Source organism: Paroedura picta, chromosome 3 (genome assembly GCF_049243985.1).
Source record: "Paroedura picta isolate Pp20150507F chromosome 3, Ppicta_v3.0, whole genome shotgun sequence".
NCBI classification, from domain to species: Eukaryota; Metazoa; Chordata; class Lepidosauria; order Squamata; family Gekkonidae; genus Paroedura; species Paroedura picta.
Window position 1 is genome coordinate 6,509,138 of NC_135371.1, and position 68,576 is coordinate 6,577,713.

The following is a 68,576-nucleotide window of genomic DNA, read 5'->3' on the forward strand; positions in this document are numbered from 1 at the left end:
GGGTCCCCTGCAAAGCATGGCCACTTTGGAGGGTGGAGGGGTATCCCGCTGAGGCTTCCTCCCCAAATCTCCAGGAATTTCCACACTGGAATCTAGCAACCCAATTTTGTTTGGAGTCTTTCCTCTCCAGATCTCTAGGTTTCACCCCCCCCCCGACTCTCTCCCCACAAACAAAAAGGCTACAAAAGTGTATCAATAAAGGTACTCTTCTTTATTTTTTTTTAAAAACTGGCTTTATGCCAGAATGCAGACAGGCTATTAAGTTTTTTTCCATAGTTTTCTTCAGTGGCAAAATCCAGTCAATATTCTACCAAGCAATTTGGTCCCGTTCCTTATTGGACGAATATCTGAAACAATCTTAATACCTTAGTTCAATAGGAACTTTCTCAAAACATAGTAACTCCACAGAATCTTCCTCAAAAAGTGATGACTCGAGGGACAAGTAAATGTGGCCGCATGGGAAGAGTATAGAACACGGGTGTCGAAACTGAGCCACTCCAGATGCCCATCAGCCCCTGCTAGCATGGTTCTGGCAGGGACTTATGGTAATTGTAGTCCATGGACATCTGGAGAGCCACACTTTGGCCACCCCTGCAGAGCCCACCCTCAAAAGTACTTGTTAGCTCTGTAGCCTGGATGCCAAGAACTCTGTGCTGGCATTTTGTATTTAAGAGCTGCCAGGAAAATGTTTCTAGTTATCCTGTGTGCATGGTGGGACGAAGAGACCCTCCAGCGTTTTGGCCTTAGTCATCTAAACTGTGCCGAAGATAGAAGAGTTAGTTTTTGTACCTCAATTTCACTACTCAAAGGGAGACTCAAAGCGGCTTACAATCACTTTCCCTTCGTTTCCCCGCAACAGCAACCCTGTGAGGTAGGTGGGGTTGAGAGAGCTCTGACAGAACTGCTGTGAGAACAGCTCCAACAGGACTGTGCTAGCTCAAGATCACCCAGCTGGCTGCATGTGGAGGAGGAGCGGGGGATCCAACCGGGCTCTCCAGATTAGAAGTCGCCACTCTTAACCCCTACACCTCGCTGGGCTCCTAGATGGGCACCTATAGCAAGCCTCTGTTTACTTCAGCTCTGAAAAATATGAGTACTGATATACAGAACTGTTACCTCCAGATCGGGAAAAACCTGGAGATTTGGGGGATGGAGTCTAAGGATCTGGGGAGGGGAAGGTTTGGGGAAGGGAGGAAAGGACTGTAATGAGCTGTAATGCCGGAGAGTACACCTTGCAAAGCAGCCATTTCCTCCAGGCGATGCATCACCTGGAGATCCGTGGTAATAGCAGATCTCCAGCCACAACCTGGAGGTTGGCAACCTTCGGTATGTCCCTCCTCCCATATTGCACTGCCTGCTGTTGAGATCTGCCTCACGCATCCTGCTCTCTGTTCTTCTCAGCTTCAGTTGGAACCCCCAGCAGCGGGGGACCGGGCAGACAAAACTCAAGGTCCAAAGACAGCCGGAGGAGCCTTGAAGACAGCATCCGGCCACATCCCTCCGAAGGTATTTCCATTTATTTCCCACACAATTCTGGGTAGTTCTGGGAGATCTCCAGGCCTCAAGTAGGGTGGAGTTTGGGGAGGAGAGGGATTGGGTAAAATGCCATAGAGCCACGATGGCCAAACTGTGACTCTCCAGAGGTCCATGAACTGCTGTTCCCATGAGCCTCTGCTAGCTGGAAGGGGTAATTGCATGGACAATGGACACCCCTGCTACAGAGCCCACCCTCTGTTCTGGAGCAGGACTTGGGCACGCACCTGGCCACGGAGCACTGCCACATCCTCGCCAGTCCAGGGCACAAGCATGACGTATGGGGTGTCTGGACCAGGGAGTATAGGCTGGGGGTCTTGGGCAGGGACTCGGCACGGTGGCTTATCCACCTGCCCAGATATCATTTCATGGGCGGCGAGAGGGCCATGGTGCAATACAGTGGGCAGCCGCCGGCGTGTTTCCTCTGCGGGGTCTAGGGGGACCTCCGGAGGCACTGCATGATGCATGATGCACCTTTGCATGCGTTGTGGCACCCGTGGCCACTGGATGGACAACTGTGACCGAGACGTGCGTTGCAGTTTGTGCTTCAAGGAGGGTCACCCATACCGGTGGTGCTAGGCCAGCTGGAGGAACTGGATGGTGGAGGAGCAGCAGGGCACGACGGAAGGATGGAAGGCGGTCTATGAGAAGATCAGAGCGGAAGTGAAAAATATGAGTACCGATGGGCTATGTACTCAGTAGTAGAATAACCAAACCAAAGTACCGAGCGGAAGCTCCCAAATATGCCGTAGCAAATGGAACACTTTATTCAAAGTAACGGCTGAAAACCACGCCGGTTGAATTGTTTTTTTTTGTAAACTTCCTCAGCAGCAAATATCTGTATTAAATGGATAACATATGAAATAAGTGAAATATAGCCAACCACCAAATCAATTACATTTTGGTCTCACATTTGAAAGTCACCTGCAACCCAGAGATTGACAACTTTCAGTATGTCCCTCCTCCCATATTGCACTGCCAGCTATTAAGACCTGCCTCACGAGCCCTTCTCTCTGTTCAGACTCAACTTCAGACGGGAACGCCAACAGCGGGGGACTGGGCAGAGAAAACTCAAGGTCCGAAGGCAATTGGAGAACCCTAGTAAGCAGCTTCAGCATGAATCAATCTGAAGGTATTTCAATTTATTTTTCATGCTATTCTGTGTGCAGCCACTAGGGGTGCAGCGAAGTCTGAGCACAATAAAAGGCACTCGGCTATCGGCTTGACTTGCCTTTCTCCGAGACTGAAGCGGACTTGCCTAACAGATTATGCACAACACATCAAGCAAGCCAGCATTCCTGCAACACAAGCAGGGACGCCAGTCTCCAGAGGGGACCTGGGGATCCCCTGGAATTATAGCTTATTATTAGATGGTAGGTATCAGTTCCCCTGGAGAATATGGCTGCTTTGGAGGGTGGACTGTATAGCATTTCTACTGCACTGAAGTCCATAAGTTGCCTCTACTCCTGGTCCTACCCCACCAAAATCCTTGGATATTATCCAACCCAGAGGTAGCAACCCTAAAGTCGTACTGATGGCTAGAGATGCCAGCTCCAGGTTGGGAAATACCTAGAGATTTTGGTGATGGAGCCTGAGAAGGGTGGAATTTGGGGAGGGAGGGACTTCAGTTGGGTATAATACCATGGAGTTCACCTTCTAAAGCAGCCAATTACCCCCTAGGTGATCTGACCTCTGCTATCTGGAGATCAGTTATGATCACAGGGGATCTCCAGCCAACCTGGGGAGATTGGTAACCATATTGACAGCTGACAGCTGTTTGCCAGCCTGCGGGTCATTTTCTCCAACTGTAGCCTTTCTCTTCTCTGTTCCTTACATCCTGATCAGTGTGGTCTTGTGAATTAATTGTAACGGAGTTCCAGCGAGATATAACCTTTCTCCTTTCCTTAGTTTCTCTCCTCCTTCCCCGCACTTTTCTCATTCTTTCCTCTTCCCTGCCACCCAATTTATTTTTGTCCACCCCCCCCCCCCACACACACACACTTTATTTTCCATGTCTAGGTCTCAAGTCCTTTTCCTCCCTATTATGCTTGGTGACAGTAGCAAGCCTTTGTTAGTATTATGAACAGAAGGGGGGGAGGAGTTACTATTTCCCCATGGAGAAAAATGCCAGGGAGCCCACCTTAAAACTGCTGCTTTCTTCAAGTGAATGATCTGTCACCTGGAAATCTCTGGTAATTGCAGATCTCCAGTCACAACCTGGAGACTGCCAACCTTCTCCCATCTTGTACTGCCTGCAATTGAGATCTGCCTCATGAGCCCTGCTTTCTGTTCCTCTCAACCTCAGGTGGGACTGCGAACAGCGGGCGACCGGGCAGACATGGCTCAAGGTCCGAAGACAGCTGGAGGACCCTAGTAAACGGCTTCAGCCTGAATCTATCAGAAGGTATTTCCATTTATTTTTCACATAATTCTGCAGCCCCTAGGGTGCAGAGAAATCTAAGCATAATAAAAGGCACTCTGCCATCGGGTAGACTTGCCTTTCTCCAAGATTAAAGCAGAGTTGCATTTAGAGTCCTGTGCCGCAGCAGGGGGCTGAAATTGGGGTGGGAAAGCGGCTGCAGTCTCGGATGGGGGGAAGGGTGGCTGGAGTAGCTCCGTGCCTTCCTTCTCCAGAGTGAAAAAACTGTGATGCAGTAAAAGCCACCTTTAAAAAAAACCACCTTGGGGCAATCAAGGGAATGTGGAATTAAGGGGGCAGGGGGCGTGGAGGATGCTGGGCATATAGAGAGGCTGAGCACTACCAACATCTTTCCCATAGGAGCGAGAAGATGGGAGGGGGAGGGAGGGCAGCCATAAGGGAAGAGGCGTGCCCAAACTCTCAAAATGGTGGGTGCTGCAAAAACTCAAGTGAGAGCATTTTGGCTTCCTACCCCAATGCGGGAAGCAAATGGCAGACTGTAGCCTGGACAACGAGGGGAGGAAAGCTGAAATGCAGAAAACAGAAGTGGTCTAGGGAATGATCCCAGACTCCAAAAACTGGGGTCAGGGTGAAATGATAGCTAGGCGAGTCCTCAGTGCAGAAACAGTTACGATCTGCCTCACAAGCCCTGCTCTCTGTTCCCCTAAACTTCAGACGGGACTGCCAACAGTGGGGGACTGGGCAGACAAAGGTCCGAAGATAGCTGGAGGACTGCAGTAAACAGTTTATGGTGGCATCCATCCAAAGGTATATCCATTTATTTTTCATGCAGTTCTGTGTGCAGCCACTAGGGGTGCAGAAAAATCTGAGCATAATAAAAGGCACTTTGCTATTGGGTAGACTTGACTTTTCCCAAGGCTGAAGCAGACTAGCTTAACAGATCGTGCTTAAATACATTGACCAAGCTGGCATTCCTGCAAGAAATGTAGGGATGCCAGCCTTCAGGAGGGACCTGTGGATCCCCTGAAATTATAGCTCATCTCCAGACTGCAGAGCTCAGTTTGCCTGGAGAAAAGAGCTGCTTTGGAGTGTGGACTGTATAACATTATACCCCACTGAAATCCCCAAATCATGCCAAGTTCTGGCGCTACCCCAAAACTCTGGGGTACATACTGATGGTGGAGCTGCCAGCTCCAGGTTGGGAAATAACTGGAGATTTTGGTAGTGGTGCTTGAGAAAAGTAGAATTTGGGGAGGGAGGGTCTCCCATCGATGCAGCTCCATAGAGTTCACCTTCTTAGGTAGCTGTTTTTCCCCCAGGTGATCTGATCTCTGCTGCCTGCAGATCAGTTGTGATCCCTAGCCAACAACTGGAGGTTGTAACCATACTGACAGCTGATACAGTAATTGCCAGTCTGCAGGACACTTTCTCTGACTGTAGCCTTTCGACTTTCTGTTCCTTGCATCCTGCTTAGTCCGCTCCTGTGAAGTAATTGTAAAAGAGTTGCAGCAAGATATCATCTTTGCCTCTCTTTTCCTTAGTTTATTCTCTTCCTTTTCCACACTTTTCTTATTCTCCTCCCTGCCCTCCTTACGACAGTAGCAAGCTTTTGTTAGTATTATGAACACAAGTGTATTTGTGGGAGGGCGTTAATATTCCCCCATCTTTATACAGCTTTTGCTGTATTCATATTTGGCTAAGGGCTAAGTGGGCGGAGCCAGTTCCTCTCCCCACAACAGACAACCTGTGAGGCAGGTGGGGCTGACAGGACTCCTCTGTGAGAACAGCTCTAACAGGACTCTCACTCCACAAGACCTGGAGACAGTGACTCCCCAGGTTTTGGGGAAGGGAAAGACTTCAATGGAGTATAATGCCATAGAGTCCACCTGGCAGAGCAGCTGTTTTCTCCAGGAGAACTGATCTATCACCTGGAGATCCGTGGTAATAGCAGATCTCCTGCCACAACCTGGAGGTTGGCAACTGTATGTATGTCCCTCCCATATTGCCCTGCCTGATATTAAGATCCACCTCACAAACCTTGCTCTTCATTCCCCTTGGCTTCAGACTGGACCGCCAGCAGCGGGGGATTGGGCAGACAAAACTCAAGATCCGAAGATAGCAGGATGGCCCATGAAGACCTTACCAGGCTGCATCCTTTCAAAGGTATTTCCATTTATTTTTCATGCATGGTGTTTGATGTGGCAGCTTCTAATGTGGAGAGCTGGGTTTGATTCCCTGTTCGTCCACAGCCAGCTGGGTGACCTTAGGCTAGATTGTAAGCCGCTTTGAGACTCCTCCGGGCAGTGAAAAGCAGGGGTATGAAAACCGTACTCTCTTCCTTATTGTGTAGAAGTAGCAGCTGCTGAGTCTACAAATCGCTTTCATTGGGGTGAATGTTTGTGTGGCGAGCAGTCTTTTATGCCTCCCTGTGGTGATTTCTTTTTCTTTTAAATTCAGTTCAAGGACCGGGCAACGAGGTGTCTGATTCTGCAGGAGCCAAATCTCGAGAGAAATGGGAAGGAGGTGTTGGGCTGGGATTTCCTTCCAGCCGTGCTGGAGCCGTCAAGGAGCTTCCAGCCAGACCAGCTGCCCAGGAGGCGAGGTCTCCGAAGGCGTGCCCACAACAAACTCGGGAAATTCCTTTCAAAGAGTACTTGAACACCCCGTGCTACCCCCCTCACTGCAGGATGAGGAACCCTGAGGGGATCAAGCCCTCGGTACAGGTTTGTAGGATATCTTTTCAGTCCATGGAGATAGCTGAGGCCAGCTCAAGTACTGAGGAAAGATGGACGGCCCTCATCCTGCCAGGCCTACGCGGAGAAGTACCTGGGTTTCAGAGAAGCACGGCTGCCTCTAAGAAAGAGCCGGAAGGTACTTCACAATGGTTGCCCTTGCGTCCTTCGGAGTTTGAGGAACGGGAGAGAGGAGGAAAAGCTGCTCTCAAGAGCCACCCAGAGCAAGAGACCAACACCTCAAGGGATGAATAACAGGAAGCCGCCCTAGAAGCCCCCTAGAAGATGAAAAAATCCCTGTTTGATAATTTGAAAACTGCTTGTTCTTTTAACGCAACAGGTTTAGCGGTTGGTGAATTTGATTGACTTAAAGCTGGTTTTATGTTCTTTATCGTGGTTCACTTTGTAAGCTGCCTCGAGGAGGTTCTCCAAAGAGGTGGTAAAAACCGTTTTCTTAAAAGGTCAATAAATTATCCCTCCTTATCCAGTGTTCCTGACTTGATGTAGGTTTCCCTTTCAGGCTGTTGGACTACCGAGAGGAGAGGACACTCAGTAATGGGTTTAAACTTCAAGTACAACGATATAGGCTAGATATCAGGAAAAAAATGTTTCACAGTCAGAGTAGTTCAGCAGTGGAATAGGCTGCCTAAGGAGGTGGTGAGCTCCCCCTCACTGGCAGTCTTCGAGCAAAGGTTGGATACACACTTTTCTTGGATGCTTTAGGATGCTTTGGGCTAATCCTGTGTTGAGCAGGGGGTTGGACTAGATGGCCTGTATGGCCCCTTCCAACTCTATGATTCTATGACTCGATGGCCTGTATGGCTCCTTCCAACTCTATGATTCTATGATTCTATCTCTGGTCTGGAGAAGATATGTCATTCCTGGGGATCCCAGGTCCCCCCTGGAGGCTCTGAACCTCCCTTGGGCACAATGCCCCAGATTCCCCCTTCTCAAGCAGCCCTTTTCTCCAGGGGAACTGATTCTGTTGCTTGGAGATGAACTGTGCATCTAGGGCAGGCTTTGTTAACCAAGGTTTTGTAAAACCCAGGGGGTTCCTGACAATCCTGGAAGGGTTTCATGATGGGTGGGGGTTAATTAATTTTAAAGTATTTTTGAAATCTGTTAAACATTTATTGATCTCATATGGTCATGTCAACCCATTTCCCCCCTCCCCAAAAAGCCAATGGATGGACCTGGGGTGGGTGGGAAGGGCCCTGGGTGGGCGTGTCCACAGCTATGCTTCCCAATCATATTCTACACCATCTGGGGTTTCTCAAAGCCTGAAGAATGTTTCAGGAGTGTCTCAGCAATAAGAAAGTTGAGAAAGGCCATTCTAAGCAGTGGTGGACAAACTGTGGCTCAACAAATGTCCATGGACTACAGTTCCCATGAGCCCATTACCTGGCAATGGCAGGGACTTGTGGGAATTGTAGTCCACGGATAGCCACAGTTTGGCCATCTAGGCTGTGCCTTAGATCAGCTGGTCATGGAACCAACTGGTGGGGAGGCAATCCTGGACTTACTCCTCAGTGATGCTGCTCAGGTTACACCGATCCATAACAGTGACCCCACTGGCATGTAATTAAATATATTCTTTGTGTTCTAGAGGCAAGGAGGGAGGGACTGTGCCCAAGGGAGGAGGATGACTCCAAACGAGCCATTCAGAACATAGGAGGGGAGTACTTGAAAAAATATCACGAACTTCCTAACTTCACTATGACCCATTATGCACGGGGATTTTAGCGCACATTCGGGGTGGAATGGCGGCGACTAAAATCACCGACAACGCACGGTGCCGGCTGCAACCGGCTGCAGCTTCGAAACACAGGATCGCCACGTGCATAATCGGTTACTTTGGGTTTTGCCACCGTCGCGTCCCGCCCCGTGCATAACCAGTGTGCGTCGCGTCTTCCCCCTCCATGTTTTCCATGTGACCCGAAATCGCCGTTTCGGCAGCCGTGCATAATGGGCCTATGCTAAGTACACATTTCCGATGCCCCCAGTAGGATATTCGTCATGTGCTTTTTAAAAATGAGTCGGGCCTGAGCTCCCTGTTCTTGACTGCAAGATCACAGCTGACCTCTCAGTGGTGTGATTCAACTTACCCAGGATGGGGGAAACCAAAGAATTCCAGGAGGATCTCTCTCGGAGACCTGAACGGGTCTGTTCCCTTGTGGTTCTGGGCACTGCGTTTAAGCAGCTGAACGAGAAAAAGATCACTCTTCCCCTTCGGTATTTTCATATTCAGAAGGAAAAAGGACAGCAAACAACCTCTCTGAATTGAAACCATTTAAAACCAACAGGTCTTTATTGAGCTTGAGGAACAGGTTCTGCTCAGCATTCAACCCTAAACTGGAACCCACCTCCATTATGTTTTACAGCATAAATCATGCAGTATGAGAACCCCTAAGTGGAAGGCATCAGGAAGTGGCCAAACTGTAGCTCTCCAGATGTCCGTGGACTACAATTCCCACAAGCCTTTGCCAGCTGGCAAAGGCTTGTGGGAATTGTAGTCCATGGACATCTGGAGAGCCACCGTTTGGCCAACCCTGTGCATATTCTTATTAAGAAGATAGAACAACGTTTCTTAAGTCTCAGGCCGCCCACCACCTTTTCTAAAAAGCGCAGTTAGAAATTGGACTGTGTTGACCCAACAGAACAGAAAATGCACCTGTCATCTGTGCGAATCACAACTTTTGCTTTAAGATTAAGACTCCAGCATTGGTGTACAGGCAATAGATTACAGGACAAAAGAAAGAAATAGGGAGAGGCACTGGGCACAATCTCACTTGTGGCAAACGCAGCATTCATCAGGTAATCTTAAAGATGGGACCAGGCAATCTACTAAATTGTACACCTGTGGCAAAATCCCATAGGGAACTTTCCTCAGGGTTTTTTCTTAGCATGGATTTTCGTATGAGACTTCAGATTTATTCTCTGAGTGAACCTTCTCCCACACGTGGAGCATTCATGTGGCTTCTCTCCTGTGTGGATTCGTTCATGCGTTGATAAGCTCGAACCGGAACTGAAACATTTCCTACAATACCAGCATTTGTATGGCTTCTCTCCTGTGTGAGCTCGTTTATGCTGTGTGAGGTTGGAATGGGATCTAAAATATTTCCTACAGTATGAGCATTTGTATGGCTTCTCTCCTGTGTGGATTCGTGCATGCCTTGATAAGCTTGAACTGGAACTAAAGCATTTCCTACAATACGAGCATTTGTATGGCTTCTCTCCTGTGTGAGTTCGTTTATGCTCTGTAAGGTTGGAACTGGAACTAAACCACTTCCTACAGTATGAGCATTTGTATGGCTTCTCTCCTGTGTGGGATCGTTTATGCTTTGAAAGGTGGGAACTCCTCCTAAAATATTTCCCACAGAATGAGCATTTGTATGGCTTTTCCCCTGTGTGGGATCGCTTATGCTTTGAAAGGTTGGAACTGTCCCTAAAATATATCCAACAATATGAGCATTGATATGGTTTCTCTCCTGTGTGGATTCGTTCATGCGTTGAAAGTCCATGATGCGTAGTAAGGCATTTCCCACAATATGAGCATTTGTACAACTTCTTTCCTGTGTGGAATTCTGCCTTGCATCTTGGAAGGGATGAACTCGAATTTCTGCCACTGTCCGAGGATGTAGAAGCTTTCCTCTTTCTCTGGACTGGCACGCTCTTGAGAATGCTAGAATTCGGTACCAACTTTTCACTATATTCGGTGTCTGGTGTTCTTCTCAAACAGAAGGTTTCTTCATCTAAACCTTGGTCAGCATCTCTTTTCGCTGGAACAAGTTGGACACACTTTTCTAGTCCTTGCTGACTTGATTTTTGCAGGTCAGTAGTCAAGAAACTCATCCATTGTTCTACTAGAGAGGATCCAATGGGACCACTTTTCTCAGACTCCCCCAACTCAAAAATCGCCTTCTCTCCCATACTTCCTTGTACAGCAGCTCCTTCAAGAAAAATAAAGGAACAAGAAGCAAGTTTAATCAACCTGGCTTCACATGGAGGGAAGAAGATACCACCCATATTTCTATTCTTTGCAATTTCAGTTGTGTAGCTTTATCTGTCACCTTGTGGAAAAAAATTATATGGAAATATAGCCATAGTAAGAGCTCTTAAAGATGATATCCATGGACTTTATTTATTTATAAAAGACAGCCAGCTTGGTGTAGTGGTTAGGAGTGCGGACTTCTAATCTGGCGAGCCGGGTTTGATTCCACTCTCCCCCACATGCAGCCAGCTGGGTGACCTTGGGCTTGCCACAGCACTGATAAAGCTGTTCTGACTGAGCAGGAATCTCAGGGCTCTCTCACTTCACAGGGTGTCTGTTGTGGGGAGAGGAAAGGGAAGATGAATGTAAGTTACTTGATAGGCTCGAGAAGTGGGCTAAACTGAATAAAATTAAGTTCAAAAGGGACAAATGTAAAGTTCTGCATTTAGGTAGGAAAAACCAAATACATTAATATAGGATGGGGGAGACTTGTCTTGGCAGTAGCATATGCGAAAAAGATCTAGGAGTCTTAGTAGACCATACATTGAACATGAGTCAGCAGTGTGACTCAGTGACTAAAAAGGCAAATGGGATTTTGGGCTGTATACAACAGAGTATCGTGTCCAGATCACGGGAGGTGATGATACTGCTTTACACTTGGAGTCCTGTGTTCAGTTTTGGGCACCCCAGTTGAAGAGGGATGTAGACGAACTGGAGCGTGTCCAGAGGAGGGCAACAAAGATGGTGAGGGGTTTGGAGACCAAGACGTATGAGGAAAGGTTGGGGGAGCTTGGTCTGTTTAGCCTGGAGAGAAGACGACTGAGAGGGGATCTGATAACCATCTTCAAGTATTTAAAAGGCTGCCATATAGAGGATGGAGCAGAGTTGTTCTCTCTTGCCCCAGAGGGACAGACCAGAACCAATGGGAGGAAATTAATTCAAAAGAAATTCCATCTAAACATCCGGAAGAAGTTCCTGACAGTCAGAGCGATTCCTCAGTGGAACAAGCTTCCTCGGGAGGTGGTGTGTTCTCCTTTTTTGGGAATTTTTAAACAGAGGCTGGAGAGCCATCTGACAGAGAGGCTGATTCTGTGAAGGTTCAAGGGGGTGGCAGGTGACAGTGGATGAGCGAGAGGGTTGTGAATGTCCTGCATAGTGCAGGGGGTTGGACTAGAAATCAGTGGTCCCCAACCTTTTTATCACCGGGGACCACTCAACGCTTGACAATTTTACTGAGGCCCGGTGGGGACTCCTCTACTCTCAACCACTGCCCTGACGCTCTCTGATCGCTCTGGTAATGTTTAAACATCCCTTCAAAATAAGATACAGACACGCCACAACAATGAACATAAGGAACATTTTATTTTCATGGACATTTTAACTCATGACAATGACAAATCAATGGGAACCCTGAGCTTGTTTCTCTGCAACGAGATAGTCCCATCTGGGAGTGATGGGAGACAAGGACACCCGAAGTGTGTTGTAAAGGGCCGGGGGGAGGGATGAAATAAAGGGCCGGTGGGGGGGGGGAGAAGGCGTCCTTTGCGGCCCACCTCCAATTAGTCGACGGACCACATATGGTCCGCGGCCCACAGCTTGGGGATCGCTAGACTAGATGACCCAGGAAGTACCTTCCAACACTGTTATTCTATGATCCTTCAGGTAGAGACAGTCTGTCTGTCTGTCCCTATAATAAAAGGCCTAATTACCTTTTGGGCCTCACAATTTAAGGGCCAAGGAATGCTCCTGCCTCTGTCGTCCTGCCAGGTGAGTGGCTGGCCACCCAATGGCCACCCAATCAGGCTGCATCACCTGCTCCTAACTGTCAGGTCCAACAATTTTGCTCACTTTACCTCAGATCGCTGACGGAGCTGGCAGGTGCCTGGCGAGTGCACTCCCAGGGGCCACTGCCTGCCATGTTCTGAGGATCGAGGGGACCACTTGTCATCTCCACCGCTGGCCCAGTGCTTGGCCACCCCCCGCCAAAACATCAACTTGCTTCTAAGGAGGAGCTGCAGCCATGCACCGCCCACCCTCACCAGGCCTTGGCACCCTCACGGCCTCCTGCCCATTGCCGGAGACAGCCACGGGGCTCGGGGGGAGGGGGAGAAACTCCACCATCTCAGCCCCTACCCACTTCTGGCCACATGCCCCTTCAGGACCTCTCCCCTGGAGGAGAGGTTGCCCACGGCTGCTTCCCCCCCCCCCCGGTCCTGAAAGCCCTGGTGCTGCCCATGTGCCCCTCATTGGGGCTCTGGGGGAGGGAGAAAAGACTGGGCACTGCTACGTCCCCACTGCCCACGAAAGCCCCACTGTGGTCAACCCAGCCCTCACCGCGGCTCTTGGGGTGGCGGGGACATGGGGCAAGAAAGCTGAGCAGGTAGGTATCCAGCTGCTGCGTCCTGGGGGGAGATGTAGCCAGAGGGGGGAAGGGACCGAGGTGGGGGGAGTTCCTCCCCTCCCACCGGGCCCCGTGGCTGGCTCCGACTATGGGCAGCATGAAGACGACTTTCAGGGAGCATGAGGGCAGCAAGGCCAGGTGAAGGTGAGCGGCAGGTGGACACAGGTCTGTCTTACAGGCGCGTTAATGTTTGGGGTGGCGGCGGATGGGCCCTGGGACAGCTGCAGAGATGACGGGCGGCCCCCTTGACCCTCCAAACGCATCATGTAGCGGCCCATGGAACAGTATGCCACACAATGGCCGCTTCCTGGGAACGCACTTACCAGGCACCTTCCAGCTCCGTCAGGGGTCTAAGGCAAAGTATGCAAAGACTCCAAAGACCACAGCGGATGTGTGCCTCCCCCCTCCCCCCCGTCCTCCAGGCACCCTCTGCTGCAACTGTCTCCAGAAATACCCCCTTACCCCACACTCTAGCCCTGCCCTGCAACGCCCCTCCAGCTAACACCCTTCCCCACCATCTCCTCTCCCCAAAAAAAGTGCCTGCACATCTCCCACCTCCTTTAGCCCTCCCGATGACGTACAACCTTCGAAGCCTCCAGATTGCCTGTCCACGCCACAAAGTTCTCCAATCACACAAAGTTCTCCTGCCCAGACACACTACCACAACACGCACAACACACCCATGCAGCCCCGTCTCCGTCCGGAATCGACAGCAGATAATAAAATAAAACAATAAGCAGACTTCATTTTAAAGGAAGATAAAAACAGACCCAGAAAAACCTATATCAGGCATACTAACAGGCTATCTGGAATGGGGAAATGAAAGAAGGAATGAATAGATTTCGGGGAAGTGGGTCAAGGGAAGGAGATATTTACCGATCCTGAAGAAGGTGGGGAGGCAGAGCAAGGCCGAGAAGCGAAGGACAATCTGGAGGGCCTCAGCGTCCAGAGAGGCAATTTGGCTTGCCAAGGCAGGGTGTTTTATGCCCTGTTTGAGAAGTGATTGTGCTTGAACCTGTTCCAAGGTGGGCTGTCGCTGGCTTGAGACAATAAGGGGGATGGGGCTTGATGGGCTCTGGATGGCCCTTAATGGTTCTGATGAAAAGAAACCATTGGGTCACAAAAGGGAAGGATCCAGGGGCTTCTAGAAACTGGTTTCTGGAGTGGAGGAAAGGATTTCCCCTGGCAGATGGACCCAAGTGATTTACATGTGTGAAGACAGAGGTTGGGCAGGGAGCCCGAAAAAGATTCAGATTTAGCAGTACAATGGAGGGGGGGGGGGAGGAAGGAATGCAGGATGCGTCGCAGCTTGCAGCCTCATGTCAGACCAGTGGCTTTGGGAATCACGGAAAAGGAAATGGGGGTCTGGGCAAGCTTGACCTGGGGACATGGTGTCTGGCTTAGCGTAAAGCCTAGACTGATGAGAGAACGCTGCTGGTTGTTGGGCACGGTGGGCTGGTCCAGCAAAGAGGGGTTCCACCACACATAACACCTTTAAGACCAACACACTTTGATTCTGGGTGTAAGCTTTTGTGTGCGTGCAGATTGTATATAAAAAGGTAAAGGTGTCCCCTGTGCAAGCACCGAGACATGTCTGACCCTTGGGGTGACGCCCTCCAGCGTTTTCATGGCAGACTCAATACGGGGTGGTTTGACATAGAGTTGGAAGGGGCCATACAGGTCATCTAGTCCAACCCCCTGCTCAACGCAGGATCACCTGTAGTGCATGGACATCTAAAGAGCTGCGCTTGCCTTAGACAGGAGTGGCCAACCTGTGGCTCTCGAGATGCCCGTGGACTACAATTCCCATGAGCCCCCTTGGCAGTGGCTCATGAGAATCGTAGTCTATGGACATCTGGAGAGCTGCAGTTTGGCCACCCCTGGGGCAGGGACTTACCTTCATGAAAACACCTGGCTTGGAAATGGGATACTTGGCTAGATTGCGCAGTTTTGAACTGGCCAGTGGAGACTAGCTCCACTGCCAATGAAACCTGACCTCTCTCTGCAGTCTACCCAGCTGACCATCTTTCCCCGAGGAGGAGGAGCTTTACCTGCCCTTCCTCGCTGCCTCTCCTTCTCTTTCTGGCCCCCCTCCTCCCCACAGGCCTCCTTCTTGGCCCCTCTAGCCATTCCCTCCCCCCTTGACCTGAGCGGAGGGGTCTTCTTCTCCCCCCCTTGGCACTCACCTGTTCCTGGCGTCTCTGGCATGGCCTTTCTCCTGGGACTGAAGCAAGGGCAGCCTCCCCTTCCCCAAAAAATGACAAGGAGAAGAAAGAAGGAAGCAGGGGAACTAAGCAGGCCACGCCCCCTTTCTAGGAATGAGGGGGCTGAGCCTTTAACCCTTTGCAGCCTCTCCCACCAAGCTGAAGAACATGATGCAAGGAGAAGCCAAGGGGCGGGGGGGACCTGAGAGCCAATATGGTGCAGTGGGTAAGCTGGTTGCCTCTAAATCTTCAGAGCCAGGTTTGATTCCCTGCTCCTCCTCCACATGTAGCCAGCTGGTTGACCTAGTCACAGTCTTGTTAGAGCTGTTCTCACAGAGGAGTTCTGTCAGGGCTCTCTCTGCGCCACCTGCTTCACAGGGTGTCTGCCTCAAAACATTTTGGCCAAGGCACCAGCAATGTTGCCGGTATGGATTTTCCAATGAAGAAAAAGAGGAAGATTTCTTTTTTATATGCCGCTTTTCTCTACTCGAAGGAGTCTCAAAGCAGCTTAAAGTCCCCTTCCCTTCCCTCTCCCCACAACAGACACCCTGTGAGGGAGGTGAGGCTGAGAGAGCCCTGAGATTACTGAAGAAGAGTTGGTTCTTCTATGCCGCTTTTCTCTACCCGATGGAGTCTCAAAGCGACTTACAGTCGCCTTCCCTTTCCTCTCCCCACAACAGGCACCCTGTGAGGTGGGTGAGGCTGAGAGAGCCCTGAGATTACTAAATAGTCAGAACAGCTTTATCAGTGCTGTGGCAAGCCCAAGTTCCCCCAGCTGGCTGCATATGAAGGAGGAGTGGGGAATCAAGCTCCCCAGATTAGAAGTCCATGCTCCTAAACACTACACCAAGCTGGCACTCTTCAATGAGGAGTTAGGTGTGACCAGGTCCTTTGCAGATTTCTTACTGTTTCCAGCACAGCTCCAATCCATAAGAGCAAGGTTCAAACTCGGTTCTATGAGCAATGGAGTACAAAGAAGGAACTGAGGAATACAATGAGAAGCACAGGCTAAATCTGCACTTGGTAAAGCACAATGCAGGACAATGACAGCTACCTGACCACCCACAGTGACCCCAATTTCATGTCCAAATGATCCCCCCACCAAATATTTCCAGAATTCAGCCTGGCCCGGAGGAGAGTCACCTACCATCCCACAGTAGTAATTAGCAATTCCCCGGGGATGCAAGGAAAGGCCACAAGAGACAAACCCTGGCACATCCCTTCCTGCCCACCCACTCACTGGCAGTCTTCAAGCAAAGGTTGGAGGCACACTTTTCTTGGATGCTTTAGGATGCTTAGGGCTGATCCTGCGTTGAGCAGGGGGTTGGACTAGATGGCCTGTATGGCCCTTCCAACTCTATGATTCTATGATTCTATGACTAGATGGCCTGTATGGCCCCTTCCAACTCTATGATTCTATGATTCTATGACTAGATGGCCTGTATGGCCCCTTCCAACTCTATGATTCTATGATTCTATGACTAGATGGCCTGTATGGCCCCTTCCAACTCTATGATTCTATGATTCTATATTCTGCCTACATTAATAGAATCAGCATTCCTGTTAGGTGATTATCTAGCCTCTGATATGAAAATAGTTATATCACTTCTTAGTCACCTCAGATGGAAAATTACCTGAGGCAATAAATGCTCTCTGAACTTCAGATTAAGGTATTTGCCTAAGAAGGAAACTTTATAGATGCAAATATTGATTTTAAACGTCAGTTCAGAGGAAGATATTTTGAAAACGGCTACTACCTCAAAGCAATTTGAGTGTTACTGAATGTGATTTATTGCTTTTTCTGCACCACTCCATTTAAAAAGAAGCAGTAAGAGGCATTATTTATTTACATTTATAGTCTTGCCTTCTGCCTTGGATTCGAGACGGATTACATAATAGTACCCCACAAAAGCCCCATTAAACCCCCAAAACTTTAAAAGCCACAATCACAAGATGGTAGAAAATAAAAAAAAATCTCCAACCTCCCCACGAAGGAGTTTGTTAGCTGGAATAGTGTCGCCTGAGGGGGGCCATTGATCTTAACGAACCTGACCTCAACTGAAGACCTGGCGGAAGATCTCCATTTTACAAGCTCTGCGGAACTTTGATAGCTCCGTTGGGGCCCTCAGTTCTCCCGGGAGCTCATTCCACCAGGTCAGGGGCAAGACCGAAAAGGTCCTGTCTTGGGTCAAGACCAGGCGTATCTCTTTAGAAGATTTAGAAGAAGAGTTGGCATTTGTTAATTTGTTTGTTTGTTTGTTTGTTTATTTGTTTATTTGTTTATTTGTTTGTTTATTAATTAATATACTGCCCTCCCTGAAGGCTCAGGGTGGTATACATGGTACAGGAACAGTAACAGTACAGAGAAGTCATAAATCATTAAACAGGGAACAGTGGAACAGTAGTGTAACAATGGGACAATAATGGAAGACAATAATTCGTAACTGGAACTTGTTGGTGGGCCCGTGAATGATCAGAACAGGCATTAGCTTCAGCTTCATAGGAGGGGAGGCTCAGCGGCCCAGTGGAAGAAGATGGAGCTAAAGGACCTGAACCAAAAACCTGGCAGAAGAGCTCCCTTTTGCAGGCCCTGTGGAATTGTTCTATATCTATTCTATATGCTCTACTTTTCACTACCTAAAGGTGCCCGGGGCCTCCCAGCTGGCTGAGCATGGTGGCGGAGTAGGGGGATCAAACCTGGCTCTCCAGATTAGAGGTCACCCCTCTTAACCACTACACCGTGCTAGCTCTCAGACGGTTTCTCCCCCATATGACCTGTACTGTTTGGCTTCTCCTTGCTTGTTCTTCACCTTTGTGGAAGAGGCTGCAAAGGGTTAAATGCCCAGCCTCCTCATTCCTAGTAAGGGGTGTGGCCTTCTCAGTTCACCTGTTTCCTCTTTCTCCAGGAGATTGTCTTTGCCCTTTGTTGGGAGGTGAGGCTGCCTTGCTTGTCCCAGGAGAAAGGCCAGGTGAGCATCTCCAAGAACAGGTGAGAACAGGAAGGAGAAGACCACTCCATTCAGTGCAATGGGGGAGGGGATAGCTAGAGGGGCCCAGAAGGAGGCCTGTGGGGAGGAGGGAGGCAAAGGCAAAAAGAGGGGAAGGAAAAGCAGTGAGGCCACAGCAGCTAAGACTCCTCCTCTGAAACAAGAATGCTCCACCGGGTAGACTGCTGAGAGAGGACAAAGTTCATTTGCGGTGGAGCTGGTGTCCACAGACCAATTCAACACTGATTAAGAGCAGCACATGGAAGAAAGTGAATGAAATTTGATTGAATCAGTTCACATCTCTATCCCATTTCCTTGCTGAATCGGTTCACATCTCTATCCCGTTTCCAATGATCGCAAGCCAGATGCTTTCATCAAGTCCCTGCCCCTGTTGTTTCTGGAAGGCAGGGGTGGTTCTTCAAATGTCTATGGACTACAATTACCATGAGCCCTTGCCAGCACTGCAAATTGGCATGGGGTCATGGTAATTGTAGTCCATGGACATCTGGAGATATCCCGCTTTGGTTTAGAGCTCCTCTCTGCTTCCTGCCATCCGACCCATTTTTAATCCGAGAGAGGACCTGCCTTCTTATCTCAGGTCTTTAAAACTTAACACACCAGCCTTTTTCGTGTTTTTAAATGCCAGACTTGTGAAGATGATTTTGTTTCTGCAGAAAAACCCTGACCTGAGCTCGTCCCATATCGATGCTCTACAAGAAGAAAACTTCCATATGTCCAGACAGCGGTGGAAATTTGCGTTCATCCCTTTCAAGACACAGACCTTTCCACAAAGGAGAGAAGCCATACAAATGCTCACATTGTGGGAAATATTTTGGTACGAATTACGGACTTTCAAGGCATGAACAAACCCATAAGGGAGAGAAGCCATATACTTGCTTAGATTGCGGGAATTCTTTTAGTACCCGTTACACGCTTTCAACACATATTCGATCCCACACAGGAGAGAAACCATATCAATGCTCCTATTGCAGTAAATGTTTTAACACCCGTTCTAGGCTTTCAGAGCATAAAAGTTTCCACTCAGGGGAGAAGCCATACACATGCTCCTATTGTGGGAAATGTTTTAGTACGAATTCTGGACTTTCAAGGCATGGACGAACTCACACGGGAGAGAAGCCATATACTTGCATAGATTGCGGGAATTCTTTTATTACCCGTTCCTGCCTTTCAACGCATATTCGATCCCACACAGGAGAGAAGCCATATCAATGCTCATATTGTGGGACATGTTTTAGGACTAGATCTAGGCTTTCAGCACACAAGCGATCCCACACTGGAGAGAAGCCCTACACATGCTTACATTGTGAGAGTTCTTTTAGTACCCATTCCGGCCTTTCAAAACATGTTCGATCCCACACAGGAGAGAAGCCATATCAATGCTCAAATTGTGGGTCATGTTTTAGGACCAAATTCAGACTTTCAGAGCATAAGCGATCTCACACAGGAGAGAAACCATACCCATGCTTACATTGTGAGAGTTCTTTTAGCACCCAATCCGGCCTTTCAAAACATGTTCGATCCCACACAGGAGAGAAGCCATATCAGTGCTCACATTGTGGGACATGTTTTAGGAATAGTTTCCACCTTTCAAGGCATAAAAGGTCTCACACAGATGAGAGATCATATATATGCTTACATTGCGGGAAATGTTTTAATTCCAGTTCAAACCTCTCAAGACATGAACAAATCCACACAGGAGAGAAGCCACATGAATGCCCCAAGTGTGGGAGAAGGTTCACTCAGAAAGTACATCTGAAGTATCATATGAAAATCCATGCTGAGGAGAAACTTTGAGGCAACTTACCTATGGGATTTTGCCATATGTGTACAATTCAGTAGACTGCCTGGTCCTGTCTTTAAGATTACCTGATGAATGCTGTGCTTTCTACAAGCGAGATTGTGCCCAGTGCCTCTCCCCGTTTCTTTCTTCTGGCCCATGACCTACTTGCCTGTTGATCAAAGCTGGAGTCAATCCAAAGCAAAAGACGTGATTCCGACAGGTGACAGAAAGGTGTCACAGGACTCAATCGTCAAAGATGGATTTATCAGTCAGTAGGCATCTCTCAGAATGTATAAGACCAGTATCTGGATGCATTTTCTGTTCTGTTGAGTCAACACAGTCCAATTTTTTAACTGTGCTTTTTAGAAATGGTGGTGGGCTGCCTGAGACTTCAGGGGAAATGTTGTTTTATTGTGTTGATAAGAATATGCTATATGACATACGGGTCCACTTCTCCATGGCTTCCATCGAGGGGTTTTCACATTGGATACTTTATAGTATAAAACACATTAGAGGTGGGATCCAGTTCATGGTTGGACGCTGAGGGGATATGTTCTTCAAACTCAATAAAGACCAGTTGTTTTTAAATTTGAGGGGTTCTTCGCTGTCCTTTTTCCTTCTGAGGGTGGTAGGATGAAAATGTCAGTGGGGGAGAGTGACCCTTTTCTCCCTTGGCTGTTTCCTGCGCCCCAAGGGGAGCTTAAACCCAGCACCCAGAATCATATTCAGCACCACCATGGAACGGAGCTACTCAGATATCTGAGAGAGATCCTCCTGGGATTCTTGGTTTCCTCCCTCCTGAATAGGCTGATGTCCTCCACAAACCTCTCTAAACATCTCAGTGCCACATCCAGGTAGTTTATTCCAGTCAAGTAGTCTTTATTGGCATTAAAAAAAGAGAACAGTAGCATAATATACAATCGACCAAAGGGCTACAGGAGTCTGCTGGAAGGTGGGATCTCACTGCAGGAATACCTGAGTTCAGTCGACTTTCCTCCAACCAAGCACTCACAAGTGGAGGAGGATATTTTGGGATTGCTTTGAAAGTTCTGAGGTCTCTTTCAGAGAACTGGAAGAGTTCTCTGTCAAACTGACAAATAGTTTGAAGAACCATGGGTAGCTGAAACACACTTGAATCCACTTTTGGGGATTTCCCTGGAAGCGCTACAACGAACTGCTTTTTGCGGATCGGTTTCAGGAGCGTAGCAGATTGTCTACGACATTGTGCATAACTGCATTTTAGCAGCGATTACAATTTGCCACACTCCTGCTACAATGAATCTGTGCGGAATGGCCCTCAGTAAGGAAAGCATGAAGGAACTTAGCTACAAATACGAACTTGGCTGCTTCATCTCTCGTCACCAGGGTTGCCAGGTTGGGGATGGGGATGAGGGGGTAGAGTTGCTAGATCCAGACCCCTGGATATTTGTGGATGGAGTCTGGGGAGGACAGAAATATAGTCCACCCTCCAAAGAATCAATTTCCTTAAGGGAAGCTGCTCTCTATAGTCTGGGGACAAGTTGTAATTCTTCTCATCTGAAGGCGCAAAACAGAGAGCAGGGCCTGGATATGTATCCTTTCAGGATCCTGGCTTAAGCCATTTAGGGCCCTAAAGGAATTCACCTTTTGAATTGTTCCCTGAAACAGGTGGGTCGCCAGTGCAAATCTTTCAGCATCTGGGTCGTGTGACTTTTGCCTGGCTTGCGGCATCTTGTACAGTTTTCAAAGGCAGCCCCACATAAAGTGCATCTAATGTGGGTCGGATCACAGCATGGAATATCTGGGCCAAATCACGTGTCTGTGTGGGCAGACCCATTTTGGGTCCTTTGTGACAATCTGGGAAGTCTGCCTCTTTGCTATTAGGAATGATTTCATTTAGAGAGACTGCTTTGACTCAATGTGGTCTATTCAGATAGATTCATAGGGTTAGCCAGGTTGGTCTGAAGCAGCAGAATGGAGTTTGAGCCTGGTGGCACCTTAAAGACCCACAAACTGGGCCTCCGCAAGACCACCATGCTGTGTTTTCCCTTAACCTTGAGGTCTTGTGGAGACTCAGTTTGCACGAACGGGTACTTGGGTACATAGAATTATAGGAGAAGCCACGTTGGAACAGGTCAATGGCCCTTCCAATCCAACACTCGATGTCAAATGGTGGCATCATCAGGAGGTCCACCAGTGAGGCCAGAGCTCCGGAAGCTCTCCCACTGGGACCCCCCAACTATCAAGAAGACAGAGCATCAATGCCCCAGACAGAGTTTTCTATCCAGACCTTGTAGCTAGGACCTTCTGATGGTCCTCTGCTCCATGGATTTCACCAATAAAGCATGAATTACACCAACAATGAAGACATCTGAACTCAGCATTTCCCCCCCTTTTGAGTTTAGTCTTGCTTGTTTGTTTCTTTGGTGGGAAACCTCTAGAAGTTCCACAGAACCTTGAGCTCTGCTTGCTTGTGGCTGGAATTTCCATCCCTAAGACATATTATGTCAGACCTTAACTGTTTTGGGAAGCCTCCTAAGGCTTCACAAGAGGTCCCTTTGCACCGCTCACCATTGTGTGGGAAATTCAGATCTCAGGTTGCCAACTTCTCAACTCGCCCCTGCTCCTCTCACTTAAAGAGCATCTTGATCCTTGGAGATTTGCAATTAGACATGCCGGAGGGACAGTCCTTTCAGTCTGATGAAAACATTGATCACTATGGTATAAAAAAGGCTAACGCCCCTCTCCCCCCTAATTTCCTCACATGCTGCTGAGGTGAATTGAGAAGAGCAAGTCAGGCTGGGTCAGTTGGCAACCTTGGTCCCAGCTGAACCCCCCAAACTACTTTCAATATCATGAAACATCTCCCTGAGAGATGGTGAGATTTAGGAAAGCATGTTCTCTGAGCATGTACAAAACATGTTCTTGCTGTTGAACCAGCAAGCTCCAAGCCACACAGATGCAAACTTGGAGGGTAGAGGTGGTTTCCTTGGGGGCTTCAGCACCTTCCTCAGTTCAGCTCTCATGTTAGAGAACTGGAGAACGGTCTGGTATTCTGCACCATGGCCAGGGGAAATTCAACTGGTAAAGCGTCTCTCAGCACAGATTGGCTGTGAGGGAAGATACTGTATGTGTTGAACTTTTGATAGTCGTAGGACAGATAAAAGGAGCTCTTGGGTGAGGGGAAGGTGTTAACCCAACCCTTTTGCTCAGAGGTGTTGAGACCTGAACATTCACCATCAATGAGCCGGCCTCTCTCAAAAAACGAAGAACGGCCAGACATAACTGGAGAGAACTGAGCATACTAACAAAGCGCCTCATTCTCCTCCCTCTCTGAACAGAGACATGGCAGCAAATCTTTGAAGTTTTAGATTGTTTTAAATGTAAATTATAAGTTTTAAAATGTTGGGATTTTTTTTTTGTAGCTGCTCTGAGTCCAGAAAGAAGGGTGGCATCTAAATTTGAGAATTAAAAATAAATAAATTTTTCCCCTTCTGCCATCTTTCTGGGCTGGGCTGGAAAGGGTTAACTGGATGGTGCCTTCTTTTCTAGAGGCCCATAAATGGGCCCACCTGTTTCCTCTTCTTCAGGCAGCTTGCCTTTTTTAAGAATTTTAATTTCTGACTGGCCTTTCTTTAGTCCCAGGTGAAACCCCAGAGTTCTCAGGAGCAGGTGAGTGCTAAGAAAGAAGGAGAAATGGTGCAATAAAATCGGAGTCCAGTAGCACCTTTAAGACCAACAAAGATTTATTCAAGGTGTGAGCTTTCGAGTGCAAGCACCCTGGGCCCTGGTCAAATAGAAACAACAGAACATATACCTCTTCACAGCCAGTATTATAAGGGTAGACATCCCATTTTTTTCACCCTTGTTACATAAATTCCCAGGGCTCCCAGGACAATTTCATAGTTCCTTATTGCTCATAGTAATGAATGGGTTTAAACTACAAGTACAACGATATAGGCTAGATATCAGGAACAAATTTTTCACAGTCAGAGTAATTCAGCAGTGGAATAGGCTGCCTAAGGAGGTGGTGAGTTCCCCCTCACTGGAAGTCTTCAAGCAAAGGTTGGATGCACACTTTTCTTGGATGCTTTAGGATGCTTAAGGCTGATCCTGCGTTGAGCAGGGGGTTGGACTAGATGGCCTGTGTGGCCCCTTCCAACTCTATGGTTCTATGATTCTTCTCATGGATGCTTTGGGCTGATCCTGCGTTGAGGAGAGGGTTGGACTAGATGGCCTGTGTGGCTCCTCCCAACTCTATGGTTCTATGATTCTTCTCATGGATGCTTGAGGCTGATCCTGCGTTGAGCAGGGGGTTGGACTAGATGGCCTGTGTGGCTCCTTCCAACTCTATGATTCTATGATTCTATAGACACAGATTGTGCTGCTGTGTATCTGTCATCATCCATTAGAATAATCTTCTAGGTGTTATCTCAACTGAGCACTGCCAGAATGTGTTTTTATGCTTTTAGCAGTTTGATAGTCTTAGTTATTTTACGTTTCTGGCGAAAGGCTTTTCGCTGCTTTAGTGGTTTGTTTCCTGACTGCTCTTCAACTGATTGTGCATTCATTTTGGTATCCTGGGCTATGACCGTAATAAAGATCTTTTTAAAAAATGGGGGGGACACATGAATTGCCGTTTCCCAAGGTCGATTCTCATTTGCAGCCTAAAGAACCGGAATGGAGAAGCAGGACTCAGCAGAACCAGAGCCCAGGAGGAGTCTGCTGGAAGGTGGAAGCTCCTTGCAGGAATACCTGAGTTCAGTGGACTTTCCTCCAGCCCAGTGGGATAACTCACAAGTGAAGGAGGACCTATTTTGGGATTGCTTTGAACGTTCTCCAGGCTCTTCCAGGGAAGCAGGTGTTGCTGGCCAACAGTCTGAAGGACCATGGGCAGCCGAAAGCATGCCAAGTGTCAGTCAAGAAACTCCTGGGGAGCAACAAAGTTTTACCTCGTCAGGAACAGAAGACGTTCTAGAGTATTTCCCTGCCTTGGCTGAACTGTCTGAGCCAAAGGTAAGGTATTTTCCCAAGCTGCTCACAAAGTGCAGCATCCACATCCTCTCGTTGGTCAGGCGGTCGGTAGCAGACACCAACCACCACACTGTTGGTTTACCCTCACTTATTTTCACCCATTATTTTTAAGGATGTCAGTGCCCAGCTAGGCCCTGGGGAATCCCCTAGAATTATAGCTCATCTCCAGGCAACAGAGATCAGTTCCCCTGGAGAAAATGGCTGCATGGGAGGGAGATCTCCATAGCATTGTACTCCACTGAGGTCCCTCCTTGGCCCAAAACCCGCCCACTTCTGGCTTCTGCTCTCAAGTCTCCATACGTTTCTCAACCCAGAGCTGGCAGCCCTGTTTATACTTCAGCTACTCTGGAGTTACTCTTGTGACTTACATTGTTGGCTGCTGTGGGTCTATCTGTTAGGATGAATGTGGGGAAGTGGTGTAATGATAAGATAAAGCAACCATCGTCATGACCGAGGAAACAGTATCTGTTGATCTTTGCAGCCCTGCAAAGCATTCTGAGGAAACAGGTCTCTTTTAGGTGCAGGAGTTGTTGAAAGAGATGTCGTTTGAGTCTCTCTTCCTGGATCTGAGTCCATCAGATTTCTTGAAGATGGAGGCCGAGGGAGATGGAGAAGCCAACTTGGAAGGTAAGATTCACATCCCAAATTATGGGATGAATCATTCAGGCTACTGCTAGTCGCACTCTGTCCAGGTTGGGCAAGCACGCTTTCTCACTTGGTCCCTTCCTACCCAGCCACAGGACCTCCATCTTTGAAGGGCTGAGCTTCAGACGACTCTGCTTGAGCCACTTTGTCACTGTTTCCAAGCATCTGGCTAAGTTTCTAGGGGAGAGTCAGGGTTGGTCATCCATCAGGAGGAAGAGCTGGGTGTCATTCCCATATTGGTGGCAACCCAGGCCAAACCTCCATACCAGCTGAGCAAGAGGACACATGAAGATGTTAAATAAGATAGGAGAGAGGCCTGCTCCTTGAGGGACCCCACCTGTGAGCTAGTGGTGAGGGTGATGATTCCGTCTCTCTCTCTCTTCCTCTCTCATGTTTTTTATTTGCTTTTCCCCCCTCCCCAAGCCAGAAGTCTACCAGATGATGGCTATTATTCCCTAGCATAGGCGAATTAGCATTTATCCAACGCTGAATTTTTATTTGCAGCCCGAAGAATAGAGTTGGAGAAGCATGACTCAAGAGAACCTAAGCCGTGGGGGACGTCACTGGAAGGTGGGAGAGAAACTCATCCTACGGAAGTTGGATCTCCAGGCATTCCGAGAATGAGTTCATCTCCACAAAAAGCCAAAAGACGGAATGAGGATGTGCCACCATCCTGGAGAATCTCACTGCAGGAATCTGTGAATTCAGGGGAAGCCCCCCATGCACAATACAGTAACACACAAGTGCTGGAGGATTGCTTTGAAGGTTTTCGACCTGGAGGACAGTGGGAAGCCAAAAGCATTCCAGATGTCAGTGAAGAAGCTCCAGTGGCCCAAGGAAATAGTTCCTCACCTAGGGCGGAAAACACCGAAGAGCATTTCCTTATCTTGACTGAGCAGTCTGAGCCAAAGGTAAGGATTTCTAATTTGAATAACTGTTAGCAGCTGAAAGATGGGATGAGATTCTCAGTGTGGCCTCCAGACCATGGAAACTGGGTTCAGGTCAACTTGTAGATTATTGATTTTGCAATTTAGGCTTGTTTTTCTTAGTGGAGTTTCAGAGGAGCTTCAAACATCAGTTTCCTCTCAACCCTTTTTACCCTCATCAAAAGGAGCGCAAGGTGGATTGTTTTGAGAGCATCATCTAGGTGAACTTCTGTGGCAGAGCTGGGATTGGATCCTGGATCTCCCAAGAGATCTCCAATGGTTTAATAACCCCCTATATCGTGCTGTCTCGGTGTGGTGCTTAAGTTCTATTTCAACAAGTCCGGAATTAGTTTTGTGTCCTATATTTGTGAGTGCAGTTGGAGCTATTTGTGAGGATTTGGATGGGGAAAGTGGTGTAACGACAGGTAGATGTAAAGCAGCCATCTTCACAATTGTGGAAAGGGGATCTATTGCTCTTCACAGCCCTACAAAATACCCTGAGAAAACACCTCTCTTTTAGGTGCCAGAGAAGTTGGAAGGAGGGTTGCTTGATTCTCTCTTTGTGGATCTGAGTGTCTCAGATCCCTTGAAGGCAGAGGTCAAGGCAAAAGACAGAAAGGGTGGCTTGACAGGTAAGGTTTTTGTTTTGCAGTTATGGGATGGAAGTACTCCCTGGGGAGATAAAGTGGGATCTGCACAGTTGATCCTTCTGGGGTGCAAAATAGCAGAATCCTTGAGGTTGGGAATCTGAAGTGAAGGCAGATGATCTCATCTCTCTCTCGATATCAAATCTGAGGTATCCAATAGACCAGTGATCTGCAACCTTCTTGAGGCTACGGACCAGCGGCGGCGGGGAGGGTGATTGCCCAAAGTTTCTTACTGGGGGTGGAGGTGGGGAGAGGGGGCCGCGGCCCAGTGGTTGGGGACCACCCCAATAGACCACTGGATGAAGGTTGGGTTAGTGTTCTTCAGGCAGGGTTGTCAACCTCTTGGTAGGGCCTGGGAATCTCCTGTTTAGTCACCACCCTCCCGAAAATGTCTTCGAACCCATCTTGTCCTCCTCAGAGCCAGGAAGCATCTGCAGAGAACTTATTTATATATATATATAAATAATCCCTTGGACTGCAAGGTGAACAAACCAGTCAGTCCTAAAGGAGATCAGCCCTGCCTGCTCCTTAGAAGGCCAGATCCTGAAGATGAAACTCAAATACTTTGGCCACCTCATGAGAAGGAAGGACTCCCTGGAGAAGAGCCTAATGCTGGGAGCGATTGATCGAGGGCAAAAGAAGAAGGGGACGACAGAGAATGAGGTGGCTGGATGAAGTCACTGAAGCAGTCGGTGCAAACTTAAACGGACTCTGGGGAATGGTAGAGGACAGGAAGGCCTGGAGGATCGTTGTCCATAGGTTCGCGATGGGTCGGACACGACTTTGCACCTAACAACAACAACAACAACATATATATATATATATATATATATATATATATATATATATATATATATATATATATATATATATATATATATATGTGTGTGTGTGTGTGTGTGTGTGTGTGTGTGTGTGTGTGTGTGTGTGTGTGTGTGTGTGTGTGTGTGTGTGTGTTTTCTTTATGTTTTCAAGCTGTTTGGTTATATAGACAGAAGCCTATCTGATGTTTTCTCAAGCATGCATGATTTGGCTTTTACAGTGTCGATATTCATTCTCAGACCAAAGAACAGAGTTTGAGAATCATCGCTCTGCAGGACCTAAGCCACAGGGGACGACGCTGGAAGTTGAGGGAGAGACTCATCCTACTGAGGTAGGATCTCCAGGCAATCAGAGGATGAGTCCATCTCAAGAAGAAATGAGAAGTCCCAATGAGGATGTGCAGCCGTTCTGGGGGACCTCACACCAGGAATCCCTGGATACAGCAGGGTCTCCCCAAGCAGAGCTTAGTAACACACGAGTGGCCGAGGACTGCATTGAAGGTTTTCAGCCTGGAGAACAACTGGCAACCGAAACCATGCCAGGTGTCAGTGGACAAGCTCCTGGGTCCCGAAGAAGGAGTGCCTCATCTCAGACAGAAAAGGTTGCAGAGCGTTTCACCCTCTTTGATGGGCAGTCTGAGCTAAAGGTAAGGATTTTTTAAACTTAAATAAGCGTCATCAGCTGAGAGAAGGAATGAGAAAATCAGTAGGACCACCAGAGGAGAGAAAACTGGGCTTCATCTATGTTTGAAGATTTTCTCGTACATTTGATAGATGGGTGTTTATATCTTTGCCCTTTTTTCCCACTGAACGGAGATCCCGAGCAACTTCAAACATCATTGTCTCCTTATCTGCTTTCATCCTCTGCAGGGTGGATTATGTTGAGATTGTGTAGGACGAGTCCACAACCATCTCATGAAGTTCTGTGGCCAAGCTGGGATTTGATCCTGGTTCTCCAAGACCTTACTCCAACTGTCTAACCATTGTACCGTGCTGTCTTGGTGTGCTGATGGGTTATATTTTAACTACTCTTGAATTAGTCTCCTGCCCTATATTTGTAACTTCTGTGGGGTTGATTGTTAGGATCAGGCTATGGAGAGTAGTGTAATAATAGATATAAAACAGTCATCTTCATCATTGGGGAAAGTCTATCTGTTGGTATTTGCAGCCCTGCAAAGTATTCTGAGAAAATACCTGTCTTTTAGATGTCAAAGCTGTTGAAAGAGAGATCTCTTGATTCTGTCTTCCAGGATCTGAGACCATCAGATTCCTTGAAAATGGGAGTCAAGGCAAAGGAGAGAGAGGGTGGCTTGAAAGGTAAGTTTTTTGTTCCACAGTTATGGGATGGAAGTACTCCTCGGGGAGATAAAGCAGGAACTTTGCAGTTGATGCTTTTGGGTTGCAAAACAACTGAATTACTATACCTCACTATCTTTTTGGGGGTTGTTGCTGTTGAATAGTTGTGTTGCAGTGAGTTGCCCGGTGGTCACTTACAGGCCTAGCCCTGATGAGTTAGCGTATTTGGCCTAGTGGGCCAAAATAGAAGAAGAAGAAGAGTTGGTTCTTATATGCCACTTTTCCCTACCCAAAGGAGGCTCAAAGCGGCTTACAGTCACCTTCCCATTCCTCTAGCACTACGAATGGCCCTACTGCTGCCTTTTACTGACAAAAGCCAAGGCCCAAAGGCTGGCAATACTATAGTGGTTGCCTAGCTACAGACACATTCATTTCTTAAAGCTATAGATACCACTTCTCTTAGTTTAATAGATTAGAATTCTCAGTTTTATTTTAGTTTTTAGTTTCAGATTTTTCTGCTAACCTAGGGCTTTTTTATGCTTGTAGAAAGCTCTATTCGTTTACATGTATTTTATGTTGTGTATAATTGTACCTGATCACAGGAAATCTGCTTTTAAATGTGTGACATCCCCATGTGTACAACTACACTTTATAAGTTTTTTAAAAAGTGTTTTTTTACATTAGGGTAAGATATCTGTATATGAAATTGGAAGATTGTAGCATTAGATTTACAGTTTATTAATGGTTATAATTTGATTGGGAATCCCATTTTAGTTTGTTACAGATGTGGCTGGTAATTCCATAAATAAATATATATGTTTTTCGTTGTGTTTTTCAATGTTTTTTATCAGGAAGCCAGAATTCTACCAGATGTTTTCTGGTGGGTTACTGTTCCTGAGCATACGTGATTTGGCTTTTACTGATGTCGATTTTCATTCGTAGCCCAAAGAACAGAGTTCGAGAACCATCGCTCTGCAGGACCTAAGCCACGGAGGAGGTCGCTGGAAGTTGGGGGAGAGACTCATCCTACCGAGGTAGGATCTCGAGGCAAGCAGAGGATGAGTCCATCTCCTGAAAAAATGAAAAGACCCAACGAGGATGTGCAGCCATTCTGGGGGACCTCACGCCAGGACTCTCTGAATACAGCAGGGTCTCCCCAAGCAGAGCTTAGTAACACACAAGTGGCCGAGGACTGCATTGAAAGTTTTCAGCCTGGAGAACAACTGGCAGCCGAAACCTTGCCAGGTGTCAGCGGAGAAGCTCCTGAGTCGCAAAAAAGCAATGCTGCACCTGCAACAGAAGACACTGTAGAGTATTTCACCATCTTCATTGAGCCGTCAGAGATAAAGGTAAAGATTTTTATTTATTTGAATCGATGAGGTGGAATGAGATAATCAGCATGGCCTCCGGAACACAGAAAATTGGGTTGCCCGTCCACTTGAAGGTTATATGGATGCCATTCTTATTCCACTGAATGGGCATCCAGAACACCTTCAAAAATCTTTTTTCTCCTTCATTTTTACCCTCATGAACAAGCCCACAATCATCTTGTTCTCCAAGGTGCTGGTCCAACAGTCTAATCTAGCTTTTCTCACTTTTTTTTTTTTACCATTGAGGAACCCCCAAAACATCCTTCAGGCTTTGAGAAACCCCAAAAGCAATTGTATAGAATGCGGTTGGGAAGCATAGCTGTGAACATGCCCACCCAGGGCCCCTCCACTTCCCACCCCCTCAAGGCCCATCAATGGCCATTTGTGGTGGGTGGGTTAAAATGACCATATATGGTCATTGTTGTTGTTATGTGCGAAGTCGTGTCCGACCCATCGCGACCCCATGGACAATGATCCTCCAGGCCTTCCTGTCCTCTACCATTCCCCGGAGTCCATTTAAGTTTGCACCTACTGCTTCAGTGACTCCATACATCCACCTCATTCTCTGTCGTCCCCTTCTTCTTTTGCCCTCGATCTCACCCAGCATTAGGCTCTTCTCCAGGGAGTCCTTCCTTCTCATGAGGTGGCCAAAATATTTGAGTTTCATCTTCAGGATCTGGCCTTCTAAAGAGCAGTCAGGGCTGATCTCCTCTAGGACTGACTGGTTTGTTCGCCTTGCAGTCCAAGGGACTCGCAAGAGTCTTCTCCAGCACCAGAGTTCAAAAGCCTCAATTCTTTGATGCTCGGCCTTCCTTATGGTCCAACTTTCGCAGCCATACATTGCAACTGGGAAGACCATAGCCTTGACTAAACGCACTTTTGTTGGCAGGGTGATGTCTCTGCTTTTTAGGATGCTGTCTAGATTTGCCATAGCTTTCCTCCCCAGGAGCAAGCGTCTTTTAATTTCTTTGCTGCAGTCCCCATCTGCAGTGATCTTGGAGCCCAGGAAAATAAAATCTGTCACTATCTCCATTTCTTCCCCTTCTATTTGCCAGGAATTGAGAGGGCCGGATGCCATGATCTTTGTTTTCTTGATGTTGAGTTTCAAGCCAACTTTTGCACTCTCCTCCTTCACCCGCATCAACAGGCTCTTTAGTTCCTCTTCACTTTCTGCCATTAGAGTGGTATCATCTGCATATCTGAGGTTGTTGATATTTCTCCCTGCAATCTTGATCCCAATTTGTGACTCCTCTAATCCCGCATTTCTCATGATGTGCTCTGCATACAAGTTAAATAGGCAAGGCGACAGTATACAGCCTTGCCGAACTCCTTTCTCAATTTTGAACCAGTCAGTGATTCCATGTTCAGTTCTCACTGTTGCTTCTTGACCTGCATATAAATTTCTCAAGAGACAAATAAGATGCTCTGGTATTCCCATCTCTTTAAGAACTTGCCACAATTTGTTGTGCTCTACACAATCAAAGGCTTTAGCATAGTCAATGAAGCAGAAGTAGACGTTCTTCTGGTACTCCCCAGCTTTCTCCATGATCCAGCGTATGTTGGCAATTTGATCTCTAGTTCCTCTGCCTCTTCGAAATCCTGCCTGTACTTCTGGAAGTTCTCGGTCCACATATTGCTGGAGCCTAGCTTGTAGGATTTTGAGCATAACTTTGCTAGCATGAGAAATTAGTGCGATGGTGCGGTAGTTTGAACATTCTTTGGCATTGCCCTTCTTTGGGATTGGAATGTAAACTGACCTTTTCCAATCTTGTGGCCATTGTTGAGTTTTCCAAATTTGCTGGCATATTGAGTGTAGCACTTTTACTGCATCGTCCTTTAAGATTTTGAATAGTTCAACTGGAATGCTGTCACTACCACTAGCTTTATTGTTGCTCAGACTTCCTAAGGCCCATTTGACTTCACATTCCAGGATGTCTGGCTCCAGGTCAGTAACTACCCCATTGTGGTCATCAGGGATGTTAAGCTCGCTCTTGTATAGTTCTTCTGTATAATTTTGCCACCTTTGTTTGATCTCTTCTGCTTCTGTGAGGTCCCTACCATTTTGGTCCCTTATCATACCCATCTTTGCATGAAACGTTCTCTTCATATCTCCAATTTTCTTGAAAAGATCTCTGGTCCTCCCCATTCTATTGTTTTCTTCTATTTGTTTGCACTGTTCATTTAAGAAGGCATTCTTATCTCTTCTAGCTTTTCTCTGGAATTCTGCATTCAATTGGGTGTATCTTTCTCTTTCTCCCTTGCCTTTAACTTCCCTTCTCTCCTTAGCTATTTGTACAGCTTCCTCAGACAGCCATTTTGATTTCTTGCATTTTATTTTTCTTGCATTTTATATGGTCATATCATCTGATAAATGTTTAACAAATTTTTAAAAAATATGCAAAATATGCTTCCACCCATCTATGACCATCAAGAAAGCCCAGGATTTCACAAAACCTCTGTTGAGAAAGCCTGGCCTAACCACTGTACCCTACTGTCTTGGTGTGGTACTGGATCCTTCACCAACTCTGGAATTAGAAGAAGGGTTGGCTCTTATATGCCACTTTTCTCTACCAGAAGGAGGTTCGGAGCAGCTTATAGTCACCTCCCCTTTCCTCTCCCCACATCAGACACCCTGTAAGGGAGGTGAGGCTAGGAGAGCCCTGAGATTACTGAAGAAGAAGAAGAGTTGGTTCTTATATGCCGCTTTTCTCTACCTGAAGGAGTCTCAAAGTGTCTTACAGTCGCCTTCCCTTTCCTCTTCCCATAACAGACCCCCTGGGAGGTGGGTGAGGCTGAGAGAGCCCTGATATTCCTGCTCAGTCAGAACAGCTTTCTCAGTGCTGTAACTAGCCCAAGGTCACCCAGCTGGCTGCATGTGGGGGAGCACAGAATCGAACCCGGCTCACCAGATTAGAAGTCCGCACTTCTAACCACTACACCACAGTGGCTTGTGCCTTATATTTGTGACTGCTATGGGGCAATTTGTTAGGTTCAAGTTCTTCCTCCTGATGGATGACCACCCTGACTCTCCCCCAGAACCCTTAGCCAGATGACTGGAAGCGGTGATAAAATGGATCAAACAGAGTTGCCTGAAGCTCAACCCTACAAAGACGGAGGTCCTGTGGTTGGGTAAGAAGGGGCTACGGGAGAAGCGCCTCTGCCCACCCTGGACGGTGTGCAGCTCTCACCAACACACTCCGCCAGGAACCTGGGCGTGATATCACTCTGGATGCTTCCCTCACAATGGAAGCCCAGGTCACAAAGGCTGGCATTCTATCACCTCTGCCAAGGCAAGCTACTAGCGCCCTACCTGGACCCAGAGCACCTAGCCACAATGATCCATGCGACGGTCACCTTTAGACTGGACTTCTGCAACTCGCTCTATGTAGGCCTACCCTTATCCTTGATCCAGAAACTACAGCTGGTTCAGAATGCTGCAGCCAGGATTCTCACTAAAACACCGTGGAGATCCCACATCCGGCCGGTACTCCAGCAGCTCGGCTGGCTCCCAGTTGAATTCCGGATCAAGCTTAAGGTTCTGGTAATCACCTTTAAGGCCATATGCAGTTTGGGCCCAGTGTATTTGAGAGAGCCTCACTGTCTATACCCCCAAAAGAGCCTTACGTTCCGCCACCTCCAACTGGCTGCGGATCCCTGGCTCCTAAGAAGTGCGTCGGACCTCAACAAGGGCCAGAGCCTTCTTGGTTCTGGCCCCACCTAATGGAATGAGCTCCCTGAGGAGATCAGGGCCCTGCCCGCACTTCCACAGTTCTGCAGGGCCTGCAGAAGGGAGCTCCCCCACCAGGCATTCAGTTGAGGCAGAACATCTACTAGTCCCCGCTCAGAAACCCTCCCATGACTGAAATAATTGACCTCCCAATTTTATTATATATTGTATTACTGTTGAATTGTTGCAATTTTATTGAAGGTTGCTCAATGTTACAGACTATGTAATGTTCCATGTAAGAGTTATTCAGTGTTCAATGTAAACCGCCCAGAGCCGCAAGGAACGGGCGGTATACAAATCCAAATAAATAAAATAAATAAAATAAGGTATGGGAATTGGGGTAACGACAGACAGAAAAAAAGCAGTCCTGTATCTCTTGCTTTTTGCAGCCTTCCAAAATATTCTGAGAAAACCCATCTGTTTTAGGTGCCACTTGTGCTGGAAAAGATACCGCTGAATCTGAGTCCATCGAGTTCTTTAAAGACTGTGGTCATGACAAAGGAGGATACAAGGGCTAGCTTGACGAGTAAGATTTGTGTTTTGCGATTTTGGGATTTGAAGTATTCTCTGGAGAGAGAAGAGATCTTTGCGGTTTCTCATTTTGGGGTACAAAGTGCCAGAATCCTTGATGTTGGGAATCTACAAGGAAGGCAGATGATGTCGTCCCTCTCTTAAAAATGAAACCTGATAGCTCACTTGGCAAGAGTTGGCTTGGGGTCCTCCCAGTAGGGGTCGCATCCCCCAGTAAGGGACTGGTGATCTTCTGGAATGGCAACTCATTTGAAGACTAGATGTCTGTTCCCCTGCAGACTCTATGGCGTTATTCTCTGACCCATCTTGAGTCTTCTGACCCATCTTGTCATCCTCTAGCCAGGCAGCAGCTGCAGGGAACTTATTTCCCCAGTACTGTAGGGTCCATTTCGGATGGGGGGGGGGGAAGGGAAAGGAGCCTCACCTGTTATCCTGATCAGATTTGAGTTTCAAGTCTCTCTTTTTTTCAATTTTGCATCTGAACTGATGATTTATTTGCCTTGTCTTCATCATAAACTGGGCGATCTTTTAAAAGACAATGCAAAAAAATGTAGAATTCATACAATGAGCAAGGCAATAAATGGATCCTCCAAATTAAATGACAATTATGATGTGAGGGATGGGGCGGAGTCCAAAGCATGGTGAAATGGAGAAAATGCACGGGACCATGTTGCCATTTAGTATGAATTCAATAAACAGTATGTGGGTTTATCCTGAGTGTTGTTGTGCTATGTATCGATGAGGGAAATAAGCAAGCAAATTCTAGGGGTATGACCTTTCAAAGAGAGTTGAGTGAAGACACCGGCCATAACAGCTAATTAAAACTGGGCATGTTAATTGGCTAACCCTCTCACCACCAGGAGGCAGATTCTGTACATATAATGCTTTTGTTTTGTGTTTTTAAGTCTTTTTTGGTTTATGTAGCCAGAAGTCTATCCAGATGTTTTCTGGCGGGTTACTGTTTGGCATTTACCAGTGTTGATTTTCATTTGCAGCCCAAAGATCAGAGATGGACAACCATGATTCATCAGAATCTCAGCAGCTGGAAGGTGGGAAAGGGCGTGGCCTTCTCAGTCCACCTGGTTCCTTAAGAGGTCTTTGCAAGAAATTAGGGGAGGGGGCTGGCCTTTCTTTAATCGCATATGAAATGCCATGCAAAAGTTTCCAGGTAGAAGTGAAGAAGAGTTGGTACTTATATGCTGCTTTTCTCTACCTGAAGGAGTCTCAAAGCAGCTTACAGTCACCTTCCCTTTCCCCTCCCCACAACAGATACCCTGTGAGGTGGTTGACCCTGAGAGAGCCCTGATATTACTGAAGAAGAAGGGGCTTTCCGCACCGGGATCTTTGTAGCAAATTGGTTGCTGAATGAAAAATCGCCATTTAAAATAGTGGAATTCGTCATTATGCATACCTGCCTTTGTAGTGGAATCCAGTTGCGTTTTGTAGCGTTTCCCACAGGCTTCCGGTCTCGGCAAAAATCGCTAGAAAGGAAGCGCTATTGCCAAGCTCGTCCCGCCCCTGGCCGTCAAGCAGCCAATGGGCAGCCGTTAGCATACTCCCAAACAGCCCCTTTCCCTTTAAGAAAGTTTAAAAAAAAAAAAAAAACAGACCCATTGCAACGAATCTGTGTTGATTCGTTGCAACGGAGAGACCCATCCAGCTGCCTGGTGTGTTTGAGCTGTCATTTCATCGTTGCCACGCTCCCTCCGAGTGAAAAAAAAAAATCCCCCCCCCTCTCACGGGCCCGATTTTCGGCTGAAAATCCAATGGGCAGCCGTTAGCATGCTCCCAAACAGCCCCTTTCCCTTTAAGAAAGTTAAAAAAAAAAACAGACCCATTGCAACGAATCTGTGTTGATTCGTTGCAACGGAGAGACCCATCCAGCTGCCTGGTGTGTTTGAGCTGTCATTGCATCGTTGCCACGCTCCCTCCGAGTGAAACCCCCCCCCCTCACGGGCCCGATTTTCGGCTGAATGAATGTGTAAAAAATAAAGGGAAAATACATCAGCAAACGGGCTTTTCTGTTGTTTGTGCTTTAGTGACCCTGGGGAGGGACTGAAGCCGGGGAAGCCTCTAAACAGAAAGAGGCTCGCTGGTGCGTTTATCCCCGCTCGCTCGGAGAAAAAAAAATGGTGATCGCTTCGCCGGAAGATCAGAGGAGAGAGCCAGGGGGAGGGACTTTGTAGAAACCGCAACAATGTTAACGCACAGGTCTTTTTCGCTAGTGTTGCAGATTGGTTGCAGGAGTGTATCGCTTTCCGGAGGGTGAATCCACTTTTGGGGATTTCCCTGAAAGCGCTACAAGGAAGCGCTTTTTGCAGATTGGTTTCAGGTGTGTGGCAGATTGTCAACGACGTTGTGCATAACAGCAAATCAGTAGCGTTTTCAATTGGCAACCATTGTGCGATTTTGAAGGCGTGCGAAAAGCCCCAAAGAGTTGGCTCTTATATGCCGCCTGAAGGAGTCTCAAAGCAGCTTACATTCACCTTCCCTTTCCCCTCCCCACAAAAGAAACCCTCACTTCCTTAAGTGAGCAGTTTTGAAGGGGCCGCTGGATTCATTCTATGGCTATATTTGAGTAGAACTTCCCCCAGCAGGGAGGCTGATAAAGCTAGGCAACTGACAATAGAAAGAATAAAACATGGGTGGTATCTCCTTCCCTCCAAGTTAAGACGAGTTGATTAAAATTGATACTCTTCCTTTTTTCCCTTCCCTGAAGGAGCTGCTGTACAAGCGATGGTGGGAGAGGAGGTGATTGTTCAGTCGGGCAAATCTGAGAAAACTGGTCCTATTGGGTCACCTGTAGTTGGACAACAGATGGCTTTCCTTGGTGCTGAGATACAACAAGAAATTCAGCAGGGACTAGAAAGTTGTGCCCAACTTGATCCAGTGAGAAGAGAAGCTGACCAAATTTTAGGTGGAGAAACCTGTTTGAGAAGAACACCGGACACAGAATATGGTGAAAAGTTGGTGCTGAAATCTGGCATCCTCAAGAGTGTGGAAGTCCAGAAAAAGAAAAAACTCCCCAAATATAGTGGCATAAAAGCGTCTATTTTAAGACACAAACAAATCCAAAAAGGAGAGGAGCCATACAAATGCTCACATTGTGGGAAATGCTTTAGTACAAAATCTGACCTTTCAAAGCATGAACCAATTCACACAGGAGAGAAGCCATATAAATGCTCACATTGTGGGAAATGCTTTAGTGCAAAATCTGACCTTTCAAAGCATGAGCGAATTCACACAGGAGAGAAGCCATATACCTGCTCAGAATGTGGGAGTTCTTTTAGGACCCATACCTACCTTTCAATACATCTCCGATCCCACACAGGAGATAAGCCATATCAATGCTCGTATTGTGGGATATGCTTTACTACCCGTTCCAACCTTTCAAGGCATAAACGGTCTCACACAGGGGAGAAGCCATTCCAATGCTCACATTGTGGGAAAGGTCTCTGTTCTAATGCAAGCCTTTTAAAGCATGAACGAACCCATACGGGAGAGAAGCCATATCAATGCTCATCTTGTGGGAAATCTTTTATTTCCAGTTATAACCTTTCGAGGCATGAGCGGACTCATACAGGCGAGAAGCCATATCAATGCTCACTCTGTGGGAAGTGTTTCGCTTCGAGTTCTGGATTGACCGAACATGAACAAGCCCACACTGGGGAGAAGCCATATATATGCTCATATTGTGGGGAACGTTTTATTACCAGCTCCAAGCTTTCAAGGCATGAACAATCTCACACAGGTGTGAAGTGTGCGTAGACGGTGCGCAATTATTTTCATTCTTGTTCAGCGCTTTCAAAGCATTAGCGAACCCACAAAGAAGCCCATATAAACACCCCTATTGTGGGGCATGTTTTACTATCAGTTCCTACCATTCAAGGCATAAATGACCTCACACAGGCAAGAAGCCATGTACACATTTATATCGCAGGAAAAGTTTTTGTTTCCGTTCAAAACTTTCAGTGCATGTTCGAATTCACGCAGGAGAGAAGCCATTTCAACGCTCCAAGTGTGGGAGAAGGTTCACTCAGAGGATACATCAGAAGACTCATATGAACACCCATGCTACGGAGGAACTTTGAGAGAACTTGCCTAGGGGACTTTGCCATATGTGCACAATTCATTAGATTGCCTGCTGGTCCCATCTTTTTGATTACCTGATGAATGCAGCGTTTGCCACGAGTGAGATTGTGCCCAATGCCTCTCCCCATTCCTTTCCTTCTGTCCCATGACCTACTTGCCTGTTGATCAATGCTGGAGTTTTAATCAAAAGCAAAAGACATGCTTCTAACAGGTGAAAGAAAGGTGTCACAGGACTCGATCGGGTTAATCTGTACAAGAGCTAAGATGGATTTATCAGTCAGTGGACACCTCTCAGAATGTCTAAGGCAGGGATCTGGATGGATTTTCTGTTCCGTTGGATCAAGACAGCCCAATTTTTAAATGTGCTTTTTAGAAACGGCGGTGGGCTGCCTGAGACTTTAGGAAAAATGTTTTATCTTTTTAATACAAATATATGATATATATGACACATGGGTCCACTTCACAATGCATTCCACTTAGGGTTTGTCACATGGCATACCTTGTACTATAAAACAAGGGTAGTCAACCTGTGGTCCTGCGGATGTCCATTGACTACAATTCCCATGAGCCCCTGCTGGCAGGGGCTCATGGGAATTGTAGTCCATGGGCATCTGGAGGACCACAGGTTGACTACCCCTGCTATAAAACATAATGGTGGTGGGTTCCATTTCAGGGTTGGATGCTGAGGGGGATACATTCTTCAAACTCAATAAAGACCCATTGTTTTAAAATAGATGATTTTAATTTAGAGGAGTCATTTGCTGTCCTTTTTTCCTTCGGAGGATGGGGGAGCCTAAACACAGCACTCAGCTGTGTCGTTAGCATATTTAGAATAGGAATTTCGTGATATTTTTCAGAGTCTTCTATTGATTGGCTCATTTGGAGACATCTCCTTTGAGCATACCTCCTCCCTGCTTTCCTGTAGAACAGACAGACTGACTGAAGAACAACAGTTAGACAGTTAGGAATCTCTCTCTCTCTCTCTCTCTCTCTCTCTCTCTCTCTCTCTCTCCTTTCATAGTCACAACATTTGTTTCTCTTCTTACTAAGACAATTTTATTCTTTTAAGCAGCTTGGTGCTCAGCTTCTCTTGCATATTTAAACTCTGCGTACAAAAAGAACCCCAAGAGGCAGGTTAGAAATAGTCAATAGTGACTTGGTCAAGATGATGCACTGAGCCTAGATTAAGGCTGAGAGATGACAATTTTGAAACATAAAACATAAAATTTTAAAACATCGTGGTGCTCACTGACCACTTTCCAATTCCAACATAGCACATGCGGTAGGTAAGCGATTGCAAAGGCTGGTAATTACTGTTTTGTTTCAACAGGGAAAATAACGTGATCACATGCTATTCTGTTCATAATGTTAAAATGAGGTCACGTGGAACATGCTAGTTCATTAAGAAAAATAGACAGAAGCAACAAAAAAAAATACCCAAGTTCTTAAGACTAAAAATCGTAACCATTCCAGAACAGACCATTCTAGAATTAATGACCTCCATGGCAGGGTTTATTCTAAAGTGCAGCGTGTCACATATGGTGGGGCAGAAAAATAAAATGTGGGCAAACCAGGCTCCAGGCTGGAATTACAGCTCACCTCCAGGCAATAGAGATCAGTTCCCCTGGAGGAAAGACAAACTGGAGCATGTCCAGAGCATGGCAACAAAGATGGTGAGGGGTTTGGAGATCAAGACATATGAGGAAAGGTTGGGGGGGGGGGAGGATCTGATAACCATCTTCAAGTATTTAAAAGGCTGCCATGTAGAGGATAGAGCAGAGTTGTTCTCTCTTGCTGGGGAGGGACAGACCAGGCTTCCTTGGGAGATGGTGGGTTCTCCATCTATGGAGATTTTTAAGCAGAGGCTGGAGAGCTATCTGACGGAGGCTGGTTCTGTGAAGACTCAAGGGGGTGGCAGGTGACAGTGGATGAGCGATGGGGTTGTGAGTGTCCTGTATAGGGCAGGGGATTGGACTAGATGACCCATGGGATTCTTTCCAACTCTATGATTCTATGAAAGGGCTGCTTAGAAGGTAGGCTTTGTAGCATTATGCCCCATTTGTAGCATTATACCCCAAGTCCTTCTCCCCAAACCCCACCCTCTGCAGGCTCCACCCTCAAAGTCTCCCAGTTTTTCCCCACCTGGAGCTGGCAACCCTAGCAGTAGGAAATTGGGTTTTGTACAGTTGGCAAGATGGGCTTTGAAAAGGGACAGCATTATTTTTCAAGGCAAATGGATGAGAAGAAAAGAGAAAGCAATCAAAAATTCCAGTGAAGCTTATGGTCATCCCAGTCTTTACAGCGATATATTAATTAATAGTATAGTATATTATTGGAACCAACTACTCCAGATTTGTCAAATGTATTTTCTCCAGATTCCTGTAGTCTGCAGAGGAGCTGTATTTCCAGGGGTCCCCAGGTCCCACCTGAAGGCTGACACCTGTATGCTGGGGACCTGCAGACCAATTCTTTGCTGCCTCTGTTCTGAGCATCGTGGCAGGTAGAAACTCAAGCAGAGGTGTACACTGAATGGAAATGCTCCGTGTACTAAATCTCCATCTGCCACCCGGAATATAATTGGGATCAGGGAGAGCTAGCCCTCATGTTTCCTTTGCCCTTTATTTGGGAGGGGCTGGAAAGGGTTAAAAGTTCAGAGCCCTAATTTCCAGAAGCCCATAAATGGGTGTGGCCTCCCCAGCAGTCCTGGGTCTTCTTTGGTGGGGAAATTTGTCTAGAGCGGCCCTTCTATTAATTGATATGGGCTTTTCCCCAAGACTAGGTGAGTGGGCAAAGGGGGGGGGGATGGGGACAGGGGCTAACAAGAGCCTGTGAAGCAGTGTGAAAGAGCATAAGGGGCTTGTTAAATCTCAGGTCACATTGTTTGGTTCTCACCATGGCTTGGATTCCTTCTAGCCTTGCTTTCTCATATATAGACCAAGCTCAAGAGGTGGGAATGCTTGAACATGACCAAAGAGTCCCTTTTGCTCCTGTCTGATATAATCTGTGAGTTTATTAATGCTTTCCTGGAGTGAGCCCCAATAGACTCGAGAAAGATCCAGAGTAGACCTGCTTAGAATTGGTTCAGACGTTTTCAGGACATGCAACCTCTGAAAACAGAAGTTCCCATTAATTGCTGAGGTTATTAACGACCAATAGACAAATGTTTGGAGGAAAGCAGAATCTTTAGTCTGGGACCACGTTACAATTTGTGTCCCTGAGTTCTCCGGTGTTATTGAGGACAAAACCCTAGAAGTTTGCTTTTTGAAAATAATATCTTGATTCAGGATTAATCTTGAGAGCCAACGTGGTGCAGTGGCTGAAAGAGGTATTCCCTTATCTGGATTTGATTCCCCACTCCTCCAGATGCAGTCAGCTAGGTGACCTTGGGCTAGTCACAGTTCTCCTAGGGCTGTTCTTGCAGAGCGGTTCTCTCAGAGCTCTCTCAGCCCCACCAGTCTCATAGGTCAGTCATTCTCAATTGGGGTTACTTGAGTTGGTTTTTAATTTTTTTTAAAATATATATATATTTAAAATTAGCTAATCCAGGGAGGAGTCAGGAGGACAGAGTGACTTTCCTGACAGAGCGGTTTCTCAGTGGAGCAGGCTTCCTCGGGAGGTGGTGGGTTCTCCATCTTTGGAGATTTTTAAACAGAGGCTGAATAGCCATCTGACAGAGAGGCTGTTTCTGTGAAGGCTCAAGGGGGTGGCAGGTTACAGTGGATGAGTGATAGGGTTGTGAGTGTCCTGCACAGTGCACGGGGTTGGACTAGATGACCCAGGAGTCCCAACTCTATAATTCTGCTCATCTTTATGGTCTGTGGTGGCCTTGTTGAATTCACTCACAACGGTAAAGGAATGGGGGATGGATAGTCTGGAGATGAGCCAGGGATTCCCAGGCCCCACCTAGAGGCTGGCATCCCTAGCCAAAAGCTACGACACCCGGATCCAGTGAAAGGACTGTGCACAGCCTGCACAAGGATTCCTTTCTTCCCAGGTTTCCCCCCGCAGCCATTTCCGAGCCTGGGAAAATATATTCTCAGGTCTCGCTTGGATTGCCAAGTGGTACCTGGAGATCTCCCAGAGTTACAAGAGATCTCCAAATCACACTGATCATTTCCCCTGAGGAGAACTGCTGCTTTGCATGATGGACTGAGACGATTGCTGCCTTGTTTTGCTCAGGCAAGGGACTGCACCCACAAAAATTAAACTGACTTCTTATTTAACAAGCATTTTATTTTATTAGTGATGCCACGCACACGGTAAACATGCCTAGTAGGACCTGGGGATTGCCTGGAATTACAATTCCAGACCACAGAGAACAGTTTCCCTGGAGAAAATGGCTACTTTGAAAGGTAGACTCCGTGGCATTGGGCACAGCTCTCTCCTGCTTGAATATCTGGATTCCTTTGCTTGCAACGGCCTTCCTCCAGCCATCTTGTGCCAGCAGGGCTCTTGAGAAGAAAGTCTGAGGAGGGGAACTGGGAGGAGCCAATGGGGGGAGTGCAGCAGATTCAGCTCTTCCCTCCCAATCCCTTTCCCATTGTGTGTGAATCCAACAAGGCCCCCACAGACAAGACAGATGAGCAAAAAGCCACTCTGTTCTCCTGACTCCTCCCCGGGTTAATTAAATGTGTATATATATATGTGTGTGTGTGTGTGTGTGTGTGTGTGTGTGCGCGCGTGCGTGCATGTGTATACACACACATACACACACATATATACACACACACACATATACACATACACACACACACACATATATACACACATATACACATACATACACACACATATACACATATACACATATACACATATACATATATATATAACATAATTTTATTTATAATAAAATATATTTTATATAATTTTATTATATATATTTAGTTTTTATTTTATTTTATATATTATAATTTATATATTATAATTTATATTATTTTATTTTATATTTTTATTTATAATAAAATATAATAAAATTTTATTTATAAGTATATATTTGTGTGTGTATGTGTGTGTCTGTCTCTCCCTGTGTGTAAAATTAAACACTCTGCTGGTTGGGGGGATTTGGAGTAACCCTTCGGGGGCTCTGGCATGACCCTAGAGTAACTAGTAACGCTGGCTGAGAATGACTGCACTAATGTAATCTTGAGCCCTGTCAGATGTCCTGACTTAATACATATTCTTTGGTTTCAGGTGTCCAGATGGCTGGCAGAGGTGTGTCTTGATTCTCCCCTCAACAGAACTGGATGCCTCAGAGGCTGTGAAGATGGAGGGCCTTCCAGTGGGTGATGCTGAAGCCATTTTGCTGGGTGAAGATTCATGGGCAGCAGACCTTCTAAATACAGAAGTCGAGCAAAAGAGGAATGATAAAGCTGGCTGGCTAGGTACAGATTCATACGCTGTGGACAAGCTGGGTCTGGCAGCCAAGCAGGACAATGATGGAGACCCTGGATGGGTGAGTGAGGATTTATGTCCAGCAGATGTCCTGCATGTGAAGGTGGAGCAAGAGAATGATGGAGAAGCTGGCTGGCTAGATAAATATTTATGCCCAACAGACAATGTGAGTATGAAAGGCAATGGAGAAATCAGCTGGTTGGATACATATTTATGCGCAGGAGACAACCTGAGTGTGGACACCAAGCCAGGGGGTGATAGAGAAATCAGCTGGTTGGATACATATTTATGCGCAGGAGACAACCTGAGTCTGGATGCCAAGCCAGGGGGTGATGGAGAAATCAGCTGGTTGGATACATATTTATGCGCAGGAGACAACCTGAGTGTGGACACCAAGCAAGGGGGTGATGGAGAAATCAGCTGGTTGGATAAATATCTATGTGCAGGAGACAACCTGAACATGGAGTTCAAGCAGCAAAGTGGTGAAGAAACGCACTGGGCAAATAAAGATTCATGGACTTTGGAAGTCAAGGAAAGGCATGGAGAAGATGGGAGGCTGGAGAGAGAACCATCTCCTGTAGAGACCGTAGCTGTGGAGGTCAAGCAGGAGGCAGAGGAAGATGGTGGTTGGCTGGGGAATGATTCATGCGCAGTAGACACTTTGAGTGTGGAAGTCAAGCCAGAAAGTGATGGAGAAATCAGCTGGCTGGATAAACTTTTATTGGCAGCAGACAGCCTGAGTGTGGGTGGCGAGGAGAACAATGGAGAAGCTGGCTGGGTGGGTAAAGATTCATGCGCAGCAGACACTATGAATACACAAGTCAAGCAAGAGTGTGATGAAGATGGTGGTTGGCTGGGTAAAGATTCATGTGCAGAAGAGCCTCAGACTTTGGAAGACAAGGAGAGACATGGAGAAGATGGGAGGCTGGAGAGAGAACCATTTCCTGCAGAGACCCTGTCTGTGGAGGTGAAGCAGGAGGTGGAGGGAGAGGAAGTTGGTTGGCTCAGGAAATATTCATGCGCAGTAGACAAGTTGTGTGTGGAAGTCAAGCCAGAAAGTGATGGAGAAACCAGCTGGTTGGGTAAACTTTTATGGGCAGCAGATAGCCCGAGTGTGGATGGCGAGGAGAACAATGGAGAAGCTGGCTGGTTGGGTAAAGATTCATGCGCAGCAGACATCCTGAATACGCAAGTCAAGCAAGAGAGTGATGAAGATGGTGCTGGGCTGGGTAAAGATTCATGTGCAGCAGACGATTTACGTGTGGAAGTCAAGCAGGAGAGTGGTGGAGAACTTGTGAGACTGGGTAAGGATTCATGTGCCTGACTTGATGAAGGCCTGTGTCTGGAGGGCATGTATCCTTTAAAGTTGGGCATGATCAGGGAGGGGACTGACAGTAGTAGACAGATTTGGATGGGACGGGGAGGAGCCCCGGGACTGGCATGGATACAGCTATGCTTCCCAACCATATTCTGCATAATCACACCCCTTCTTGGGTTTCTCAAAGCCTGCAGAATGTTTCAGGGGGTTTCTCAATGGGTGAGAAAGGCTGGATTAATCACTTGATAGGACATACATTGTGCATGACTGACAAAAGGGCGCCATGCAGCTTCTGCACCGTGCAGAAATTCCTCCCAAGGCAGCCATTAAAACGTCACCTGAAATTATATAGAACAGCGGTCCCCAACCTTCTTCTGGTCGGGGACTGCCTCCGGGGGTGGGGGAGAGCCAGCGGCCCGGCTGCCGCAGTTGCTCATAAACGTGCATGCCCAATTGCTGCACATGTGCGTTTTGGCCACCAGGTGGCGCTAACATGCATGCGCAGAGTTGCCGTGCATGCGTGTTTTGGCCACCAGGGGCGCAAACGCGCATGCGTGGCAGTTCCGCGCGTGCGCGTTTGTGTCGCTGGCGCGCCGGCTGCCATACTGGCCTCTTTGCCCCCCCCTCTCGCTGCAGGGGGGGAGGCAGGTGTGGCCGCTGGCGGCCCGGTTTGATGGTCTTTGCGGCCTGGTACCGGGCCGCAGACCAGGGGTTGGGGACCCCTGATATAGAATAATAACAACAGCAGGAGGGAGACGATTCCTTCCATGTGAAATATAGATTATTTAAATTACAGTTCTTTTTTTTTTTCCCCAGGAGATGCCGGAAAAGGAAGTGAGGATGAGAAGGACTATCTTTAGCAGGGAGTTCCTGAGCAAAGTGATTTCACTGGGCCACTGAGAGATGGAATGCATTTTCCCCGGGGGACTGAGGGACAGGAAGGAAGTCCGAAGGGACTAGAAAGTTGTGCCCAACCAAATCCAATGAGAAGAGGTTTTCTCTCAGCAGACCAAAGTTTTATGTGAGGCGGCTTCTTGCGGGAGAGAAATGGAGGACAGAGAAAGTGGCATTCTGACCTTCCCCAAAGTCAGGTGATCCTGAAAAAAAGACAAAAACCGACATATGCTCAGCATGTGGGGAAATTTTTGCTTGCAGTTCGGGTCTATCAAAGCGTAAACAAACTCACGCAGGAGGGAAGCCATATAAATGTTCAGAGTGTGAGGGAAAGCTTTAGAACCAGTTCCAACCTGTTATCCCATAAACCAGGGGTAGTCAACCTGTGGTCCTCCAGATGTTCATGGACTACAATTCCCATGAGCCCCTGCTGGCAGGGGCTCATGGGAATTGTAGTCCATGAACATCTGGAGGACCACAGGCTGACTACCCCTGCCATAAACGACCTCACCCAGGAGAGTCACCATTATCCATGCATGAAGCACTGGAGAAAGTTTGCTCCTAATTCCCCTCTTACAAGATATAGAATCAGGGGTGGCCAAACTGTCCCCCAATTTGGCCACCCCTGATGAACGCACACAGGAGAGAAACCGTATGACTGCTCGGAGAGTCGGAGAAGGTTGAGTTGCAGTTCAAAGTTTTCAGTTCCTAAACAATCCCATGCAGGAGGGAAGCTGGATAAACGTGTAGATTGTGGGGAAAGTCACAGTACCAAATCTGTTCTTGCAGTACACACGTGAAAATCCACATCAATCTGCAGGAGAATGAGGCCCATTTTAGCAGTATTGGCTTGTTCCCCATTACAGAATGTTTGATTACCTGGTGACAGGTGCAGCAAGTGAAGATTCTGTCCTGTGCTTCTCCTCCAGTTCCTTCACCCTGGAATCTGTTGCGTGTTGACACGAGCTTCAGTCTTGCCCTAATGCAGGGGTAGTCAAACTGCGGCCCTCCAGACGTCCATGGACTACAATTCCCATGAGCCACTGCCAGCAAATGCTCATGGGAATTGTAGTCCATGGACATCAGGAAGGCCGCAGTTTGACTACCCCTGCTCTAATGCAAAGGGTGTGATGCAGAAAGCTGAAAAGGACTGGATCATATTAAATCTGACTGGAAAATCTATGCAATATAGCCTGATGGGGTTTTGGCTTGTGTAGACCTCTCAGACGGGGATTTGAATGTAGTTGCTGAATTGGATACCACTGAGTCAGCAGAGTCCAGTTTTAAAGTCGGCTATTCAGAAATGGTGATGCGTTACCTGAACCCTGGAGGAAAATGTTACTTTATCTTCCTGATACGAATTTGCTGTGTGAAAGATGGGGCTTTCCCACAATGACTTGGGGTTCTGGGTTGTCACATTGTATGCTTTTTAAAAAATGTATGGAGTCAATTCCAGTTCTGGACTAGATACTGAAAGGATATATTTTCATTTCATTCATGAAGGCTGAATAGCCCATAAGCCTTGTGCCTAAAATGTAATGAATTAAAAATAATTAAAACAGAAGTTTGTTACATCAACAACATGATTTCGACATACAGCTCAAGAAGAAGAAGAAGGAGAGTTGGTTCTTATATGCGAAAGGAGTCTCAGAGTGGCTTACATTCACCTTCCCTTTCCTCTCCCCACAACAGACACCCTGTGAGGTGGGTGAGGCTGAGAGAGCCCTGAGATTACTGAAGGAGTTGGTTCTTATATGCTGCTTTTCTCTACCCAAATGAGTCTCAAAGCGGCTCACAGTTGCCTTCCCTTTCCTCTCTCCCCGACAGACACCCTGAGAGGTGGGTGAGGCTAAGACAGCCCTGATATTGCTGCTCGGTCAGAACAGCTTGATCAATGCTGTGACTAGCCCAAGGTCACCCAGCTGGTGGCAGGTGGGGGAGCAGGGAATCAAACCCACCTTGCCAGATTACAAATCCAAGCTTTTGGCAAGCTTAGTCATACATTATCAGGAAAAAATGAATATTCTGAAATCCATTTTCTTCAAAATTTATCCCTTTGTGTTTCATATTTTGGATTGTAAAAGAGAATGTGTAATGATTAAACCCAAGATATTGACAACAAAGCAAACATCCAGCAAAACTGCATCTAAGATATTAAGGACAAGAAGCACAAAAATTAAAAGGAAACCATTTAAAAGAATGGAACTGCTGTATGGCCTTGTCATCACTTTTCAAACAATTTGACCCATTTCTCTGAAACAACGAGAGGATGTACGTTCTTCACACTCAGTAACAGCCCTGTTTAGATGTTTGCCCAATTTAGAGAGATTTTGACTAAGATCGTCACAATCTTCCTTGGTTTTCGCTATCTTGGAATCACAAATAAATCAATCAATTAAAAAATGAGTAGCTGCTACCAGAAATTAAACATTTCCTGTTGCTATTCTGGGACAGAGAAAAAAGGAACAGTTAGGGAAAGGACTCAGAAAAAAAAGAGTCCAGCCTGATAATGCCGCTAGAGAAGGAAATAATGTGTAAGACTTATGGAGAAAGGAAATATCATTTGCCGATTGGTTCCAAAATCCCTTCATGCAATGGTTGCCAGCTGAGCTCACAATTAGGGATGGGTCATTCAGTTTGGATAAGCCAAAAAAGACATGGATAATCAGTACTCATTCAGGTAATATTGGGACCTATCTGAGCTGAATTCCCCATCTCTGCACTGTAAAGGGGCCGAATCAGCCGCAATCCATCCAGTTTAAAGGAAAGGTTGGGGGAGGGGGGAGAGTGAGCCAAGTAGCTGATCTGTTATGATCAGCCGCTTGGCATGCCTTTTAAATCCCTTTCCCCCAGCCTTCTGAGGCTCCACTCCCTGGGAAGCCCAGGGTAGGGTGGGGTGGGGGCGAGCAGGGAGGAGAGAGACCTGTGCATGTTTTCCAATGGAATGACTCACCATTTCTCTGAGCTCATTACAGTCTGCCCTCCTAATATCTAATTTATAAGTCTATCTACAAACTAGCTTGGTCCCCCATAGCAAAAGGAATTTTAGAAGGACATGGATACTTTCCACTAATGTCCCAACCACCTTCACCCCATCTACCAACCCTTGCCTTTGGGGTAATATTAAGTTGAGTATGGCGAAGCCCCTTCTAGTGTTCTCCACCATTTGAAACAGGAAGTTGTCACCCGGGCAATTCAGGAAGTGGGATGACTCAGGACACTTAGCGGAGTTTGACTCCAGCACACATTGGGGAAGTTGAAGTCACCATTACTACAAAGTCACGTTGCTTGGATTCAGTGTCAAGCTGCTCAAGAATCCACTTCCTCTCTCTGGTCAGGCATTCTGTAGCAAACCCCGAGCGCAATTTGTCCTTCCTCCTCTTATTTTCACTCAGATCCTTTCAGCTGGGCCGTCATGATAATGTGAGAGTTCCAAGTAGAGATCTTCTCTGTTAATAACTCCAGAAGGGCAGTCAAGGCTGCCATGTTTACATCTGCGACATTCTAAGAAACAAACTAAGTTCCTAAATATTTATGCCAAGCTTCAGAATATGGAGAAGATCAGTTCATGCTAGGTTTGTCCCCTGGCAACTCTGGTAATACCTTTATTTCAGTGTCACAACTAGGGGTGTGCACAGAAAAGAAATTGGTACTTTTCAGATGGGTAGAATTGACTCAGACTCATCCAAATCACTGGTTTGGATTTGGAGATTTGGTTTTGGCCAAATTGATTCCCTGCCATCGTTTACTTATTTTATTTATTATTATATTTATATACCGCCCTCCCTGAGGGCTCAGGGCAGTTTACAGAAAACAGGAAAGGATACAATTAGAAGAAGAAGAGTTGGTTCTTATATGCCGCTTTTCCCTACCCGAAGGAGGCTCAAAGCGGCTCCCTTTTGCAGGCTCTGTGGGACTGTTTAGGTTCTGTGAGGGCCCTGATTATGGCCTATGGCACCAATAAACTCAATGGGGGCTTGAGGAAAAGGCACCAAATTTGCAGCACAGCTGTGAGACCCTCTCCTCAAAAGAACCCCCAAGTTTCCAAAAGGTTGGACCAGGGGGTCCCATTATATGGGCACCCAAAGAAGGTGCTCCCATCCATCCACCGTTGCTAGGAGCTGTCGAATCTCCCTGGAGAGAAGCAGTAAAGGGAAAAGCTTCCAGTGCTAAAGTTCTCCCTCTCACTGGGAAGAAAAAGACCCTCTGGAGTGAGGGGAAAACGGAAACCCAACGCCTGCTCAGACATCTTTGTTCTTCTCCTGCCATTTTCCTGGGAAACAGTAGAAAGGGTTAAATGCATCGAGCCCTTTTGAGGAGCCCATAAAGGGGAGGGTCCTCCGTAGCCCACCTGTTTTCTTCTTCTCAGGGATCTCTTCCTGGCAGTCTTCCTGACCTGCTCTGTAGAAGACCTCCAAGGAAAGAATTATGTAGAAGCAGGTATGTGAAAGGAGACCCTTTGCTAGGGACGGAGGGGGGATACAGACTGAAGAGCCATCCTTGTAAGGAAGAAAAAGGGGTCCAGAGAAAACTCCTGAGATCCCAGGTCAGTTCAGCTGGTTTCCACCATGTTCTGGTGTTCACAGTCCTGGCTTCTCCTGTATGGGTGTGGCCAAAAATGTTGAAAGGTGTTTTGCTAAAGCCGGGGTCCCCAATCTCTTTGAGTTTATGGGCACCTTTGGACTTCTGACACAGCAGAATGAGCCCTTCCAGTAAGTGGCTGCTGTAGGAAGCCTAGTTAAATGCCAATAAAGGCTTCTGATTCTACCTATCTAGCTAGGAAGCTAAGTCAGCCATGAAATGGGAACTGCCACTTTCAGCCCCATAGTAAAGACCAAGAGCTGTTTTTTTTTGTACTGGGCTTTTCACTGCACAAAGGAGTCTCAACCCAGCTTACAATCGCCTTCCCTTCCTCTCCCCACCACAGGGAACCTTTCAGGGAGGTGGGGCCGAGAGAGCTCTGAGAGAACAGGGACTGACCCAAGGTCACCCAGCTGGCTGCATGGGGAGAAGGAGCGAGGAATCAAACCTGGTTCTCCAGATTAGAGGCTGCTGCTTTTAACCACTGCCTAACTCTGACTCTCTGACTGGCCAGATTCTCACGCCAAGATCCTTGTGTTGTGGTGGCAGCGGCTAAATCACATTGAAAAGAAATCTGCCAAGCCAGTCAAATTTCCAGTGGCCATTCAGAAGCCTTCCTAGGCAATAACCCTACCAGGCTACACCCACCTTCTAAAACCCGTTAAGTTAGAGTAGGTTACAGTAGATGAGCGATTGGGATGTGAGTGTCCTGCATAGTGCGGGGGGTTGGACTAGATGACCCAGGAGGTCCCTTCCAACTCTATGATTCTATGAGTGTCACCAGGAAAGGGATTTGTGGGCGCCATGCCCTGTGCCCAGGAGTCCTTTCCTTCTGGATGATTCAGAGAAAAACCCTTGGAAGGCTATTCTGGGGAGAACCTTATCTGAATATGCAGCTGTAGGATTCCAGTGGAATTCTGATTTTGGTGTTTGGGGTAGAGTTGCTAGTGCCCTGGAGGGAAACAACGCCCTGCCCTTGAATAGAGGTTTTTAATGTTGGGAAATAGACACCTGAAGCTTTGCATGGCATGGAGGTGAATAACCTCACCTGGTAATTAGAAGGCCTTTGAGCCTTTCTTAAAGTTACAGGACATATTTTTCTCCACATTGTTGGCCAGCCTAGTCCAGAGGTTTCCAGGAGTCCTACAATAATATAACAATCCTTTCTTTGTTGTTGTTCCACTATCTGGCCGGCAGAGATAAAGGGGGAGGTTTCACTGAGGGATGCAGTCCCCAGGTGGGGAACAACGAAACAAGCTGGCTAAATGGTGAAAGTAGAAAAATAGCCAAAAAACCCCCCTGAGGTACAAAAATTAATAGTAGTTTTAATATGTAGTTCTATTGGGTATAGTCTTGTCTCTTTCACACTTAATTTCACACTTGGAAAAATCCTCCTAAGCTATGAATGACAGGCAGAAATAAAACTTGTATAATAATTGTTTCTGGTAAGACAAGTTCGTGATGTTGGCATAGAAGGCTCCTAAGTTGGATAATTTCCCCCAAAATAAAGAAATATGCAACTTCTGGAGACAGCCAATTTCAACCTGAGCCTTCTTCAGGGATATTTATAAGTTTTTTGCATTTCTGCTTCCCAGTGAACATCCATGAGTTATCCTTGGGATCCCCTGGAATAATAGCTCATCCCCTGACTACAGAGATCAGTTCCCCTGGAGAAAATGGCTACTTTGGAGGATGGGCTCCATGGCCTTGTGGTCTGCTGAGGTTAGGGATGCCAGTCCCCAGTTGGGACAAAGGGATCCCCAGGAATCATAGATCATCTCCAGACTAAAGAGATGAGTTCCCCTGGAGAAAATGGCTGCTTTGTAGGTTAGACTCCATAGCACTATATTCCACTGTGGCCCCAACCCAAGTCCCACCCATTCCAGGTTCTACCCTAAAAGTCTCTAGGTATTTTCCAACCCAAAGCTGACAACTTGATTAATTTCTGAAATAATTAATTATGGACATTATGGATAGACACATTCAGGAAAGCAAGACAGGGTTTATGTTCTTTAAAGCAGGGGTAGTCAACCTGTGGTCCTCCAGATGTTCATGGACTACAATTCCCATGAGCCCCTGCCAGTGTTTGCTGGCAAGGGCTCATGGGAATTGTAGTCCATGAACATCTGAAGGACCACAGGTTGACTACCCCTGCTTTAAAGCAAAGAGACATTTTCATCTCTTTAAATGCCAGAGGCTGAGATCAGACACTGATATCAGCCCTTCCATCTTAGCACAGAAAGATGGGCCTCTATGGCCCCTTCCAACTCTATGATTCTATGATTATAAGCTCCTTCTTCAGCCCTCTGAATGGTCCTGATGTAATACACCTCTCTTTCAGGTACTTGGACAGGTGGAGAAGGCACCTGCTGATTCCCCCCACCACTTAGCAGAACTGAATTCATCCATAACATGGACGCTCAGCAAGAGAGTGATGGAGAAGCTGGATCATTGGGTAAGCATTCGTATACTTGAATTCAGTGTGCAGATATTTTGCATAAATATCTTTCAATGTCCCCTACATATAAATGTTTTGTTTTAATGTTTGCAACCTTGAGGACCCTGAATTAGGTGGAAAGGCAGCCTCAAATCTTTTGAGTGGCTCCTACCAGGAATGAAACATTTCCTTTTTGGTCTGCAGACCCCCGTCCCTTCTGCCGATCTCTGTCCCCCGCACCCTGCTGCTCCACCAGTGCATGCCAGTCCACAGTCACCCCAGACATCTCTCCCTCCCCAACATGTCTTTCCGCTGTTTGCAGACAGGTTGTTTGCCGGGGGATCGCGCATTTCAGGGTGGTGAATCCATTTTTGGGGATTCCCGCAATTGTGGGTTAAAATGGCAGAAATTGCGAGCCAGCTGCTGGAGGTAGGTGGCATCATCTGGAGGGGCAGGAATATGCCGCCTACCTTCGGGAGCTGGGAGGCCACAAAACTGGCGTGCAGAAACAGGGTATTTTAGCAACCACAATACATGGGACATGCCCAGTAAACTGAATGGCTTTAAAGAAAGATTAGACAATTTCATGGAGGGCTTTTCCACCACTGGATTGTCTATCTGAATAGTAGATGCTAAAACAGACATGAGAAAAGTAATAATGATTCTCATGAGGTTCAAGAAACCTCTGGAGGGCCACTGATGGAAATCTGATACCACCCTAGAGGGGCTGTAGGTTTAACAATTGTCTATCAAAACTGGCCAACTGCCAGTTGTAGAAATTATACACCCAACGTGATACATGATAGAATCCAAAGTGAGTCTTTTAAATATAAAGTGGAACTTGGTTGGTCCAAGTTGTAATTCTCGCTTTTGTTTTCTGAAGCAGATGTCCAACAGGTGAGGGAGCAGGACGATGTTCCACTGGATCTCACTGTGGCATCATCGAGTGGATCAAAATGGGTGATTTCCCAACAACTCGAGAATAAGGAAGCCTGTGGAAGCCAACAAGAACGAGAAACTGTTATAAAGCTCAACCCAACGAGAAAACATCCTTCCTTCACTGACCAGTTCTTACGTGCAGCAAACTCCCGTGGGCGAGAAGATAGCGGTGGTCGACCTGAACGGGAAACTGTTATAAAACTCAATCCTATGAGAAAAGATGCTATTTTAGTTGACCAACAAGTCTTACATGAAGCAACCTCCTGTGGGAGAGAAGAGGGTAGTTGGGTGGAGGAGGACAATGTTATAAACCTTGATCCTGTGGGAAAAGATGCTCTTTTAGTTGACCAAGGCTTACATCAAGCAACGTCCTGTGGGAGAGAAGAGGGCGGTAGTTGGCTGGAGGAGGGCAATGTTATAAACCTTGATCCTGTGAGAAATGATGCTCTTTTAGCAGACCAAGGCTTACATCAAGCAATGTCCTGTGGGAGAGAAGAGGGCGGTAGTCGGCTGGAGCAAGACACTGTTATAAACCTTGTGAGAAAAGATGCTTTTTTAGTAGACCAATGTTTACATCAAGCAACGTCCTGTGGGAGAGAAGAAGGCGGTAGTCGGCTGGAGGTGGACAATGTTATAAACCTCGATCCTGTGAGAAAAGATGCTCTTTTAGCAGACCAACATTTACATCAAGCAACGTCCTGTGGGAGAGAAGAGGGCGGTAGTCGGCTGGAGGAGGGCAATGTTATAAACCTCGATCCTGTGAGAAAAGATGCTCTTTTAGCAGACCAAGGCTTACATCAAGCAACGTCCTGTGGGACAGAAGAGGGCGGTAGTCGGCTGGAGGAAGACAATGTTATAAACCTCGATCCTGTGAGAAAAGATGCTCTTTTAGTAGACCAAGGCTTACATCAAGCAACGTCCTGTGGGAGAGAAGAGGGCGGTAGTCGGCTGGAGGAGGGCAATGTTATAAACCTCGATCCTGTGAGAAAAGATGCTCTTTTAGCAGACCAACATTTACATCAAGCAACGTCCTGTGGGAGAGAAGAGGGCGGTAGTCGGCTGGAGGAGGGCAATGTTATAAACCTCGATCCTGTGAGAAAAGATGCTCTTTTAGCAGACCAAGGCTTACATCAAGCAACGTCCTGTGGGACAGAAGAGGGCGGTAGTCGGCTGGAGGAAGACAATGTTATAAACCTCGATCCTGTGAGAAAAGATGCTCTTTTAGCAGACCAACATTTACATCAAGCAACGTCCTGTGGGAGAGAAGAGGGCGGTAGTCGGCTGGAGGAGGGCAATGTTATAAACCTTGATCCTGTGAGAAAAGATGCTCTTTTAGCAGACCAAGGCTTACATCAAGCAACGTCCTGTGGGAGAGAAGAGGGCGGTAGTCGGCTGGAGGAAGACAATGTTATAAACCTCGATCCTGTGAGAAAAGATGCTCTTTTAGTAGACCAAGGCTCACATCAAGCAACATCCTGTGGGAGGGAAGAGGGCGGTAGTCGACTGGAGCAAGACACGGTTATAAACCTTGTGAGAAAAGATGCTTTTTTAGTAGACCAATGTTTACATCAAGCAATGTCCTGTGGGAGAGAAGAAGGCGGTAGTCGGCTGGAGGTGGACAATGTTATAAACCTTGATCCTGTGAGAAAAGATGCTCACTTGGTTGACCAAGTCTTAAGTGAAACAACCTCCTCTGGGGGAGAAAACGGGGACAGAGAATGTGGAGGAAGGCACAAGCAGAGTTCTGACCTCCCCAAGAGTGAGCCAAACCAGAAAAAGAAGAAAAGTTACATCTGCTCACAGTGTGGGAAAACCTTAGGTAGCAGTGGGAGTCTTTCAAATCATAAACGGAGGCACACAGTAGAGAAGCCACACAAATGCACAGAGTGTGGGGAAAACTTTCGTACTAAGTTCAGCCTTACAAAACACCAGAAGTGTCACGCAGGACCGGACTTGAATAAATGCACGGAGTGTGGGAAAAAATTTAGTACCAAGTACAGCCTTTCAAGACATCAACGATCCCACACAGGAGAGAAGCCATATAAATGCTCAGAGTGCGGGAAATGTTTTGCTTATGTGGACAGCCTTTCAGACCATAAAAGGACACACAAAGGACAAAAGGCATATGAATGTTTAGAATGTGGGAGAAGATTTGCTTTCAGGGCAAGCTGGTTTGTTCACACCAGATCCCATTCAGAAACGAACCCTTACAGGTGCTCAGTATGTGACAAAAGTTTTGTTAATCGTTTCACGCTTTCAGAACATGAACGAATCCACACAGGAGAAAAGCCCTATGAATGCTCACAGTGCCTGAAAAAGTTTAGAACAGTCTCCTCCTTTACTGTGCACAAAAGAATCCACACAGGAGAAAGGCCATATATATGTTCTGTGTGTGGGAATAGTTTCATTAGGAATTCCCAACTTTCACATCACAAACGAACCCACACAGGAGAGAAGCCATATGAACGCTTAGCGTGTGGGGAAAGCTTTGCTTTTAGATCAGGGGCAGTTCAACACAAAAAATGTCATACTGGAGGGAAGCCGAATATATGCTCAGAACTTGGCCAATCCCTCCCAGGAAAGAAGCCACATCAATGCACAGAGTGTGGGAAAAGCTTTAGGATCAAATGGAATCTTGTTGAACATGGAAGAGTGCACACAGGAGAGAAGCCTTATCAATGCTCAGAGTGTGGGAAAACCTTTAGGTATAAAAGTGGTGTTCTTCGACATGAACGACTGCATACTGGAGAGGAGCCATATAAATGCTCAGACTGTGGAAAATGTTTTCATTCTAATTCAAAACTATTGGGACACCAAAGATCCCACACAGGAGAGAATCCCTTTAAGTGCTCGGCATGTGAGAAGAGCTTTGCTTCTAGATCAAAGCTTATTCAACATGAAACAACACATACTATAGAGAAACCATATAAATGCTCGGAATGTGGGAAAACCTTTCATGGAAATTCAAGCCTTTCACGACACAAAAAATTCCACAGAGAAGGGAAGACACATCGCTGTGTAACATGTGGGAAAAGCTTCCTGTTTGAATGGTATCTTGTTCAACACAGAAGACTCCACACAGGAGAGAAGCCTTATACATGCTTGCAGTGTGGGAAAAGCTACAGTTTACAATCAAGTTTTATTAATCATAGAAAATCTCATACAAGAGAGAAACTATATCAATGCTCCGTGTTGGGGGAGAACTCCAGTCAGAAATCACAACTCATTGTCCACGAGGAAACCCACATCCGAGAGAGACCACATACGTGCTTCCAGTGTAAGAAATCCTTCAGTCAAGTGACTGAACTTCTGCTCCACAAGAAATCACATACACAAAATAAATCCTATTATTGCTTGCAGTGCCGAAGAACCTTTCATTGGTACTACCGGTATCTTGTACACAGAATTTTCCATAGGGCTAAGAAACCATACAGGTGCTCAAAGTGCGGAAAGACATTTTTCTGGGAAGGCAACCTTAAACTGCACATGAAAAAGACATGCCAGAGCTGCAGTAGGGGTACATTTGGAACGGGGCCAGACAGAAGGAAACCCATGCAGGAGAAAAAAGGCACAGAAATAAGCAAAATATGAAGAAAGGTTTGTTTAAAAATCCATACTTATTCTACAGCAAACTTCAGATTTCCCACCAGAAGACTCATGAGTTACCTAGCCCCATAAATGTAGAATCCATGGATTGTAGTACTACCTATGTCTGTTTGGGGCTGGAATTTTCTGCGGGGACTTTCAGAGTTCCTGTCATGAGGGAATCTAGTTGCTTTAGCAGGCTTCTGTCTCACCATGGACAATCAACAGCTTAAGCTTCCTTTTCAAACAGCAGAATGCAGGGGTAGTCAAACTGCGGCCCTCCAGATGTCCACGGACTACAATGCCCATGAGCCCCTGCCAGCATTTGCTGGCAGGGGCTCATGGGCATTGTAGTCCGTGGACATCTGGAGGGCCGCAGTTTGACTACCCCTGGCATAATGCATTATTCAGGCCTGTTAGAGTAATATTATTTTGTGATTTTAAAGTATTTTTAAAAATTTACACTGTTATATTTTGTGCTGAAGGGTGGGCAGCACCTTCAGGTTTGGACCATGGGGTGGGTTGTTTTTTCCCCCATAGGTTTCGGTGTGGAAAGAAGTTGTAAATATTTTAATTTCTTTTTTTTTCCCACTGTAGTTTTTAGTTTTTGTCCTACAATATGGCCTCTCAGGAATTGTCAGCTACTGTTCTCTCGTTCTGTGAAATGGTCAAACAGCACAATGCATTATTCAGGCCTGTAAGGCAAATATTATTTCACAATTTTTACTAAGATTTTTTAAAAAGTTTATGCCCATTTTTCTCTCAATTATATTTTATGATGAAGGTGGGCAGGACCCTTGTGCATTGGATCCGGGGTGGGTTGTTTGTTTCTGTGTGTGATGAAGATGTGGAGCAGCTCTTTTAAAAACTTAATAAATATTATTGATCCTTTTTTTTTCCACTGAGGTTTTTATCTTTTGTCTTACACTGTGGCCTCTCAGAAATTGTTTGCGGTTCTCTCACTCTGTGAAATGGGTTTTTTCCCCAGGAGCAAGTGATTGGGGCTTGTGGAAAAGTTGGCAACCTTACCTCTGGCTCAAAATGTCCCACACAGCAATGGTTGGTGGGGCAACGAGGCCTCTGGCCACCTCCACAATGATCTCCAGAGCATTTTATAGTTCATCCTAATATTTCTCAAACATGGAAATTCTAGAACTGGCAGGATTTCTATGGAACATCTTGACCATTTCCGCACAGAGGTGTGAAACTCGAGTGGCTTCCTGCTCGCAAACGTGGGATGCTAAACTTCGAGTTTGCAGCCCGCCTCACGGGAGACCCCTCCCATGTTTACCCTCTGCCCCATTGCAGCTTTTTGCCTGCCGATGAGGCTGCAAGAGAAAGCAAAACAAACTTCTCTTCCACTCCTTGGCTTGTCAATCACAGCAAGCCACCAATCACAGCATAGCAGTTATCTAGTGGACTGAAACTCCCCCCCCCGCCGCTGAACCCCAAAATTAGTTTTTTAAAACAAGGCACTTCTGCGTTGCTATGCGGAAATGCTACAACACAAATGCCTTTTTAATCAACACTGCTGCATCGCTATGGAGAAACGGCAGACCGATACAGCTTCCCTCCCCTTTGGGGGGGGGGGGATTTGTGTTCTTTTGGATCAACTGAGTAGCAAAAGGGTCAAGATTTATTTTGCTAGCAAAAGGAAGAAAAAGTCAGACAAAAAAACATTTTCCTTTGACGCAGTGAAGATAATCAATTTCTTTAATACGTTCCTTTCCTTTCCCTCCTGCCTCACTGGACTGGTTACAAAGTTATGCCGTAACCCGAAGTTGACAATGCATGTGTGAGTTGCTACATTAAAAGGTAAAGGTATCCCCTGTGCAAGCACCGGGTCATGTCTGACCCTTGGGGTGATGCCCTCTAGCGTTTTCATGGCAGACTCAATACAGGGTGGTTTGCCAATGCCTTCCCCAGTCATTACCGTTTATCCCCCAGCAAGCTGGGTGCTCATTTTACCGACCTTGGAAGGATGGAAGACTGAGTCAACCTTGAGCCGGCTGCTGGGATTGAACTCCCAGCCTTATGGGCAGAGCTTCAGATTGCATGTCTGCTGCCTTACCACTCTGTGCCACAAGAGGCTCTGTTGCTAAATTACATCAGCTCATTTCTGATTGGTCCCTGATCTCCCATGTGCCCTCTCTGTGCTTTCTATCTTGTGCCAAACCTGGGTTCATGGTCCCCCCTGCTATGCTGAGAAGTTTACAACTTTATACAAGCCTGTTTCCTTATGGGAGGAAGTCTTACATCCTATAGTGCAGATGTGGGCAAACTGTGGGCCTCCAGGTGTCCATGGACTACAATTCCCATGAGCCCCTGCCAGCGAATGCTGGCAGGGGCTTATGGGAATTGTAGTCCATGGACATCTGGAGGGCCACAGTTTGCCCACCCCTGCTGAAGTGTCTCACAGACCACAGCTGCACTGAATGCCTTAAGGCCAAACGTAAGGCCCGAAAGTGCCTCAGCTTTTGTCATCTGGCCTTCTTTTGCACTTTTTTTTGAGAGCCACCTTGATGTCATGGTTCAAAGGGACTGACTCTAATCTGGAGAGCCTCTAATCTGGAGAGGTTGGATTCTCCACCCTTCTTCCATGTGCACCCAGCTGGGTGACCTTGGGCTAGTCCTGATTCTCTGGGAGCTCTTTCAGCCTCACCTCTCTCACAGGTTGTCTGTTGTGGGGAGAGGAAGGGAAGGCGATTGCAAACTGCTCCTTTGAGTTATCCCTGTCATTGGGGTGGAAAAGCCCTCTAGAGTGGGTGGGAAATGGAACCCCAGCTCCTGCTCAAACGTAGTTCTTCCTCTCCTGACATTTTCCTGGGAGATGGTGGAAAGGGTTAAATGCACTGAGCCCTTTCCAGAAGCCCATAAAGGGAGCGTCCTCCTTAGCCCACCTGTTTTCTTCTTCCTGGCAGTCCTTTTCCTAACCTGGGCTGCTCTGTAGAAGCCATCCAAGGAAAGAATTATGTAGAAGCAGGTATGTGCAAGGAGACCCTTTGCTAGGGACGGAGGGGGGATAGAAACCGAAGAGCCATCCCTGTGAAGAAGAGAGGGGGATGCAGAGTAAACGCCTATAATCCCTGGTCCATCCAGTTGGTTCCCACCATTAGGATAGATTCAAATGAGTAGCCGTGTTGGTCTGAAGTAGCACGAGTCCAGTGGCACCTTTATCATGTGTTATCATGGGAGTTATCATGTGGCTGTGTGTGGGTGCTGTGACACAGTTTACTAATGTAACAGGATTTGCTTATATATTCCCACTGTCATGATGTCCAGTTCATAGTCTGAGGAAGAGTGCCTGCACTCAAAAGCTCACGCCTTGAATAAATCTTTGTTGGTCTTAAAGGGGTCCCTGGACTCTGGTTTTATTGGTTTCCACCATGTTTGCGTGCTCAGTCCTCACTTTTCACCACACAAAGGAGTCCCAAAGCAGCTTACAAACACTTTCTCCTTTCTCTCCTGACAACAGACACCCTGTAAGAGAGGTGGGGCTGAGAGAGCTCTGAGAGAACTGGGACTGGCCCAAGGCCACCCAGCTGGCTGCATGTGGAGGAGGACTGGGGAATCAAACCCAGCTCTCCAGATTAGAGGCTGCCGCTTTTAACCAGTACACAAGTTCCTGACATTGGCATAGAAGACTCTTAAGTCGGATAATTTTCCCAAAAAACAAAAGAGCAGCTTTTGGAGCCAGCTGATTTCTACCGAAGTCTTCTTAAGGGATATTTATTTCTTTTTGCATTTCTGCTTCTCAATAAACATCCCTGTGTGATTCTGGGAATTCCCTGGAATTATAGCTCCTCTCCAGACTACAGACATCAGTCCCCCTGGAGAAAATGGCTGCTGAGGAGGGTGGACTCTAGCATTACCCTCCCCACTCCAAATCCTGCCCGCTCCCCCTCCCCCAAGTCCCCAGGTATTTCCCATCCCAGTGCTGGAAATGCTATTAGTTTCTGAAAATAGACACATTCTGGATAGTTTCTGGATAGACACATTCATGAAAGTAAAGCAGCATTTATTTTCTTTAAAGCAAGGAGACATTTTCATCTCTGTAACTGCCAGGGGCCAAGATAAGACACTGAGATCAGCCCAGCCCTCTGAGTGCAGAAAACGGGTGTTAGGGTTGCCATCCTCCAGGTGAGGCCTGGAGACCTACTGGAATCAGTGCTTGTCTCCAGAAAAGAGAGATCAGTTTCTCCCAAAGAAAATGCCTGATTTGGAGGGTGTGCTCCACAGCAGTGGTCCCCAACCCCCGGTCCGGAGACCGGGATCGGTCCGAAGATCAGTTGGTACCGGGCCACAGCTCCTCCTCGTCCTCCCCCCCGGCTGCTGCCTCAGGGGCTGCCCTGCCACTCTGCCGCCGGCTCACCTTTGGTGCTCTCCAAAGGTCGCCATGGCTGGGGCTCCCCCTCGGCGTGGCACTGCGCAGCTGCTGCTGGCAGCGCCCGCCAGTGGGCAGTGGGAAGTCAGGGGCACTGGCAGGAAAGCAAGTGGAGCAGGGGCTCAGGTGGTGGCAGCAACGTCCCTTGGCAAAAGACTACCCCCCCAGGCCTCAGTAAAATTGTCAAGTGTTGACCAGTCCCCAGTGATAAAAAGGTTGGGGACCACTGCTCTACAGCATTCAGTCCCACAGAAGTCCCTCCCCTCCACAAATATTGCTCTCCCCAGGAAATTCTCTCCCTGGAGTTGGCAAATTTTGTGGGCCTGGAGAGGCTGCTTGGTCATGACTCATCTTCTCCAAAGTCCCCCCTTAGACCTCCTTCCTTTGGATGAGATTGCAGCAGAACAAAATCTTGAGTTTGGGGAGGTGCAGTAATGCCATAGCTGAATCTATAAAACAAGTCTCTTCCCCAGCCCTCTGAATGGTCCCAATGTAATACACCTCTCTTTCAGGTGCTTGGACAGGTGGAGAAGGAACCTGCTGACTCCCCCCCACCACCACCCCTTAGCAGAACTGAATTCATCCTGAATATGGAAGCTCAGCAAGAGAGTGATGAAGAAGCTGGATTATCGGGTAAGCATTCGTGGACTTGAATTCTATATATATTTTGCATAAACATTTTTCAATGTCTCAGTTGTGTAAATGTTTCATTTTAATGTTTGCAACCTTGAGGGCCCTGAATTGGGTGGAAACACAGCCTCAGGTGTTTTCAGTAAACAAAGGTCATGAGAGGCGGGATATAAATCAAGTAAAGAAATAAATGAATGAATGAATAAATAAATAAATAAATAAATAAATAAAGTAATTGCTACCAAGAATTAAAACATTTCCTATTGCTATTCTGGAACAGAGAAAGTAAGGAACGGTTATGGAAAGGACTCAGAAAAAATAATCCAGACTGCTAATACTGCTAGAGAAGAATCATAGAATCATAGAATCATAGAATCATAGAGTTGGAAGGGGCCATACAGGCCATCTAGTCATAGAATCATAGAATCATAGAGTTGGAAGGGGCCACACAGGCCATCTAGGCCAACCCCCTGCTCAACGCAGGATCAGCCCTAAGCATCCTAAAGCATCCAAGAAGGCAGCAATGTGTAAGATTGATGGAGAAGGGAAGCCTCATTTGCCCATTGATTCCAAAATCCCCCCCCTGCTAGATTCAAAGCCCATTCTTAAGAACGAACGTTGAAAGGCCCCACATCCCTTAAAGGAGTGGGTGAGCCCCCCCCCCCGTGGTGGTGCCTCTGTGGGAGGCTCCCATTAGGGCCAACAGCTCTCCCACTCTCTTGGGAATGGTCTAAAGGGAATGGTCAGGCCCCCCCCCTGCAGCACCAGCGCCATGGGAGGCCCAATTTAGGTCCGGCAGTTCTGTCACTCGTGCGAGAGAGCTGCTGGGCCTAAAGGGAGCGGCCAGCCCCCCCCCCCCCCCGTGGCGCCAACACCGTGGGAGGCTCCCTTTAGGCCCAGGAGCTCTGTCGCTGACGCGAAAGAGCTGCGGGGCCTAAAAGGAACGGTCGGGCCCCTCCCGTGGCACCGCCGCAGGAAGCTCCTTTTGGGCCCAGCAGCTCTTGCCACGGTGAGAGAGCTCCCTGGCCTAAAGGGAACCTGGAGTGGCAGCACTGGCCGGTTGAGGCCTTGGTGGGCGGGAGTTGGTGTCGCCAGTCAGGGTGATTGGGCCCTCACCTGGACTGGCCACGCCCACTCTCCACCCACCAAGGACTTAGCCTTTTTATGTAAACAGCGAACAGCACGCAGAACATGCTCTCCCTTCTTTTTTTGAAATCTATCCACCAGTAAGGATCCCGGAGTACTTTACATCTTTAAAATCACCTTCCCTGAAGCGATTTTTTATGCTAGCAAGGCTGAACCTCCTACCAACAGCAGTGACTAAAGGTTGGTATGCTAAAATCCAGTATGCCTACAGACACTGCCCATGTCCTGCAAAGAAACCCAAGTCAGTGGAACACGTTCTCCTCTATTGTGAACAATATAACCATCTCAGAGAATGGTACATATTTCCTCTCGTGGGGGCGAGCAAGATTCACAATTCTGCAACAATAGTGCACTTTCCTTTATTGAATCATAACCCTCAAATAACCAAAGGCATTGCAAAATTCCTTCACGGGATTTTCTCCAAGTGATCTGGGATTTGAATCATCTTGTCTTTTATAGGCCCATTATGCACGAGAGGGAGAACGTGCATTCGGGGTGGAATGGCCAGTTTGGTGTAGTGGTTAGGAGTGTGGACTTCTAATCTGGCATGCCAGGTTCGATTCTGCGCTCCTCCACATGCAGCCAGCTGGGTGACCTTGGGCTCACCACAGCACTGATAAAACTGTTCTGACCGGGCAGTGATATCAGGGCTCTCTCAGCCTCACCCACCCCACAGGGTGTCTGTTGTGGGGAGAGGAAAGGGAAGGCGACTGTAAGCCGCTTTGAGCCTCCTTCGGGTAGGCAAAAGCGGCATATAAGAACCAACTCTTCTTCTTCTTCTTCCTCTTCTTCTTCTTAAAATAACCGATAACGCACGGTGCCGGCTGCAACCGGCTGCAGATTCGGTGCATGCTGCCAAAAAAGCCGTGTTAGTGAAACGCGGAAGAAAGCGCAGCTTCCAGGTGACCGGGGCGCAACCAGAAGTGGCGCTGGGGTTACCGCGTGCATAATCGTTTACTCTGGGTTTTGCCGCTGTTGCGTCCCACCCCGTGTATAAGCGGTTTGCTTCGCTTCTTCCCCCTCCGCGTTTTCCATGTGACCCGAAATTGCCATTTCGGCGGCCGTGCATAATGGGCCATATAGATGTTTTGTTATGATTATGCCAATAAAGGTATTTGATTGATTTGATTGATTGTAAATAGCGAACGCTGCTTACAGATTAAAGTGGACCATGGTTGCTTCAAGTTGTAATTCTGTCTCTTGTTTCCTGTAGCAGACGTTCAGCAGGTGAGGGAGCAGGAGAATGTTTCACTGGTCATCTGCTAATTCTAGAAATTATGTTCCCAAAATGATATGCATGGTTCCAGCATGGTTCTTTTAAGTTGAAAGTGGACCACAGTTGGTTCAAGTTGTAATTCTTTCTCTTGTTTCCTGTAGCAGATGTTCAACAGGTGAGGGAGCAGGAGGATGTTCCACTGGATCTCACTGTGGCATCATTGGGTGGATCAAAAGGGGTGATTTCCCAACAACTCGAGAATAAGGAAGCCTGTGGAAGCCAACAAGAACGAGAAACTGTTATAAAGCTCAACCCAATGAGAAAAGACACTTTCCTAGTTGACCAAGTCTTACATGCAACAAACTCCCATGGGAGAGAAGATGGCATTAGTCGACCAGAACGGGAAACTGTTATAAAGCTTAATCTTTTAAGAAAAGATGCTCTCTTGGTTGACCAAATCTTATATCAAGCAACCTCCTGTGGGAGAGAAGAGGGCCGTAGTCAGCTGGAGCAAGACACTGTTATAAACCTCGATCCTATGAGAAAAGATGCTCCTTTAGTTGACCAACAAGTCTTACATCAAGCAACCTCTTGTGGGAGAGAAGAGGGTGGTAGTCGGCTGGAGGAGGGCACTATTATAAACATTGATCCTGTGAGAAATGATGCTCTTTTAGTTGACCAAGGCTTACATCAAGCAACCTCCTGTGGGAGAGAAGAGGGCGGTAGTCGGCTGGAGCAAGACACTGTTACAAACCACGATCCGACGAGAAAAGATGCTCCTTTAGTTGACCAAGGCTTAAGTGAAACAACAAGGGGAGAAAAGAGGAACAGAGAACGTGGAGGAAGGCACAAGCAGAGTTCTGACCTCCCCAAACATCAGCGAATCCAGAAAAAGAAGAAAACTTACATCTGCTCTCACTGTGGCAAAGGCTTAGCTAGCAGTTCAAACCTTGCAAGGCATAAACTGAGCCACACAAGAGAGAAGCCACACAGGTGTTCAGAATGTGGGGAAACCTTTGGCACTAAGTCCAACCTTTCACAGCACCAAAAGTCCCACAGAGGGAAGGAGCCAAATAAATGCTCAGAATGTGGGAGGTGTTTTAGTTCCAGGGGCAGACTTTCAGACCACAAGAACAGCCACACGGGACAAAAGCCACATCAGTGCTTAGAATGTGGGAGAAGGTTTGCTTTTAGAAAAAACTGCCTCGCTCATATCAAATCCCATTCAGAAACGAATCCTTACAAATGCTCATTATGTGGGAAAACTTTCATTAATAGTTCAAAACTTTCAGCACACGAACGGATCCACACAGGAGAGAAGCCCTATGAATGCTCACAGTGTCAGAAAAGGTTTACAACATTCTATTCCTGTAGGGTGCACCAAAGAATTCACACAGGAGAGAAGCCATATAAATGCTTCCTGTGCGGGAAAAGCTTTGCTTTTCGATCAGGAATGGTTCGGCACAAAAACTCACATTCTGCAGGGAAGCTGAGTGAACCTGGGCAGTCCAGCTCAGGAGAAAAGCTACATCAATGCCCAGAGTGTGGGAAAAACTTTGGGACCAAAGAGTTTCTTGATGAGCATAGAAGAGTTCATACAGGAGAGAGGCCTTATCAGTGCTCAGAATGTGGGAAAACCTTTAAGTTCAGATCTGGTCTTAATCAACATGGAAGAACACATACTGGAGAGAAACCATATATGTGTGTAGACTGTGGCAAAAGTTTTACTAGGGTATCAAGCCTTTCAGCACACAAAAAGTCCCACACAGAGGAGAAGCCACACCAATGCACAGAGTGCGTGAAAAGCTTTCGGGCCAAATGGAATCTTGACCAGCATAGAAGAATTCACACAGGAGAGAAGCCTTATCAATGCTCAGAGTGTGGGAAAACCTTTAGGTTTCAAGCTGGTGTTTTTCAACACAGAAGACGGCATACTGGAGAGAAACCATATAAATGCTCAGACTGTGGGAAGTTTTTTAGTTCTCATTCAAATCTTTTAAGACACCAAAGATCCCACACAGGAGAGTACCCCTATAAGTGCTTGGTCTGTGGGAAGAGCTTCCCTCATAGATCGAAGCTTGTTCGACATGAAACATCCCATACTGAAGAGAAACCATATAAATGCTTAGAATGTGGGAAAGCCTTTAGTGGAAATTCAAGCCTTTCACGGCACAAAAAATCGCACACAGGGGAGAAGCCACACCGCTGTGTAACGTGTGGGAAAAGCTTCATGTCTGAATGGTATCTTGTTCAGCACAGAAGACTCCACACAGGAGAGAAGCCTTATAAATGCTTGCAGTGTGGGAAAAGCTACAGTTTACAATCAAGTTTTATTAAACATGGAAAATCTCATACAGGGGAGAAACCATATCAATGCTCCAAGTGCGGGGAAAACTTCAGTCAGAAATCACAACTCATTGCCCATAAGGGAGTGCACACTCGAGAGCGACCACATACGTGCTTTCGGTGTGAGAAATCCTTCCTTCGAGTGAGTGAACTTCTGCTCCACAAGAAATCCCACACACAAAAGAAATCCTATTATTGCTCGCAGTGCCGAAAAACCTTTCGTTGGTACTACCGGTATCTTGAACACAGAAAATGCCACAGGGCTAAGAATCCATACAGGTGCTCAAAGTGTGGGAAGAAGTTTTTCTGGGAAGGCAACCTGAAATTGCATATGAAAAAGACATGCAAGAGCTAGAATATGGGTACATTTGGAATGTGGCACAAATAACCTATAATTAAATCGTGTTTCTGGGCAGAAGGAAAGCCACGCCAGGGAAAAAAGACACAGAACAATGCAAAATGTGGGGGAACGTTTGTTCAAAAATTCATGCTTCTACAGTAAAACTTACACTTCCTTGAAGCATTAACTCCAAAAGTTCCCACCTGCAGACTCATGAGTTACCTAGCCCCATAGTTGAATCCACAGAAAGTGGGACTACCTTTCTCCGG

The 68,576-nt window shown here is 47.0% G+C and overlaps 6 protein-coding genes and 1 long non-coding RNA gene across 15 annotated transcripts in view; 6 read left to right on the forward strand and 1 right to left on the reverse strand.

Annotated features, from left to right (window-relative positions):
- LOC143834365 (uncharacterized) overlaps positions 1-7,128 on the forward strand; it is an 8,357-nt gene extending 1,229 nt beyond the window's left edge. For 2 of the 4 annotated variants that reach the window (XM_077331148.1, XM_077331147.1), the window contains 6 exons: positions 1,402-1,506; positions 2,555-2,665; positions 3,839-3,937; positions 4,628-4,719; positions 5,971-6,076; positions 6,371-7,128. In XM_077331148.1, coding sequence (XP_077187263.1) covers positions 1,402-1,506; positions 2,555-2,665; positions 3,839-3,937; positions 4,628-4,719; positions 5,971-6,076; positions 6,371-6,900 — 1,043 coding nt within the window. In that variant the 3' untranslated portion in view covers positions 6,901-7,128. Of the gene's footprint in view, positions 1-1,401; positions 1,507-2,554; positions 2,666-3,838; positions 3,938-4,627; positions 4,721-5,970; positions 6,077-6,370 lie in introns of all 4 variants that reach the window. The other 2 variants (XM_077331149.1, XM_077331151.1) reach the window with 2 other exon arrangements.
- Positions 7,129-8,925: 1,797 nt separating this feature from the next.
- LOC143834363 (uncharacterized) lies at positions 8,926-15,347 on the reverse strand. Its single transcript, XM_077331145.1, has 2 exons — positions 15,224-15,347; positions 8,926-10,595 (listed from the first exon to the last, which is right to left on the reverse strand). The coding sequence occupies exons 1-2, from the start codon at positions 15,243-15,245 to the stop codon at positions 9,532-9,534; spliced, it is 1,086 nt and encodes a 361-aa protein (XP_077187260.1). The 5' UTR covers positions 15,246-15,347; the 3' UTR covers positions 8,926-9,531.
- A 2,762-nt stretch (positions 15,348-18,109) lies between these two features.
- LOC143834362 (uncharacterized) lies at positions 18,110-20,622 on the forward strand. Of its 2 annotated transcripts, none has more exons than XM_077331144.1 (2): positions 18,110-18,210; positions 18,903-20,622. In XM_077331144.1, exon 2 carries the CDS (start codon positions 18,934-18,936, stop codon positions 20,041-20,043), a length of 1,110 nt encoding a protein of 369 aa, XP_077187259.1. In that variant the 5' UTR covers positions 18,110-18,210; positions 18,903-18,933; the 3' UTR covers positions 20,044-20,622. The 2 variants fall into 2 exon arrangements, with proteins under 2 accessions (XP_077187259.1, XP_077187258.1); XM_077331143.1 differs by having other exon boundaries at positions 18,112-18,230.
- Positions 20,623-23,621: 2,999 nt separating this feature from the next.
- On the forward strand, positions 23,622-39,633 carry LOC143834209 (uncharacterized). 3 transcript variants are annotated; one of them, XM_077330822.1, is made up of 11 exons: positions 23,622-23,680; positions 24,675-25,024; positions 25,561-25,669; positions 26,192-26,598; positions 27,134-27,245; positions 28,322-28,728; positions 29,332-29,398; positions 30,320-30,726; positions 34,901-35,000; positions 36,001-36,054; positions 37,725-39,633. In XM_077330822.1, exons 2-11 carry the CDS (start codon positions 24,689-24,691, stop codon positions 38,771-38,773), a joined length of 3,048 nt encoding a protein of 1,015 aa, XP_077186937.1. In that variant the 5' UTR covers positions 23,622-23,680; positions 24,675-24,688; the 3' UTR covers positions 38,774-39,633. The 3 variants fall into 3 exon arrangements, with proteins under 3 accessions (XP_077186937.1, XP_077186938.1, XP_077186939.1); XM_077330823.1 differs by lacking the exon at positions 36,001-36,054; XM_077330824.1 differs by lacking the exons at positions 36,001-36,054; positions 37,725-39,633 and having other exon boundaries at positions 34,864-35,000.
- Positions 39,634-41,781: 2,148 nt separating this feature from the next.
- Positions 41,782-47,762, forward strand: LOC143834442 (uncharacterized). The gene is made up of 4 exons (XR_013229774.1): positions 41,782-41,876; positions 44,291-45,795; positions 46,626-47,077; positions 47,185-47,762. It is a non-coding gene; the product is annotated as an uncharacterized LOC143834442 (long non-coding RNA).
- A 3,303-nt stretch (positions 47,763-51,065) lies between these two features.
- On the forward strand, positions 51,066-58,536 carry LOC143834206 (uncharacterized). 2 transcript variants are annotated; one of them, XM_077330807.1, is made up of 3 exons: positions 51,066-51,143; positions 53,626-53,739; positions 54,605-58,536. In XM_077330807.1, the coding sequence occupies exons 2-3, from the start codon at positions 53,697-53,699 to the stop codon at positions 58,249-58,251; spliced, it is 3,690 nt and encodes a 1,229-aa protein (XP_077186922.1). In that variant the 5' UTR covers positions 51,066-51,143; positions 53,626-53,696; the 3' UTR covers positions 58,252-58,536. The 2 variants fall into 2 exon arrangements, with proteins under 2 accessions (XP_077186922.1, XP_077186923.1); XM_077330808.1 differs by having other exon boundaries at positions 54,608-58,536.
- Positions 58,537-61,130: 2,594 nt separating this feature from the next.
- Positions 61,131-68,576, forward strand: part of LOC143834223 (uncharacterized) — a 7,641-nt gene continuing 195 nt past the window's right edge. The window contains exons 1-3 of one of the 2 annotated variants that reach the window (XM_077330853.1): positions 61,131-61,228; positions 63,142-63,262; positions 65,783-68,576. The exon at positions 65,783-68,576 is cut by the window's right edge and continues 195 nt beyond it. In XM_077330853.1, coding sequence (XP_077186968.1) covers positions 63,220-63,262; positions 65,783-68,322 — 2,583 coding nt within the window. In that variant the 5' untranslated portion in view covers positions 61,131-61,228; positions 63,142-63,219 and the 3' untranslated portion in view covers positions 68,323-68,576. The remainder of the gene's footprint in view (positions 61,229-63,141; positions 63,263-65,782) is intronic. The other variant, XM_077330854.1, reaches the window with a different exon arrangement.

Coding starts and splice junctions, on each gene's coding strand:
- LOC143834363 (XM_077331145.1), bottom strand. CDS start 15,245: ATGCCAGAGACGCCAGGAACAG. Junction 10,596..15,223: donor GCCAGAGACGCCAGGAACAG/GTGAGTGCCAAG, acceptor TTTTTCTTGAAG/GAGCTGCTGTACAAGGAAGT.
- LOC143834362 (XM_077331144.1), top strand. CDS start 18,934: ATGCTCTACAAGAAGAAAACTTCCATATGTCCAGACAGCGGTGGAAAT.
- LOC143834209 (XM_077330822.1), top strand. CDS start 24,689: ATGGAGAAGCAGGACTCAGCAGAACCAGAGCCCAGGAGGAGTCTGCTG. Junction 29,399..30,319: donor GAGAGAGGGTGGCTTGAAAG/GTAAGTTTTTTG, acceptor TTTCATTCGTAG/CCCAAAGAACAGAGTTCGAG. Junction 36,055..37,724: donor AGAATCTCAGCAGCTGGAAG/GTGGGAAAGGGC, acceptor CCTTCCCTGAAG/GAGCTGCTGTACAAGCGATG.
- LOC143834206 (XM_077330807.1), top strand. CDS start 53,697: ATGGACGCTCAGCAAGAGAGTGATGGAGAAGCTGGATCATTGG. Junction 53,740..54,604: donor TGGAGAAGCTGGATCATTGG/GTAAGCATTCGT, acceptor TGTTTTCTGAAG/CAGATGTCCAACAGGTGAGG.